Source organism: Macaca nemestrina, chromosome 8, assembly GCF_043159975.1.
Source record: "Macaca nemestrina isolate mMacNem1 chromosome 8, mMacNem.hap1, whole genome shotgun sequence".
Classification (NCBI taxonomy): Eukaryota; Metazoa; Chordata; class Mammalia; order Primates; family Cercopithecidae; genus Macaca; species Macaca nemestrina.
The window spans coordinates 148,702,315-148,774,403 of NC_092132.1; the positions used below are offsets into that span (position 1 = coordinate 148,702,315).

The 72,089-nt window shown below is 37.3% G+C and overlaps 1 long non-coding RNA gene across 2 annotated transcripts; it reads left to right on the forward strand.

Annotated features, from left to right (window-relative positions):
* The first annotated feature begins 19,979 nt into the window (after positions 1-19,979).
* On the forward strand, positions 19,980-58,426 carry LOC105491862 (uncharacterized). Of its 2 annotated transcripts, XR_011606582.1 has the most exons (4): positions 30,866-30,988; positions 35,279-35,513; positions 53,571-53,640; positions 58,283-58,426. It is a non-coding gene; the product is annotated as an uncharacterized lncRNA (long non-coding RNA). The 2 variants fall into 2 exon arrangements; XR_011606581.1 differs by lacking the exons at positions 30,866-30,988; positions 35,279-35,513 and adding an exon at positions 19,980-20,252.
* The last annotated feature ends 13,663 nt before the right edge of the window (positions 58,427-72,089 follow it).

Genomic DNA, 72,089 nt, shown 5'->3' on the forward strand with positions numbered 1-72,089 from the left:
TCTTTACTGTAGGTGACATGAAAGAAATAGTTGCGGTCTTAATGTTCATCACTCTGGTTGGTGTAGGTTTACACACACACAATAGGTGGAAAATGTTTTCCGCAGGTAGTCCCTGGTTCTTCATAAATCTTATTCAAATGAGTGTTGAGATTTGTGTTGTTTTTGTTGGTTGTAGTTCCTGTAACCATGATAACATGTAAACACAGATCATTCATCTTGTTTTAATACGATGCAGCATTAGTCAACTTTCTTGTAAATAACGTAGTTTTCTCTGGCTGAAAAAAAAAATTATGAAGGTAAATAATAAAATAACAAGATACTCTTTTCCTGACACCAGAAATAGGAGGGGAAATGCAAAGAGCAATTCCCAAGCAAACTAAATATTTATCTAGAAAGTAAACTAATCTAAAAATGACTAAATTTACCTTGAATTGGAAAAATTGTTTTCTACAACCAAGCTGAGATGATAACCCAATGTTTAAATTCACTTCAATTATTGAGAAATACATGAGTGATATTTCCGCATATTCAAATCTGACTCGAAATTCATTTTTGCTCCACAGACTCAATGTATTTAAAACACTTGCTTTGTGTCCAGTCTTAAAACAATGTGAGCAGATAAAAGTTGTTCCTGATTTACACTTGAAAATTAGTTTTATAGAAATGAGAGGTGAAGCAGAGAAAATAAAATCAGACCCTCATCTTATTTCTAGACAAATAGGTATAAAACATTAACTCCTCTCCTACACCTGGTGCTACTCACATTAGCTTTCCCCCACACTACCATTTTTCTTCTTTCAACCACCATTCTGTCCCCTCCCTATTGCTTCTTCCTCATCCAATTTATCTGGCATCATTGTTACTATTTCACAAACCACAGCTTCTACTAACTGTAATTTGTCTGGCAGTCCCGTTTCTTCAGAAACATTGACTACTTTCCTGGCCACAGTCTCTCCTCCTCTTACTGACCAACATCAAGCATTTGGAAGATAATTACATGGTCAAATAATGTTCTCCAATAACCTTTCTCTGCTTAACATCTGTGCCTCCAATACACTCACAAAAAAACACACAGGCACACAAACACAAACACACACACACAATTCTGAGTAACATTCACAACAAGGAGAATTTAGTATTTAGTCCCAGCAGTTTTATTAAGTTAAGAAAACAAGTCGTTAAGGAGCAAAATAACTACATTAATATTACTGTAGTCTGGAGCTAGGCTTCCGTTGTTTTCATTTGCTTTGCTTCATTTTGATTTTGATTCTGTTAATCACAGAGCAGGTTAACGTCATCTTCTCTTTTCTCTCAGTCTCCATCCATGATTAGCCTTGTTCCCTTTGTAATCAGAACTGATGAATCAGCAACCTATGACAAATGCAGGCTCAGAATGGCTATTCTTAGGAAAACTTATCAACACCACTTGGAAAATTATTGTCATTTCAGAAATTAAGCATAAAATCCCGAATTAGCAGGGGCATCTTTGTTGGCGTATCACTGCTTCTTGAATGCAGAATGATTCATCCAGGTGCCTTAAATCTAGTTCCTGAAGTATTGATTCCATAGTTGTTTGTTTATGTACATTTCAGTTCATTTGAGTAACAAATATCTTTCCCGTTAAACTAAACTACCTGTTGGTAAGGGTCATGGCTTTGTTTACCAAATTTAGCACCCCACAGTTCCTGGAAAAGCAAAGGCATTCAATAATATTTTTGACTAACTGAATGACTAAAGCATTTTAGTAATATTCAGGGAACAACATAGCTCCATAGGTCCTCAGGTTTAAGTAGGGAAATCTCTACCATATTGGAATGGTATTAATTAAAATTCCTTCTGCTAAAGATAAAATCTGACTACCTCCTCATCAAGTGACGTTATTTTCTCTGGTCTATGTCTTTACTGTATCTCCATTGTATACATGATTCTACTGTGTTCATAAGATCTTGTTTTAATCTATGTATTGTATGCCTATTTTAATTCTTGATTCTGAACTTACAAAGACCAGGCACTGAGTCTTAGTTTTCCCCAATTTCCCAACTCCTGCCACATTTCCTGGCATGTGATACACACAAAAAGACTTTGAACTGGTTGGATAAAGGTATAAGTAGGATCAATGAGATATGTTAATTATTTTGGTAGAATTTCTACATATTTATCTTTCAGTGTTGTGGCTCCTCACAAATGCAGACATGAAAATGCTGCCAAGAACCCTAATAGCTTGCATTCCAGGCTTGAATATGTCCTGGGCAGGGATTCTGGACAAAATGAAAGTGGGAAGAACACACCTTCTAATTTTAGAAAAGTGTTCTACAGTAGAAAATATACTGACTTGAAAGTCAAAGGAATTAGATGAGATTTGGCCAAGAATGTGTTAAGCAACATCTCTGTTACAATTTGTGTATCTGGAAAGTTGAAAGCCATGAGAGTGGTATGTAGTTTTTAGGATATACAATGATATAAAACTTAATTCAAATTCCATCTTTGTTACCAGGAACCTGGGCAAGTTACTCAGCCTGTGTGAGTGTTAATTCTTTCCACTGTATATTGAGATAATACCTAACTGGGAGAGTTGATCTGTAAATTATAATTACAAGGAGCTCAGCCCTACACTTGAAAAATACCAGAGACTGTTGTGTGTTATAAGATAAAGTGAAATAATAAATAAGAATAGCAAGTCTATTGCTAAAGAAATGGAAAGAATAAGTTTTTAAATTCCTTGGACAGTAATGAATGGATCTTATACAAAAGCAACCATATTGTTTGATAGAAGAAGAAACCTATTGCTGCTTGGCAGATACTTACAGATAACTGAGCACTGTGGCTTACACATATGAAAAGAAACAAATTCTGCTGGAAGTAATTCTCAACATGAAAGTGAACTGTTCACAAATACACAGTCTCCCAAGACAAAGCAGAAACATCAGTCACACTGCTAATGGCAACTCAGTCAGGTGCGAAGAAGAAAACAATTTTCTAACATTTCTGAAGGGCCTCAAGAGATGAACTATTCAATTCCCCTTCTGCCCATTAAAAACACAAACTGTCATATTCTGCTGGTCATCTTAGAAGAGAAAAAAAGCGTATTAAACAGAATTATTTAGAATAGTTTCAGGTTTCCTGTTCACAGGCTTGGGAGAGTGCTGTCTCTCATACATCATGTAGGTGACAGTACTGAACTAAACTGTTCAGTACTGTCAGTAACTAAACTGTTCGGTACCGTTCAGAGAGGATGGGTTGCCCTCTCTTCCAAACACATAGAAATGCTTGACAAAATATAAGATAGCTGAGTTCCAAACCAGAAAAAACAAAATCAAGTGTATTTTTAAGTGTGTGTTCAAAGCTAAAAGAATAAAGACTTGCTGTAGGAGGCTTTGGACTCACAAGTAGGATTTAGGAGAAATGGTATTAATTCCTAAGTAGGTACAGGAAATGAGAGCTTGGGTTTCTGTGAAGCAGAGTTGGAACACCTCAATGGTATAAAAACCTTTAAGAGCTTAAAACCTCTGAAAGCTGCATTGTTCATGCATCTAGGAACAGAAAAAAACAAATGCTCTCACTATCCTAAGAAAGGGACAAGGAAGATTGCAAGCAAACAAGAGCCACAGTTAGAAATAGAGTTCATGGTCAGAAATCAGAAATCTTAGAATTCTATTAGGACACAAAGGGGAGGACATAGAGGATTTGCATGGTGTGATCACTGTTGTTGTTTTTTGAGTATCAAAATGGGTCTAGAACAGGTAAAATCCTTAATGCTTTAGCAGTAGCAAACTCGAAACATATTTATAGAATATTTTTCACAATGAAATTCCATTAAACACAACCTCTCTACTAATGATCTGAGAGGGTGGATGGGGATTAAGAATGAAGAAAAGTAGACAGCCCGCCCACCTACAGCAGAAAAATAGGAATTGTAGGATGAGCACTCAAGGACTGGCCGTTTGCCAGACTGAAGTCAAGATGAAGATTGTCAGATGGAAAGAAGATACCAGCTTATGAATGAGACCAATGAAAGCAAGTCTGTGTCTAAGACTATCAGATAAGCTGAAACCTCAAAGTCAAAGAGAAAAGTCTTAAAAGTTAACAGGTTAAGAGGGAAAAACACAAGCTCTGGGTTCTCCTTTCCCTGGATTAACTCTCTGTCTGTCTCTGCTGCCGTTGCACACTTCATAATCTGGGACGCTGACTTTTACAGCTCAGGTCCCATGGGGTTGCCTGCTCCCCAGTGCCTAGCTGGTTTCAGCCTGTGCAAGAAACTGGCAGAGGATTGCAAAGCTAGAGGGGAGAGCGGCAGAGAATATTTGTTTCCTGCATCCCCTGCTTCAGTGTGGTCCTGCCCAGGGCTTCATCCCTGTATAGTGACATCTTCTTCTGTTGCTCCGATTCTCACCCGGGTTCTGGAAACATTACTTCCTCAGCTTTTAGGTACAGGCTTAAAGGAATGCTGGATCCCCCTTTATGTGTGTATGGACCCTGGAAGACATCAACATTTCTTGTCTGTTTCCTTAGCCTCACCCACATCAGCATGTACAGTCCCTTTATAAAATCCCTTGAATATGCTCTGCTTGCAAAGACCAAGGCTTGCTCCAACAGATTACCCACAAGAAGAGAAAATTAGTCAGGCATCATATTTCTTATTAGAAATAACAATAACTCTTCAAATAAAGGACTCTAGGGAAGACTTTGGTTTAGAACTATATGTCTAACTGAATTATTGCTCATGAGTAAGCAAAAATAGGGGGGAAAAACCCTTAAAACAACCACAAAACAGTTGCAAAAGATTCTTAATAATGTTAAAAGACGTTCCCCTTCCCGAGTCCAAGTGATCTCATTGTTCAGTTCCCACCTATGAGTGAGAACGTGCGGAGGGGAACATCACACCGGGGCCTATCATGGGGAGGGGGGAGGGGAGAGGGATTGCATTGGGAGTTATACCTGATGTAAATGACGAGTTGATGGGTACTGACAAGTTGATGGGTGCAGCACACCATCATGGCACAAGTATACATATGTAACAAACCTGCACGTTATGCACATGTACCCTAGAACTTAAAGTATAATAAAAAAAAATTCACAGAGAATATGGAATGCTAGAAGAAAAACAGGTGTGGAAGGGAAATATTGAGTTTAATTATGATATGTTGAGTAGGCAATTGAATTTATAAGTCTGGAGCTCAGAGGAGAGATCTGAGACAAAGATACAGTGTAAATCTTGGAGTTGTTGGCCTACATGTGGTGACTGATGTTTGTAGATAGAAAAGAGAGAAAAGGCAGAGTAAGATGGCCTAAGTTCTGAAGAACTTCAGCAGCAGACAGGTTGAAGAACCAGGAAACTAGTTTCACAAAAGCCAATGGAAGAAAACATTTCAAGACAGAATTATCTGCACATGATGTCACTTTGTTCTCACCTTCCACTTACTCTTCAGCTCACTACAGTCTGGATTCTGTACCATTACCCTCAATTACACTAAAATAGCTCTTTTTTTAAAGGACCATCATCCCCCAGTTGGACAGATTTGGTGGGTATTTATCTATCTTCATTGAACTTGTTCTTTCGCCGTCATTCAACAAAGTTGACCATTCCTTCCTCTTTCCCCCACCTTAGTGGCTGCTGTTGTTTAGTATCCTTTCCTCATTATTCCCCCAGTACCTGATCTCTAAGTGTTGGGATTTCTCAAGGCTCAAAACAGAGCCCTTAGTTGTTCTCTTTCTGTACATTCTTTTCTTGGGTGATCTCAGCCATCACCATAGATTTCCTACCATCTTGGTCTTAATGACTTCCCAATTTTTTATCTCCAGTAAGACCTATCCTTGAACTTCAATTATCTGCATGACATCCCCACTTGCAGTTCTTATGTACACATCCAAAACTGAACTCTTGAATTTTTCCTCCTTCAAACTCATCTCCTTCCCAGAACTTCTTTTCCATCTCAATAAATAGTACCAACATCCACCCAATCAAGCTAGAACCTTGGGGTCACTTTTGACACCTTCCCCTGCCATTCATGACATCTAATTTGACACTATGTCAAATCTGTTACATCTTTAGAATCTATCTCATATCATCCCATTTCTCCTAGTCCAGGTCGCCATCAGTATCACCTAGAGTCTTGAAATTACTTCCTATCTTAAGCTTTCAGCCTTGCTTTCCTATAAATCTTTCTCTAGTCCAGGTCACCATCAATGTCACCTAGAGTCTTGAAATTACTTCCTATCTTAAAGCTTTCAGCCTTGCTTTCCTATAAATCTTTCTCTTTACAGCAGGAAAAGAGATCTCCTAATTAAGCATTTTCATATTAAAAGATTCTTGTTGGCTCCTTCAGAATATTACAGCAGGTCAGGGTGTGGCTTAGAAGAGAACCCAGGTGTTCTGAGAACCAGTCCAGAGCTCCAGAGGACATCCTCACTAATAGGATTCCAAGTGACATTTTCTCAAAGTTCAATGAGAATAAAGCCCATGACTTTTCTGTTATTCTGTTAGTTATAAGACTTTTGGTACTAGATTATATTATAAAATTCATTTGTGATCATCAAAAAATAATAATAATAATGTTAAAAGACTAATAAATGAGGCACTTTTGTATAAAAGAAAGAGAGTTAAATTCAAGACAAAGTAGCAATGAACAAAGTGACAATCACGTGTAATCTCAATCTCAATCTCATACTGCCTTTAACAAAGTCTACCGTGGTGAGTATAATAAAAAGAAATGTATACTAAAATACTAGACATCAGTAAGGTGGAGGATCACAGTTATATCTTTTTAGAAGACTGTCTTACTAGTTGACAACAATCTTGAAATCAAGTAAATATGGTAAAATTTTTACAGAAAAACATCAAGAATAAAACAGAATTAACATATTCCAAACCAATAAACAAACTAGATGGTCTAATACCAAACAAAGAAACGAGTCTTGAGAACAAAATATGTCATGACTACTGAATGAAACTACTTTTCCACAGTATTTATTTTCATGTAAGAGAAGCTAAAAAGCTTTTTGGAATTATCGGTTTATTTTTCTTTTATTTTTTGTTTCCACTAAGTCCCAGTCCACTTACACCTCCTCAATATATCATGTTGTCTGCCTGCATCCAAGTCTATCTGTTCTTATCACATTTTTTTCAGAAGTTTCCCATAAAAATTAATGCAGATAAAAAATAAATGCACTAACACAGGTTGGAATATTGAACTAGAGACGAAGAGTAAGAGTTCAGCCTGAATCTTGGCTTTAGGCCAAGACAGCTTACGCACTTCTTAAACAATAATATTTACCATATTTAAGGTAGCATATTTGGTGCTGAAGGGAACTAAAAACAGAAAGATGGGTTTTATGGGTTTGAGACCTTGTGATATAAATAAGTTATAAATAGTGTCTGGCAACAGGTGGGAAACCAAGAATATCACTCACTTTTTTCATAATGGTTATGAATAATGGAACTTGTCCTAAAAATCTGCAAAATTTTTAAATTCTAAGTTTTATTTTGCCCTTTGGCCTTATGCACCATTGAAAAACGTATTCTATTCCCATCTTACATAGAAATATTAATACTAAGACTTAAAAAGAGATATTAATGTTAGATAAATAAGATTGGCTGTCTAATTTACATCTTTAAGAAGCTGATCAGAAAAACAGAAGATTTTTTTTTAAGTTGAGAATAGCTGACTTCTTTTCTTGCAGAAATACTGCAGGTCATTTCATCATTCAAGTGTTCTGAATAAAAGTTTCCTCCTCAGTAATCTTTGAAGTTATTTTTTCTTGTTATATAATAACCAAAAAGCTTATTATAAACAGTAGCTATTCTATATAAGACAGTTGGATTATGGTGGGGAAACTTTTAGAAGAATATGTGAATTGTGGAATAAACTTTAAAATTAATATGTTTTCTTATTCAGTTAAAAAGTGTCCTTTTTGTTGTTGTTCAGCTGAGGATTTTTTCCCTTTAGTAAGGCAGTCTCATTGCTTAAAAACAATATGTTGATTTATATTCTAGCACAAGCTCCTTTATCATGAGAACACACCTCTAGAAAAGACTCCAAACCACTTCTTACGACAACATAATTCCTTATGGTTTTATACAGTTCAGAGTTGGATGTGATTTTCAAGAATACACTTGCAACCAAAGAGTTCTACTCTTCCTTCCTCATTATATTCAAATCCCATTAAGAACAGAAGTGACATTTCATGTTTTGGTATTTATTGTGCTGAAATGAAAAAAAAAAAACACAACATCTCATATATTTTTGACATATTCTCCCATTAGTATTGAGTGCCTAAATAATTTGAGCTATGTGATGTTAAGGAAAAGCAGTTCTTAAAATACTAAGGTTTAGGCAGTTTATTCATCATTTACAAGCAAAGCTCTTTGATGCAGACCTTCACTAATGGTTAGGCAACTGGACACGATTTTTCATTCTTAGTAACCTAAAGTGCCACTTTACAAGAACCCTAAAAGCACCAATGTAAAATATTGAATCTTTGCTTATGTCAGGGTTTTAATTAAACATTTTGTTCTGTGAATGTTTTTGACTTTGAACTTATTTTTATGTGTTTAAATGCAGCTTATGCTTAGTTTATTGTTTCATTGCTTCACTAACCAATATATATTCAAAATAATAAAATAATTTTAGCACTTATCAATTATGACCACAAAACTGAACTTAATAAACATTTGTGATTATAAATCTGAATAAAACTAATACTTATATTTCTCCAGAAGCACTTCTTTAGTATCATGCAATTTATAGTCATTACTTCATTTAGAAAAAATATGTGTTCTTACTTGACAAAAATTCTAGTGAAGCTTGTTTCACTATTTGTAAATTAGGATTGCAAAGAAAAATGATTTTATTTACTGTGACTGAAGGATAATATTTGACTATAAATTAGACCAAAGTATGTGAAATTAAAATAAAAGATTATAAAAACAAGCTATAAAACAAATTGTTACATATTGTTAGATTTTTATACATTTTGATTATAATTAACAAGTTCACCTTAAACTACCTCATATTTTAAAGTGATACAATTGAACATGACTGGTATTTGGCTCTTGCCACATGTGACTCACCAGTGGAATTTGTTGACTTCCGAATCAGTTTATAACTTGGTTAATGAAACGAGTCCATTGTTAAAGAATATAAGTGATGCAATAATTTCAAGCGCCATGAAATTGTCTAAATAGTCATTCCAAATGCCTGTCCTCACTCTTGACTCCGCGATATACAGTCCCTGGACCAGAACCAGTTTTGAGACTCCACTTTGAGCAGCACAGTCACGTGGTCCCAGGAGGGCAGTGCCAGGGACTATTCCCTGGGAGAAAGGTGAAGCCCACATTATGCACTGCCTTTGATCATAACTCAAGAAGATTTACTTCAGCAGCCAGTGGAGATTTCTGAAAGTAAGAAAATGGAATTATCAGTCTTAGGAAGATTAGTCACACCAAAGTGTTTCAGATGGTGTGAATAATGGAAGGCAAGAGTCAAGATAATTTAAATAATCCAGAGACTGGGCTAGAATGATGATGCTGAATTTGAGAAGAAGCAGGCAACTGAAAGTAAAATCACATTTAATAGGGTTTTAACACTGATGTTTCTATTGCCATGTTTTAAATTTCTAACAATATATCATCCTTAGCAGGTCTTAGTGAAACAAAATGTATGTGTAGGTATTTAAAAATATATTTTATACAATCCTCAAAATAAAACAAATACGGTGACATCTGTCTCCTGTCTCAAAGCAAAGAATATACTGGCAAAAGTTGTGGGAAATTGACATTTCTAGAACTACAGAAATCAACCAAAGTTCTGAAAGAATCTGGAGCATATTAATTTAAGAAAAACATCTGCGTATTAGTAAGCACGGTGAGTGTGTTTTAACATGCCCTATTTTCTTTTATCTCTCCAGATTTGTGACAGGTTTAAAGTCAGCAGCCTCAACATCATAATGAAAACCAGAAATCTACAGCTTTTTACTGGGGTTGGGGAAGAGGTGTAGAAACCATCTAAAACTTGCTTCCAGAAAATTGTAATTATTTGTCTTACTGGTAACACCCTAAAAGATCCTCATTTGCAGGGATTTTAATGATTTGACCTGAATCTGATCCTACCTAGTGTAGCTTTTGCCTCAAGAACCTTTGCCAAAAACAACCAGTGGTGATGGTTTAATATCCCAGATGCCAGAGATGACAAGAACAGGTGAGGCAAACAAAAAACTGAACAAAAACAAAAACTAAAAAGCTGTGGGTTGAGATGTCCATAGAAAGCTTTAAAAATGCTGACATGGTCGGGCACACCTGTAATCCCAGCACTTTGGGAAGCCAAGGCAGGCAGATCACTTAAGGTCAGGAGTTCAAGACCAGCCTGGCCAACAAGGGGAAACCCTGTCTCTACTAAAAATACAAAATTTAGTCAGGTGAGTACCTGTAATTCCAGCTACTTGGGAGGCTGAGGCAGGAAAATCCCTTGAACCAGGGAGGCAGAGGTTGCAGTAAGCCAAGATCACGTCACTGTACTCCAGCCTTGGTGGCAGAGTGAGACTCCATCTCAAACAATAATAATAATAATAAAATAAACAAATAAATAATTAAATATCTCTGACATATTTACAACACAAACTGAGAAGCTTACACGTTTGGGAATGTCCCTATGTATGTCCAAGAAATACCCAAAGTGAGACTCTTACCTTTGCTAGACCTTGAGACCTTGTTCACGTAGGGGGTGGGGGTTAAAGCAGAATTGTAAACACTGCCTGACTGAGTGTTGAGCTGTGTCCCAAAATCCACTCAAAACGAATGAGCAAGCACTAGGGGATTACTGGTTGTTGCCTTCTAAGAAATAGAACTCAAGCTAACTGAGCAGAGAGTACAATGACCACAAATGACAAATAATACAGATATTAAGGAATTAGTCCAAGAAAATAGCTAAGCAACAGCAAAAATAATTCAAGGAAAGTATGAGAGTAATGTCTAACCAAATAAAGAATATCAATAAAGAAATATAAATTACCAAAAGATAGCAATTCTGGAGTTGAAAATTACAATGGCTGAAATAAAAATGTACTAGAGTAGTTCAGCAGAAGATATAAGACAGTGCAGGAAGAATCAGTGAATTTGAAAATGGATTAATTAAAATGATTTATTTTGTTAATAAAATAGCAGAAAAATAATTTTAAAAGGGAAAGGGCAAAGCCTAAGAGACCCCTGGGAAACTGTAAGCATTCCAGCATACACATGATGACAGTCTCCTACAGAGATGAGAAAGAAAAGGGGACAGAAAAAGTATGGAAGAAATAATAATAAAAGCATCACATATTTGTTGAAAGACATGAACATACACATCCAAGAAACGCAATAAACTCCAGTATGAAAAATTCAAAGACATCTACAAAGAAACACATCATAGTCAATGAAACACATCATAGCCAAACTGTCAAAATGCAAGTCAAAGAGAGAATATTGAAGCAACTCATCAAGGTATCCTTAATAAGACTAGTAGCTGATTTTTCATCAGAAGCTATAAAGATTAGAAGACAATAGGATGATATATGCAAAATGCTGGAAAAAAAAAACAGTCAACCAAGAATTCTATACACAGTAAAATTATACTTCAAAATGAAAGAAATTAAGAGATCCCCATTTAAACACAAACCAGGGAAATTTATACACAGCATAACTGTCCTGAAAGAAATATTAAGAAAATACTTTAAACTCATGGACACTAGAAAAAAAAATTCAAGTCCACACAATACAATGAAGAGCTTTGCTAAAAGTAACTACAAAAGTAAACACAAAATACAGTACACCTGTATTTATTTTTGTAACTTTTTCTTCCACATGTGACATATAATGAGTAAATACGTAATGAGTATAAAAATAGTAGCACAAATGAGAGGAAAAATAGAAATATACAAAAGCAAATTTTTATATAATCTTAAATCATCTTGGATTTAATTTAAACTAGATTGTTATAAATTCAGGTGGCTATTTTAATTTCCAGGGCACTACTAACAAAATAACAAAAATAAAACAAAATAAATGACAGCATAATTTAAGCAGCACAGTAGAATATATTTATTTAACATAAGAGAGTGCAATAATTGAGGAATAAAATAATAAAAAGGACAAACAGTATATAAAATCAAATAAAGTGGCAGACATAAATCTTACTTTATTAATAACTACATACATCCAAAGTAAATAGATTGACCACTCTGTGAAAAGGTAGAAGTTGACAGAATGAATTTTTAAAAATGATCTGATGTTATATTGTATGCAAAAGATGTGCATTAGATTTAAACACAAAATGGAATGAAAGTAAAATGATAGTTTAAAAAGGGTATTATAAAAACTGTAACCAATAATGGCTATCTTAACATCAAGTAAAAGAGATTTTAAGACCAAAAATAATTACTAGATAAAAGGGATATTTTATAATTATAAAAGGTTTAGTAAGTCAAGAAGAGATAACATTTATTAAAATGTATGCCTTTTATGCACAGTATGTATAAAACAAAAACTGATTGAAATGAAAAAAAGTAGAAAATTTGACAGTAATAATTAGAGACAAAAATACTAACTTTCAGTAATGGATCTAACAACTAGATAGAAGATTGATGAGGAAACAGAGAACGTGATAAACACTATAAGCCAACAAGATCAAACAGACATAAACAGAATGCGCCATCCACTAATATCAGGGTACATATTCATCTCAAGTGAATATGGAACATTATCCAGAACAGACTATGTATTTGGCCTGAAACCAAATTTCAATAAATTTTTTAAAGTTTCAGTTTTAACAAAGGAAGTCATTTTCTTTGACAATAATAGAATGAAATTACTAAATAGAGAAAAAATCACAAGGAAAATTAGTAAATACTTGGGATAAATCATGCAGCAAACCACCATGGCACGTGTATATCTAACCTCCACTTTCTGCACATGTACCCTAGAATTTAAGTATAATAATAATAATAATAAAACACATACGGAAACTTACGGAACTCAGCTAAAACAATTTTGATGTAAAACTTGTAGCTGTAAATTCCTAAAATAAAAACAAATAAATATCTTAAATTAATAAAGAAACATTGAATCTTAAGAGACTGGAAAGAAGACCAAATTATCGCAAAGCAAGCAGAAGAAACGAAGTAATAAAGATTACACTGCAAGTAAATACAGAGAAAATAAACAAAAGTTGATTACACAAACATTTACACAAAAATGATTACACAAACAAAAATTTGACAAATTTCAACAAAATTTATAAACCTTTAGCTAGGATGACCAAAAAACTGATCAAATTATTAACATTAAAAATTAAGGAGTGTATATTACTATACCGATCTTATAAAAATGAAAAAGAATTATAATGGAATAGTATGAATAAGTGTACAAAAGTATTGCCTAGGTGAAATAGATGAATTCCTTGAAAGACACACAATACTGATCATGACTAATTAAGAAGTAGGAACTGTGAACCGACCTGTAACAAGTAAAGGAATTGAAATAATTGTCTTTATTTGCAGATGACATGATCCTTTACCTAGAAAACCATCGTCTCAGTCCAAAAGCTTCTTAAGCTGATAAGCAACTTCAGCAAAGTCTCAGGATACAAAATCGATGTGCAAAAATAGCTAGCATTTGTATACAACAACAATAGGCAAGCTGAGAGCCAAATCATAAATGAACTCCCATTCATAATTGCTACAAAGCAAATAAAGTACCTGGAAATACAGCTAACAAGGGAAGGGAAGAACCTCTTCAAGGGGAACTACAAACCACTGCTCCAGAAAATCAGAGAGGACACAAAGAAATGTAAAAACATTTCGTGCTCATGTGTAGAAAGAATCAACATCATAAAAATGCCCATAGTGTCCTAAGTAATTTATGGATTCAGACGTCTTATCAAAATGTATAAAATGAACAGAAGTAAGTTCTCAAATTATAAAACTCTTAAAATAAATCACAAGCATACCTTTTTATGACCTTAGGTTTGTCAATGATTTATTTCATATGATACCCAGAACATAAGCATTCGAAGAAAGAATATAAACTGGACTTCATCAAGTTTAAAAAGTTTTGTGTTCCAAAAGATTATATTAGGAAATTGAAAAGACAATCCATAAAATGTAGGAAATATTTGCAAATAATATACCTAATAAGGGTCTAAGATCCTGAGTCTGTTAGATTACTAATTTACAAAACCAGAGCCTTAACCAATGTGCTGCATGTAATTTCCAGAGTGTTTTCCTTCATTTATCTGTGAATATTCTAATTTGTATATTTCTGTACAATCCACTGTATGGATTGGTTTCTGTTCTCATAATTTCTGAATGAAAAGTGGGAAAAAAAGAATTAGTATTACTAGGAAAATATAGATAATTCTTCATATTTGTATCTAAATTATGAAAAACCTCAGTACCTCGAATTTAGAGAGTCTTTTTTTTAAAAAATTTTACTTCCCAACACAGAACAGTTCAGTGCCATCCTTTCAGCCTTACTGGCTGATAGTTTGGATATTTGCCTCCCTGAATCTCTTGCTGAAATGTAATTCCCAACGTTAGAGGTGGGGGTTGGTGGGAGGTGATTGGATCGTGGCAGCTGATCCCTCATGAATGCCTTAGCGCCGTCCGCTTTGTCCCATCCCCAGGATAATGAGTGAGTTCTCCTGAGATCTGTTTGTTTAAAATGTGGGACTTCCCCCTGTGCCCTTGATCCCGTTTTCACCATGTGATGTGCAAACTTTCCCTTCTCCTTCCAACATGAGTTAAAAATCTGCTTCCCCAGAGACAGACGCTGGTGCCATGCTGCTTGTACAGCCTACAGAACCGTGAAGCAATTAAACCTCTTTTCTTATAAATTACTCAGTCTCAAGTATAAAATTCAAGTTGAATTTTTTTCCTTTTTTTGTGCTTTAATTTGAATATTTACTTTTTTTATTATACTTAAGTTCTGGGATACATGTGCAGAACGTGCAGGTTTGCTACATAGGTATACATATTCCATGGTGGTTGGCTGCACCCATCAACCTGTCACCTACATTAGGTATTTCTCCTAATGCTATCCCTCCCGTTGCCCCCCAACACCCGACAGACCTCAGTGTGTGATGTTCTCCCTGTGCCCATTATGTTCTCATTGTTCAGCTCCCACTTATGAGTGAGAACATGCAATGTTTGGTTTTCTGTTCCTGTGTTAGTTTGCTGAGAATGATGGTTTCCAGCTTCATCCACATTCCTGCAAAGGACATGAACTCATTCTTTTTTATGGCTGCATAGTGTTCCATGGTGTATATGTGCCACATTTTCTTTATCCAGTCTATCATTGATGGGCATTTGGGTGGTTCCAAGTCTTGTGGAAGACACTGTGGTGATTCCTCGAGAATCTAGAACTAGAAATACCATTTGACCCAGCAGTCCCATTATTGGGTATATACCCAAAGGATTATAAATCATTCTAGTATGCAGACACATGCAGATGTATGTTTGTTGCAGCAGTATTCAAGCTGAATTTTATAGCACTGCAGGAAAGGCTTAACATACTACTGATTTGTTTGGAAGCAAGTGGCTTTCTTAATACATGATTAATTAATATTTATGTCAAATACAAAAGACAATTTTCTCTACAGAATATTGAAAGTCAGAATGACCTATGGTAATACTGAAAATAGAAAAATGAAAAGTCAGTTTCCTCTGATGACAACAAATACAAATGTCTAGGAAAAAATTTTTTGCTTTAAATTGTAAGCTCTCCAGTGCATTTGGTTTTAGATATGATGGATATAGTTGATAGATAGATGATAGGTAGATACATAAATTAAATAGACAAAGGATAGATAAATGCATAGAGATAGATGGAGACAAAGGAGAGAGATAGGTTGATTTTATATTTTTCAATTTATTAGAAAAATTGGAAAAATAAAAAGACTTCCACTTTCAAAAATATTTTTCCTATTACAACAGTTGCCATTTTTATTATAAAATGTTTGGAAAGTATCAGAGTTAAATGGAAAAAATTAAATAAAATAATCCATAATCTGAGAACTCTGGCATATTCATCTTAGTTCTTGATATATCTTTACCTCTTTTCCGAAAATCATTTTCAAATTATTCATAATTTCAAATATTCAGAGAAAATTATAAAATAATAAAACCATTTATTCCCACAGAATTGAATACATTTTTCTTTCTTTGTTTCAAATAACGTTTAAGCAAACTAAACTTCAGATGTATTATTGAAGTCCTTAATTCGATTACACTGTTCCCTCTAAGATAGGTGTATATCCTTTCCTGCTTTGCCTCTATTGTTTTCCATATACATACTTAAAAAATATATTTATTGTTATTCTGTATTTTTTTGAGATGTAGAACAAATGACAACAGCTTCGAGCAATCTTTTGCAATCTTTTGATTTTTGTTTAACATAAAACAAAGCATAGGATTGCCATAGTTAGATCCAATTTATTTGTTGCTAATTCCTTATTTGCTTATTCTGCTAATTTTGTTGGCTTATATAATTCAGATACCTCCTGATTTGTTTTTGTGTTTATTTTGTCAAAATATTTTAAGTTTAATACGTGCACTATCTCCATGTTTTTCATCAGTCTTTGTGCTTTTTCTATTTTGTTCAAAAGATTCTTCCATATTCTGAGTTTATGCATATATTATTCTATATTGTCTTAATTAAAAAAAAGTTTCATTTATCCCTCAGATGTGTACATCAGGAATGTATTTCCTGAGTTGTGCTATGTAACCATCTAATTATATTGTTTTCCGTATAACAGGCCAACTGACCCATCATTAAGTAATTCAATCTATTCTGACTCATTGGTAATATCACCTGTGTTCCCAGAAGCTACTATTTATAACAGTAACTATTAGTAACTCTAGTAACTCTAGTCTATCTCAGTGGTGCGTGTACCTATTTTTATTTTTATTTTTGAGATGGAGTCTCGTTCTGTTGCCCAGGCTGGAGTGCAGTGGCGTGATCTCAGCTCACTGCAACCTCTACCTCTTGAGTTCAAGCAATTCTCCTGCCTCAGCCTCCCCAGTAGCCAGGACTACAGGCGCATGCTGCCATGCCCAGCTAATTTTTTGTACTTTAGTAGGGACAGGGTTTCACCATGTTGCCCAGGCTGGTTGTGAACTCCTGAGCTCAGGCAATCCACCCGCCTAGGCCTCCCAAAATGCTGGGATTACAGGTGTGAGCCACCGCGCCCTGCCATGTGTACGTATTCTTAAACGATACCCTTTAATTACCACATCTGCATAACAATTTTGATACCTGAAGATGCATATTCTCCTTCATTATTCTTCTTTTAGACACATTTATTGAATCGGTAAGGGGATCAATGAGCAGTGCACAAATGCTTCAGCCAAAGGCAGCTGATGTCAGCAGCCTCAGTGTGCACACAGAACTGAGACAAGAGTTCAATTCTGGCTAGCCAGTGTGCAAGCGCCCTGCAGGAACAACAGGCCTGCTTCAAGCTGCAGGATGTTGGAGTTGACTTTTACAACCATAGCTTGTCCAAAGCAAGCATGGATGAGACCAACATTTCAAAAGAGGGAAAGGAGAGTTGTTCCAGGCCTTAAGTTGTTGGTGTGTGGAGCAGTATGTACACCCTGTAAGCCACAAAGCAGCTGAGTTCTGTTGATATACGGAGCACTAATAAGGGGTTTGTGTCAGTCTGTGAGAGCCAGTGTTAGATCAACTGCTTCAAATATCAGTGTGCGTGCAAGGCTAAATAGGTTAATTATGGGGATTAACTTTGCACACACATGGCTTGTTCTCGCATCGAGGACGATGGTTTTCAACACTGGCTGCCTATTAGAATTTTGGGGGGGAGCTTTTAAAAATATTAATGTCCAGGCTACACCCTAGGACCAATTAAATGAGCATCTCTGAGTGTGGAATCCAGGCATGAGCAACATTTTACCAAATCCCCTGAAGATTGTAATGTGCACACACCTCTGAGAACAGCTTTAGTGTCAACTCAATTATGTGGTCTCAGCCTGGCTTGAAATCAGTAATTATATAAGAAAGAGAAACTACTAGGAGCCACCCAGAAGGCTAAGCGCATCCAGGACAAGTCAGAAGCAGTAGCCAGTGGGCTCAAGGATGAAAATGATGGCCCACAAAATATTGTGTACATTTTGGATATTTACTTTTAATGTAGCATTGAAGTGCAAGGAACTTGGAGAAAATTATTTAAGATAATGTGCTCAGCTGATGAATCCTATAGAAGAGAGTTACTTTTCTGTTGCCCTACTCTGAGCTCAAGCACATACAGCAAACGTGCGGCTTTGTGGAATGGGCAACGCAGGATCCTTCTGCTTTGTTGGTCTGCCAGTGGGAAGATGCTCTGTGATCCAAGATATTTCTCTACCTCCTCTACATTCCAGCCAGCAAGGAGTAGGGATGGGGAGTGGAAACCAGTGTCTTGCCTGAAAACAATAAACAGAACATTTCTGCTCTTATCTCCTTGGTGAGAAATCAGTCATGTGTTCTTGCTCATATGCAAAGCCTGGAAAATATATTAAAGGTGGTCATGTGCGTAACTAAAAGGAGAAGTAGAGAATGGATATTAGGAATCAATTATTCTCTCACAACGGGAATCAAAGGAAAATGGAAGTTAATACAGTTTAAATACACATTTAAATAAAGGTTGATATCATGGTTGCCACCATTGCAAAAGACTACCTTAGTAAGAAGGGAACAGTATTTCAGCTGCCACTCGATGGAGAAGTAGTGTTATTATTAAGTCAATTTTCCCTTGACCCTTCTAAATGCATAGTTCCAAAGGCATGTTTTGCTGAGTGATAGAATGAGAACCTCAGTTGACATTCTAATTAGAGAGATGGCCAATTGAAAGGTTTTGTTTGTTTGTTTGATACAGGGTCTTGCCCTGTTTCCCAGGCTGGAGTGCAGTGGTGTTATCATGGCTCACTGCAGCCTCAACCTCACAGCTTAAGCAAACCTCTTCCTCAGCCTCCTGAGTGACTGGGACCACAGGCACACGCCATCACACATGGCTAATTTTTGTAGTTTTTGTAGAGACTGAGTTTTGCTATGTTGTCCAGGCTGGTCTTGAACCTCTGGGGTCAGCTGAGCCACCATGTTGGCCTCCCAAAGTTCTGGGGTTAGAGGCACAAGCCACTGCGCACAGCCTCATTGGAGTATTGAGGAAGGGAAGAGCTTAAGGTGAGCCTGAAGCATCTTGTAGTTCCAGAAAGTAAGTGCTAAAACACACACCCACAGACACACTCACAGACGATGTGTGAATGTCAAAAGGACATTGGAACTAACTGAAAGAGTTGGCTAGAGTTGAAACTGCGACAATTTGGAGAATAAAACAAATAAAGTAATAATAAGCTACACCTCAAATATATTATTGACTACATACTGACATAAGCAAATGATTGAATATGTAAAGACATGAGGGAGGACAGACAAGTCTCCTGTGCAAAGGAATTAAAAATACTGTATCAGGATAACTTTTCTCTAAAGAGTGGACCATAACTCTCTGCTCCTTAAGTTAGAGGTGTGTTTAAAAGTGACGTCCTTCTGCAGAGAGCAGAAGGGAGGGGAGAGAAGAGACATGTGACTTTTCAGTACAGAAACCTGACAACATTGTCTCAGCCAGCTGTCAAAGTTAAGGCCAACAGTAATAAATCACATTTATAGTGATAGATCAGCTTGACCCTTCTCCGACATGAAAGTATGAGCTATTTTGTATTAACATGATTCTCATTAGCCAGTTTAATGGTGGGAATTTTAACTGAGAGTTCTAGTGAATCAATGTTTTGATACGATGTGATGAAAATGATACTTTATCTCTGGGTCTTTCTACCCATAACTCTGACCTAATAATGGGAAAAACATTAGATAAATTCCAGTCAGATGAAAAAATCCAAGTCTCAACATTCTACAAAATAACTGACCAGTTCTCTTTAAAACTGCCAAGGTCGGTTAAATTAATAAACTGTCAAGACCTACCAGGAGGCCAAGGAGACAATGACTGCTAAATGTGATGTAGTATTTGAATATGATTGTATCAAAGAAAAAGACATTAGTTAATAGGTCAGGAAAAATGAATGAAGTTTTAATTTTGCTAATAATAATATAGGTAACGATAATCAACAACTAGCTAGAAAGATCCTGCATGCAAGAACAATAGAAGGAGAATTAAAAGAAAGGAAATAAATATTTGAGTTTTTTTGATTGGTAACTACCTGACAAGAGATAAAGTGAATTTGCGGTAATATTTGTTTTTACCTTTGGAAAAAAAAAATTTTTTTAATATTTAAGTTCTACTTTTGTAATCCCAGTGGCTATGTAATCTTACATATCTAAATATGTATATATTTTTATATGTGAATAAACAAGGGTATTTGTAGCTTTTACATAACTTTTAGCAAACTTCAGCTCTTTTGTCTTCTGTTAAAACCACTATTCACAGTGTGTCTGTGAAAGTAAATTTATTTTTCGTGATTTGATGATATTGATGGTTATTGTCAAACTTGGTAAGAGAAATACAGCTTCAAATGAAAAAACAACAGTCGTCCACCAGACAGCCTCTTACTCTGTCAGGGGGCAGAGTTAATTTGTGCCACTTCAGCAAAGAGTAGATTCCTTCTTTCACAGCCTGGGTTTAATGATGGCATTGATCAAAATGTTAATTTATGTTGATTTATCAAGACATGGTGATTGTAGTGATAAGCCTTCATGATTGGTACTTCCAAAGTAAATGTACTGAAATGATAAATGCGTGTTTCCCTGGCCACAGAAATGGATTTTACTCTGCAGTTAATGTTTCCTATAACCCAACTTCATTAGGCAGAACTCAGTTAATGACATCATGAATTTGTTTCATTTTATCAAATTGCATTAATTAGGGAAATGTGCTGAATGTTGATTGTGAAGAAACATACTCTTTTTCCTTGGAATGACAGAATTAAAAACAAGGTAATTGGATTAATTTTCCCTTCTTTTTTTTTTTTCTTTAACCCCTGTTAACTAGGAATGAGAAAATCCTTTCTCAACAGAAAGGCATAAGCAGCTTTGTTTTAACATAATTCTTATTAGCCAATTTAATTGTAGGAATTTTAAGTGCAAGTTTTACTGGATCAATGCCAGACTCTGGCAACCATATTGAATACAGTATCTCCAGAGTCTTAGACATTTGAAAATAAAAGCTTGAGATTTCCTATAATGGTTTTTTTAAAAAATCCAAAACAAAAAACAAGCACTGATTTCTTTCTCATGGTTCTATAAATTATTTATTTTGGGTATGTTTTATCACCCCTGCTCTCAAAGCTTAGAATAATGTTATCCGTGATCTGGAAGTTCTGTTGCGATGATGGTCTACTGCAGAGTACACATGATTCATGGTGGTCTGTGTGAGTTGTTTAAAATATTGTTGCATGGCACTTAATTATAGTAACAGATTATCACAACAGTTGAAAATTGAATCATTTGCATGTAATTATGGGTGTTCTCTAGATTGGAGGGGGACAGGTAACTTTCTTTAAAGAGAAAGCATGGGTCTTTTGTTGTCTTTATTCCACTGGGGGCTCTTGTTCCAGTTCATGTTGAAAAACACATTTCATGAATATGCCACATGCAGCCCAATAGCTGTTCTGTATTCAAACCCAGTAAGCATGTTCCCACTGGGGCATGAACCAAATCACAACCTTTAGAAATAAGTACCTTCTGGGGTCAAAGCAGAGGTCATCTTCATGTTTAAGCTCTAAGTAACCAAGAAAGAGGCTTTATTCTAAACTTAGAGTGAATAATTGCTTCGTGCACATGCATGTTATCCTCAGAGGTAAGATAAGCAAATTAAGCAATTGTTCTCATACAAAACTGTTCAGAAGTATACACATACCCCCCACCCTGCCACACACACACACACACACACACACACCTGTCAGAGTAGAATGGTTCCTTAGTCTCTGTTTTTGTGACTTCATGAATAGAGTTAAATAGGCAAATGATGAAATGCATTTAAAGAAAAATGACCTGGCTAATTTTCTATTTAAAATGTGGAGGGTACATTGGATACCTAAAGAGGTCTCTAACTGATATGAGGAATTTATAATCTTTTCTCTTTCCAAGCCTCAGTCTGCTCATCTCTAAATTAGCTCCTTCCTACTCTGATATTTTAGGATTTTAGGATTTAAAAAATACTATCCCTTTAGTCATCTTGACTCTGCTATATAAACAATGTTTTATTGTATTGATAATTTTAATTCATCAGGCTTGATGAAAAATACACAATAAGTATAGCATTCATCTGAGAAAATTTAGTACTTATTCGTATGAAAGTCGTGGTATTCTAGTAATTTGAGAGAAGGTGGTTATAAATGCCAGAGTTACAGTGTAAGGAAAGCAAAACAGAGTCTGAGCACTCCATCACTTCGATTACATGAGGTGGGCAATGAAGAGGCAGGGATCTGCGTGTAATGACACAGGCGATGGGATCGAATTGAAACCCACTGAATATAGGGCATTTTCTATCACTCCCCGAATCTTCCTGATATATAAACACATATTAGATTCATTGAATTTAAACAGTAATAAAGATGATAACCGGATTTAACATTTATTTGTTTTTATTTTACAGTAGTTTTATGTTTATGGAATTTGAGAAGATAGAACATAGGCTTGCCATCCCTGTTTCTGATGCTTCCTATCATCAACTTCTTATGCTGGTATGGCATATTTTTACAAATCGTGCCTCAATATTGAGGCATTATTATTAACAAAATCCCATGCTTCACTAGGATTTCTTTTAATTTTTAACAATTTTTACTCCACACTTCCAGCCAGGAAGCTGTATTGCATTTAATTGTCATGGCTACGTAGGCTCTTGTCCCTGATAATTTCTTGGACTTTCCTCACTTTTGATGACCTTGACGACTTTAAGACATACTCATTAGATATTTTATAAACTGTCCTGTGGTTGGATTTATCCGATGTTTTACTCATGATTAGACAAGGGTTGTAAGTTTGGGGGGGGAGACTAAAAAAGGTAAAGCACCATTTTTGCTATATCCTGTCAAGAGTGCATGCGATTAACATGGTTTCTCATGGTTGATGCTGACTTGCATCACCTGGCTGAGGTGATGTGATATGGTTTGGCTGCGTCCTCATCCAAATCTCATCTTTAATTGTAGTTTCCATAATCCCCACGTGTGGTGGGAAGGACCAGGTGGGAGGTAATTGAATCAAGGGAGTGGTTACCTCCATGCTGTTCTCGTGATAGTGAGTGAGTTCTCATGAGATCTTACGGTTTTATAAGGGGCTTTTCGTTCTTTTGCTTGGCACTTCTTCTTGCCGCCACCATGTGAAGAAGGATGTGTTTGCTTCCTTTTCTGCCATGATTGTAAGTTTCCTGAGGCCTCCCCAGCCGTGTTGAACTGTGAGTCAATTAAACCCGTTTCCTTTATAAATTACCCAGTCTCAGGGACGTCTTTATTACCAGTGTGAGAACAGAGTAATACATGATGTTTGTCATATTTTTCCACTATGGAGTCAATCTCACCTTTTTGCACTTTCCATACTGTGCACTTTATAAGTAGCCACTCTGTGCAGCCTACATTGAAGGGGGGGAAGTTATGTTCTACTCTTGAGGGCAGAGTAATTTTTTTTTGTATATATTTTCTATAATTCTTCTCCACAGGAGACTTGTCTACCATCTTTCATTTATTTTTTAATACATTATATCCGTATGGACTCATGGATACTTATTTCATAACTCAGGGTATAGTCTAATACTACATTATTTAATGTTTCGCTCAAAGTATTTCATATTTGGACATTAGGAGCACTATCATTTGACCCTTGGTTCCTTTGACACATTCCTATTATTTTACATATTTTTTAACCCTTCTTACTTCCTGCACTATAAGATACTGCAGGATCCACTTATATATGCCCAGCGCCAGTCCTGGAATCAACCATTTCTCCAAGGAACTCTGATTCCTTTCATGGGAGAGCAGCATTATAAATCAGTATTCCATCACTAGGTGTTCTTGTTGCTAGTGGAGTATTGTTCCTTGCGTTCTTTCACCAATACCATGTGGTCTTGTATAATGCTGCCTTGAATAATGTAACTTTACAGTAGGTCTTGAATTGAGGTAGTGAAGATCTTTCGACTGTCTTATGTCAATAATGTTTAAGCCATTGCCTTTAAGTAATGCCTCTCCATATTAAGTTTAGGATAAATTTGTCCATGTGTATAAAATAGCTTGCTGGGATTGTGAGTGAGATTGCATTACATGTATAGATCAGGTTAGGAATAACTGATATCTTAATAATATTTGCTGTCCCAATACATGAACCTGGAATATCTTTCCATTTATTTAGATTTTCTTTGATTTCTTTCATCAGAGATTTGTAATTTCTTGCAAAGAAATCCTGTACATATTTGGTTGTATGTTGCCTTAGTGTTTTCAGGCTGCTTTAGCAAGATACCACAAATTGGATGTCCTGAATAACATCCAGTTTTTTGGATGTTGTTTATTTATTTTTGGTTCTGAAAAGTCCAAGTTCAAGGTGCCAGCAGATCTGGTGTCTGGTGAGGGCTGGTTTTGTTTTGCAGACAGCCATTTTCTCACCGTGTCCTCATAGAGCAGAAAGAGAAAACATGCTGTTGTGACTTTTTATATGGGCACTAATTCTGTTATTGTACCTCTAAAGACTCTACTTCCTAATATCATCACATTGGAAGTTAGTGCTTCAACATATGAATTTTGCAGAGACACAAACATTTAGTCCGTAAAATATTTATACCTAAGTATTATATTATATATGGGTTGATTGTAAATGGTAATGTTTAGTTAGTTTTAAAATTTCAAATCCCAATAGTTCATTGCTGGTATATGGGAAAGCAGTTGACTTTTGTATACTAACATTGCATCTACGGTCTTCCTATTCCTTCTTTTTAGTTCCAGGAGTCATTATTTTCAGTTGTTTGGGATTTTCTACATAGATAAATATACTATACAAATACAAACTCTTTTATTTTGTTCTTCCCAACCTATAGAACTTTATTTCCTTTTATTTTGTATTGCACTAGGTAATATACCCAGGATGATGTTGAATCAGACTGGTGAAAAAGGACATCCTTGCCATGTTCCTGACAATAGAAAAATGACCAGATTTTCACCATTAAGTATGATGTTAGCTGTAGGTATTTGGAGGATGTTCTTTAACAAGCTGGAGGAGATCTCCTGTAATAGTACTTTGCTGAGAGTTTTTTCAGGAATGACTGTTGGATTCTGTGAAATTCTTTTTCTAAGTAATTGATACGGTAACATATTTTGTCAGTGGTGGTGCAGGTTTTGATGTGTTTTAGCAAAGTGACTCCTTTTTTTATTGATAAATCTATTATCTGAATATTGGTGCACTGCCACCTCAAATTTATATGTTGAAATCCTAACTTCCAAGGTGATAGTATTAGGAGTTGGGGCTTTTGGGTGCTGAGTTGGCCATGACAGTGGAGATTAGTGCCTTTATAAAAGAGACTCCAGAGATGCTGGCTCATTCCTTCCACCATGTGAGAATATGCAGCAGCAAGGTGGTTGCCTATAAACCAGGAAACAAGCCTTCACCAAGCATTGAATCTGTGATGTCATGACTTTGAACTTCCCAGCCTCCAGAACTGTGAAAAATAAAGCCTTGCTGTTTACGAGCCACCCAGTTCATAGCATTTTGTTATGGCAGCCTGAAAAATCTAAGACAATGAACCGGCACTGGTTATCTGACCACGCTGTATAATTCTTTTAATAAATTTTTTGATTTAATTTGCTATTTTTTTTGAAACTTTACATCTATATTTATGAGAGATACTGGTCTATTCACCTATTTCAGAATTTAGTTTTATGTTAATATAAATTGAGTTTCAGAAAATGAATTAAAATGTGATCTTTCAAGGCTGGGCACAGTGGCTTACACCTGTAATCCCAGCACTTTGGGAGTCCAAGACGGGTGTATCAGTTGAGGTCAGGAGTTCGAGGCCAGCCTGGCCAACATGGTGAAACCCCGTCTCTACTAAAAATACAAAAATTAGCTTGGCATGATGGTGCGTGTATGTAGTCCCAGCTGAGGCAGGAGAGGGGAATTGCTTGAAACTGGGAGGCAGAGGTTGCAGTAAGACAACATCACACCACTGCGTTCCAGCATGGGCAACAGAATGAGACTCCATCTCAAAAAAAAAAAAAAAAAGTTATCTTTTTGCTTCTGAATTTTGAAAGACATTGTGGAGGATTAGTATCCTTTTTTACTTAAATGTTTAGCAAGATTCACAAATGAGACTCTCTGGGCCTCATGTTTTCTTTGTTAGAAGATTGAAAATACCAATTAGATTTATTTGATATTTATAGGTTGACTCAGCTAATTCATTTTTCCTTAAGTGATGGTGTTATATGTCTTTCAATGAATGATCTACCTCATTTAAATGATCAAATTGTGAGTTGTGAACTTGTTTATAGTACTCTTTATTACCTTCACAATGTGAAGGTTGACTCAGCTAATTCATTTTTCCTTAAGTGATGGTGTTATATGTCTTTCAATGAATGATCTACCTCATTTAAATGATCAAATTGTGAGTTGTGAACTTGTTTATAGTACTCTTTATTGCCTTCACAATGCATATAGGATCAGTAGATAGCATACAAGAATCCTGCTTTCACTTTTGATGTTGCTAATTTGGGGCTTCTCTTTTTGTTGATTACTTTGGCTAAAAGTTTATCAACTTTACTAATTTCTTTCAAATAAAACTTTGTTGTTATTCTGGTTTTTTTCTGTCTTCAGTTCAATTAATTTCTGCTTTAATTTTTATTATTTTCCTCTGTTTCCATTAAGCATAAATTATTTTTCTTTTCCAAGTTTCAAAAAAAGGAAGCTTAGGTAATTGATTTTAGATTTTTAAATTTTCTAATATGTACATTTAGTGCTATAAATTTTCTTCTACATGCTGTTTTTAATGCACCTGATATATTTTGATTAATCGTGTTTTTATGTTAATTTAGAACAAATATTTTAATTGCTATTAGAACTTCTTTGATACGTGTATTATTTAGAAACGTGTTTTTGAATCACCAAATATTTTACAATTTTCCATTTATCTTTCTGCTATTGTTTTCTAAGTTATTTCTATTGTGATCTGAGAACATACTTTGATTTCTATTCTTGTATTTTGTTAAAATGTGTTTTGTAACCCATAATCTTGTCTAACTTGGAGAATGTTCTATTAATATTAGGAAACCTGATCAAGTTAAAAGATTGTGCTCTTCAGGTCATCTATATTCTCACTGAGAATTTTTTCTGTTTGATCTATTAATTCCAAAAGGAAGGCTTTGAAGTGTCCTATTATAAAAGTTTCTACTTGTCACTTTAGTTCTGTAAGGTTTTTGCATCACTTATTATATGCTCTGTTGTTACGTGCATATATGTTTAGGATTGTTGTGTATTTCTGGATAATTGATCCCCTTTATCATATGTAATATGCCCCATAATCCCAGATATCTATTTTTGTAAAATTAATAATCCAGGATACTTTCATTAAAGTTAGTAAGCAATATAATTTTATTATTCACCTAATTTTTACTATTCGCTTATTGAGTCTTTATACTTAAGTGAGTTCTTTATGACAACATTTTTGGGGACTTAGTTTTGTTTTTGCTTTTATTAAATCACTCTGAGCCATCTTTGTTTTTCACTTGCTGTGTTTAAATCATTCATATTTAAAGTGGTTTTCTGTATATTTGGATGAATAGCTACCATGTTTGTAACTGTTTTCAATCCATTGTATTTTTTTGTTCTTGTTCTTTTATTTTCTGCCTTGTCTGAGTTTATTTCAAAATCTGACATGATTCCATTTATCTCTTCTCTTAGCATATCAATTAACTTTAAAAAATGTATTTTTATTGGTTTTTCAGTATTTATTTATAACTAATTAAAATTCCCCTTCAAGTAACACTATATTGCTTCATATATGGAGCATATGTCTTCTATCAGAGTATTTCCAATTCCTTCCTCTAGTTTCTTATTCCACTGCTTTCATTCGTTTCACTTATCTATATGCTATTTTACTCAATATGTTCTTAATATTATTATTTTTAAATTATCTTTCAGAACAATTATAAATAAGGAAAATAAAACACTATACCTTTTCTGATTCCTTCTTTATTCACTTCCTTTATATATGTGGATTTGAATTTCTTGCCTATATTATCTTCCTTCTCCCTAAAGAATTTTTAACATTTCCTGCAGGTAAGATCTATCATTATGAATTGCCTAAGTCTTTGTTGAAATGAGAAAGTCTTTATTTTTTCTTGTGTTTTTGAATAATTTTACTGAATATAAATTCTGTTTTTTATCTTCAATATTTCAAATATTTTACTGCACTCTCTTCCTCTTGTGTGTTCTGGTAAGTTCTCTGTAGTGCTCTTCTTTTAGAGATTATGTGTTTTGTTTGTTTTCAATATTTTTTTCTTTGTCTTTAGTTTCCTGTATTTTGAATATAATATGCCTGCTTCCTGTATTTGTCATTTGGTGTTTGTCATTAATTTAGGGAGGTTATTTGCAATGTAACATCAGATATTTTTGTGCTTTTTTCTGTTTTTCTTCTTCTGTTACTCCAGTTAATCGTAAGGTATATTACCCCTTTGAAATTGTCCCACTTTTCTTGAGTGCTCTATTTTTAATAGTTTTTTTCTGTTAAATATTCTCACTCTTTATGTTTAAGTGTGTAGAGTTTCTGTTGACCTATCTTTGAGGTTGGCGATTCTCACTTTAGCTGTGCCTGCTCTTCAGATGAACTCATTAAAAACAGACATTCTTCATTTCTATTATAGTGTTATGAATTTCCTGCATTTCCTTTTTGCTTATTTTTTGAATATCCATCTCTCTTCTTACACTGCTTGCAATGTTTTATTTTGTTTTCCATATTGTTCACTTTCTCCATTAGTACCCTTAGAATATTAATCATGATTTTTTTCAATTCACAAACTGATAATTTCAAAATCTCTCCCATATCTGATTTTGTTTCTGATGCTCTCTTTGTCTCTTCATCTCGTGTTTTTTTTCTATATTTTAGCATGCTTCATAATTTTTGTTGTTGTTGAAAACCAGACATAATGCATGGAGTTATAGGAACTGAGGTAAATAGGTCTTCAGTTTAAAAAAGATGGGCCACATTTAATTTTTGCGACTGTTGTAGCTGCCACAGTTTTCAGATTTTTCTGGTATCCTGGTTCTTGTGCTCATTAATTCTAGGATTCCCTAAGGACTCCTTCTCAAACAGAGTTTGTATTTTGTAGCTTTTTCTATCTGTAATACACTGTTGTCATACTGGATACGTGTTGGTGTGGAGGTAAGGTGTGGGAATGGGGAAACATTTTATGGTCTTGTGATTGCACCTTAGTGGGCCTGTGTTTTGAGGTCATCATCTTTAAGAACATTTCTCTAGTTATATAGATATTTTTTTAAAAACTCTTCTGTTGAGACATGAAGTCAAAGAAGAACTGGAATGAGAGCAATGACCTTCCTCCGGCTGGTGTAGGCTCTACCGAAGTCCTTTCAGCTGCTGAGGGGGTACTGTTTATGGATAATGCTCTGGGTGTATTTCACATGGTTTCCCCATGTCCTGCCAGAATCAGGAGGGTTTATTTCTCAGATCTTCACCATGAGAACACAGTGGGGCTTCTGGAGATAACACCCATAAATGTGTGAATTTTAAGACTGCAGCCTTCAGCCTCTACAAGTTTTTCTTTCTCATGATAGTCCCCATGCCCTTGAGAAATTCATCAAAATTACCATTTTACACTTTGTACCAGTTTATGGCTTCAGATGCTGCTGTTCCAGTTAAGCAGGTATCTGCTGGACTCTCTGGATTTGCCTGCCCAGTGCTTTCTGGTGCAAGATTTCCCCACAGCCTCACTCCACTGATGCACCAAAGAATAGTCATTGGTTAACAGTTAGTTTCATTTTTTCTTGTTGTAAGGAGGGTTGTGATAACTTCTAAGGTTTTTGTATACCAGAGCTAAAACCAGAGTTCAGAAGAGCTTATTTTTAATTTTTTAAATCGATAAATAAAAATGGTATGTATCTATGGTATACAACATGATGTTTTGAAATATGTATACGTTGTGGAATAGCTAAATCAAGCTAATTAGCATAGGCATTACCTCACATATTTGTGGTGAGAATGCAAAATCTTTTGAAGCAATTTTTAAGTATACAATATATCGTTATCAACTATAGTCACCACTTTGAACATAAGGTCTATAGGACTTAGTCCTCTGGTTTAACTGAAATTTTTAATCATTTTACCAACATTTCCCAACCCCACACCCTGAATAGCTTATTTCCAATTTTTTTCATCATTTTCCTTTTTGACTTCCTTCCATTAGGACTCATTGTGTAATAGAAGGATACATGACTACATGCACTTTTTCAACAACGTTCCCTGCAGATTCTAAGTTGGAGTCTTAAGGTGAAGGAAATAAGTATCATCAGAGGGAATTTATAAAAATAGTACCTGGGATTTATGCGGCATGTTACTATTTACAGATCACTCCCATGAATATTCACATAGTTCTGCCTTCAGGGCCATACAGCTGCTTATCCTGGAGCCCAGGGCTGTTTTCCAGAGATGCTGCTTTGTGTTCTGATGGCTTGACTCTGTGCCATTTTTGGCCTTGGGCGAAGCAGCACACGACAAGACACAAAATATGGCTTCCGATGCAGTGCCATGGGGCTAGATGATGTCATCTGGAAATGCATGAAAACTCTGAATTTTGGAAAGTATAAAACAGGGGAAAGTCTGACAGACAACTTTCCTTTCCTTCCCTTCCTTCCCCAAGGTCTACCCCAAGGTGCACTCTCTCTGTGCAGTTTGTTTGGAGACATCAGGGGGCCAAGCAGAAAATACCTGCTGAGTGACAAGCTGTGTCTCTCTAGATCCCTGTGAAGTGTGGCCAGCAGGTAACAGCGCACCTTCAATTGCGTTCTGACCTTTCCTACCGCATTTGTTTATCTCTCATTAAGAGCATCCCAGGATTGCATTTCCAAATTATGGTATCAGCAATTGATGCCTATTTGCCTCAGACTCTGCTTTTTCTCAGGAACTCGGTTTCTTTCTTGTTTTGTTGTTGTTGTTGTTGACATGGAGTCTCAGGGGTCTCACTCTGTTACCCAGGCTGGAGTGCAGTGGCATGATCTCAGTTCACTGCAACATCTGCCTCCCGGGTTCAAGCAATTCTCCTGCCTCAGGCTCCTGAGTAGCTGGGATCACAGGTGCCCACCACCACGCCCAGACAATTTTTGTATTTTGTATGGGGTTTCACCATATTGGCCAGGCTGCTCTTGAACTCCTGACCATAAGTGAGCCACCCATCTTAGCCTTCCAAAGTGCTGGGATTACAGGTGTGAGCCACTGTACCTGGCCCAAGAACTTGGTCTAAAAAAGCCATCAGGTAGTTGAACAGCGGTAGATTGCTAGATCTCTGCCAAAAACCAGCAGTAATGCAGGGCAGGAAAACTCCCTTGACATTTTGATTTTTGTCCCTTGTTATATTTGTTCAAATCTTGTGCAACCCATTAGCCCTTATTCGTTGAAATTTTCAATCCTAGTTCTATGTTCTCCATTAATACTTCTGTAGTGGTCTTGTGAAATTTTAATGTACATAAAATGCTCTCTCTAAAACCCTAGCCTTAACCTCCTTTCCACCAGTGTTTTGCTTCCCTTGTGGCCTCAGCCATTCCATCCCATGATCTCAACACAGACCTCTCGAGATTATAAACTTCAGCTTCTTTGAAGCCTCACTGTAAATGTCCCGTGTTCCAGCTTCATGCACCTGACTCTGTACATTGTTCTGTATTTCCTGAACCTGTAATCCACTGTTCCTACCAATTTTTCACTGTCCCTCATTATCTTTACTTTCTTTTCTCATTTCTCTCTTTAGTCAGATTAAGTGCCATAATTTATTATTATCCACCATTTCCTTTCATGAAATCTCAACCCTTCTCTGCTTCTGCTTCAACTGCAGCCTTGGTTCCATCCCAAAAGCTGCCGCCTTCATTTACAGTGCCACACAGCTGGGGAGAGATTTATGGCCACACTTTATCAGACTGACTTTTGGACATGATGCCTACTATGGTTTGGCTCTGTGTCCCTGCCCAAATCGCATCTGGAGTTGTAAACCCCACGTTTTGAGGAGGGAGCTGGTGGGAGGTAATAGGCTCATGGAGGCCTTTTTCCCCCATGCAGTTCTCATGATGGTGGGTGAGTTCTCATGAGAACCAATGGTTTTCAAGTGTGACATTTCCTCACTCTCTGTCTCCTCCTGTCACCATGTAAGATGTGCCTTGCTTCTCCTTTACCTTTCGCCATGATTATGATTTTCCTGAGGCCTCCCCAGCCATGTGGAACTGTGAGTCAATTAAACCTCATTTCTTTATAAATTACCCAGTCTGAGGCACTTACTTATAGCACTGTGAAAATGAACCAATACAATGCCTCACCCCAAGTGGGCTCTTCAAGATAGTCCATTTCCCTGATGCCTTCATTCTTCTGCTGTCTTTGATCACCATTTTCTGAAAATCACCATAAGTTGATTTTAAACTGACCCATTTGGAATCTTTAGAATTTCACATTAAAAATATCACTTATTGAAGAATTTTAATTAGAAAGTTAGCAAGGTTTCGAATCATAGATTTTAATGTTTTAAACATGAACTTGACCTACTCTAGCCTGTTGCCATAATTTTCCTTCAACTGGATCACATTATCCTCTAAAGCTAAAACACCATGTTTCCTGTGTACTTGGCTTAGTCCTATTTGAAATACATTTTCCAATAGCATTAAAAGAGCCCCTTGAGCAGCTTAACTTTCTGATTCTTAGATGAGGGCATTCTATGTCACAAGCAGTGAAAATAACAATCAAAGTTGTATAGAATAATTGTTCCAAAGACTTTAATTTTTGTATGTGCAATGCAAATGGAAAGATCTCATTCCATAACCACAAGAGACAGAGCTTATGCACTCTCACAAGAATAAAATGCATGGAAGCAAAGTTTCTAAAAGTGTGTCAACATTCACATGTTCCTGGAAGCCCAGCACGCGGCTGTCACTGTCAGCTGGAGTGTGTTCCGTGGTTTGTGTACATTCAAGCAGGAGGGGTCTCATGGGTGCTGCATGTGGCATCTGACCACTTGGTTGATTTGGGCTGCTGATGGCTGCTTCATATTTACATACCTGCTATCAACTATCTGCTGCACAGAAAGGTTGATTTCCAAAGTAAAAAGGCATTTTGCAATGACGTACGTCGCACACCTTACTCCCAATACAACTTTTAAAATACTTTTAGGTAGATTACACTCGGTCTTTTTATTGAGGTTGTGTTGTCAACACAACACAACAGCAGTGACATCTTTTCTTATTAAGTAAAGCATCAACGCTAGCTCTGGAGTTAATTTTCAACTTTTCCTTTTACTTCCCTTTCTTTACTGACTCCCCAGGCACAGCACATCATGATTCCTTCTTCTAATCAAGACCCTTCCTGGAACCATTCTCAGACCTAAGTGGGAGGCATATCCTATACCACAGAGAGAATGGGGGCCAGGTGCAGTGGCTCACGCCTGTAATCCCAACACTTTGGGAGGCCGAGGTTGGTGGATTATGAGGTCAGGAGTTCGATACCAGCCTGGCCAACATGGTGAAAACCTGTCTGTACTAAAAGTACCAAAAAAATTTTTAAAAAGAAAGAAAGAAAAAAAATTAGCTGGGCATGGTGGTGCCTGCCCATAGTTCCAACTACTCGGGAGGGTGAGACAGGAGATTTGCTTAAACCCAGCAGGCAGGGGTTGCAGTGAGCAGGGATCGTGTCCCTGCACTCCAGCCTGGACGACAGAGTGATACTCCATCAAAAAAAAAAAAAAAAAAAGAGAGAGAGAGAGAGAGAGTGAGAAAATGGGATTGGAGTTAGATTATCTGGGCAGATTCTCATCCTGTCCCTGCCACAAGTAGCCATGTGACTTTGCAGAGTTACAATGTCTCTGACAGTTTTCTATAAAGTAAATATACTAGCATCGCCTTCTTCATTTTTTTGCAAGGGTTAATTGAAATAATTAATATAAAAGTGCTATATAAGTATTAATTATGATCATCTGCATTCATTTGTGATTGACAATTGCCCCAAATATTTCCCTTAGTCAAAAAGATTTTCATTTTATGTGAAACCAAGTATTTAGGCTGAAAGGATAAAGCACTGAAATCAGAGAGGTGTGGATGTAAATATCATAGAGTGGGGACTGGGAAGTTCCTTAGGCACCTTTTGTATTATGCATATTTACAGGGAGAAAAGCAGCCTTCCACAGACCTCTTAGGTCCTAAAACTGAGTGGGCCCAAGAAGACCCAGATCAAGGAACAAAAGGAGTCCATTCCAGGCACTCAGGTGTCTATTTTCTTGTCAAGTTATCTTCCCCTGGGTTCTTTTTTGTACCTGACATTTTCCGTGTCACCAACGTGTTCTCATTAAAACGGAATGCTAGGTTTGCCCACCCTGGAGTGACAGCAGAGAGCCCACATGTTGCCTCAGTGTCTCCTAAGTTTCAGTATTGTTGCAGGAGAGTCGTGTCCAGTTTGAAAGGCAGGAAACACTGTGTCAGAGCACACCCAGGGTTAATTTGAGAGATGGTCCAGGGTGCTTTATTTTTCTTGCCTTTTTGACATAAATGGATTCTTACTACACTATTATGGTGTGCCTTTGAGCCAAAATTTCAGGACAGTAGAAGAAATTACAGTCTCCTCTCCTGCTCTTTCCAATAGCAGTTGACAGGGAAAGGTTTCTATGTGTCCACAACTACAGAGAAGTCATATAGCCACTGTAGAGAGGCCCACCCCTTTTTATGGCTGTGTAGTATTTTATCATATATGCGTGTGTGTGTGTGTGTGTGTGTGTGTGTGTGTGTATATACACCATTCACAGATATACCATTCACAGCATCCTGAATGGAACTGGAGATTATTATTCTATTTACTCATAAGTGAGAGCTAAGCTATGCGGATGCAAAGGCATAAGAATGATGCGATAGACTTCAGGTGCTCGTGGGAAAGGGTGCAGGGGGGCTGAGGGATATAAGACTACAAATTCAGTATATATCACTTGGGTGATGGGTGCACCAAAATCTCACAAATCACCACTAGATAACTTACTCATGTAACCAAATACCACCTGTTCCTCCAAAACCTATGGAAATAATTTTTTTTAATAGATAGGCCTGCTTCCAGCCACCATGCATTCTGAAGAGATTGCTCTCTGAAGTTCTGGCCCAGGCCGAGATCTGCTCACTGGGCAGTCCACCCTATAAGAAGGAAGAATTCTGAGTCTCCAAAAATTCCAACCACTTATAGAAGAAGAGCCCTGTGATGTTCTAGGAGTCACATCCGTTTCCCAAATATACATTTAAACTACATATGTAAAGCTAAAGAAGAACGTGAAGAATATAGGTAATAAAACTGTGCTGCCTATGGGATTTATAGTAAATAAGCCTATTTTAGCTGCCCATGCCACAGAAACAAACAAAAAAAAGTGGGTAATCATGTGGGGTTATGGATACGTTAATTTGGTTTACTATAGTAACCCGTTTACTATCCATAGCTATTTCATAATATTATGTTGCATACCCTGAATATACATAACAAAATTTATTTACAAAAAGAAGAACTTAAAGAATGCTTCCAAAATGCACACCCTTCCTTTGCTATGTGAATTGGGGGTGAGTCTGCATCGGGGCTCTAGGGAGTGGGATGTCAGCACTTGTAGTTGCTAATGTTAAAACAAAGGTGATGCCTGAGCTGAAACTCAATGTTGTAAAGGATTAAAAATTAAAAATACGTATTATTGCTTCATTATGAAATAGTATTATTTTTGGAACCTTCATGTAGCCTGTTTTTAGAGGAAACTCTCCACTTAGGGGATTGCAAAGTCTTAGAAAGGCCCACTGTTTGCGCTCCTTGACTACGTGCATCCAGGGTACTACAAAGCACCCAACAGGCCTTGGTCATGTCAGCAAAGCTTACAGGTAATGAGGAAGTGTGGTAGAGGTAGGAAGTAGGAAATTATTGCTTGAGAAATAGACCCTGCTTCTTTGAGCATGTGAGTGCTGGAGGAGGGGGAAGGTAAACCATGAAAAGAACACTGGGGCTCATTGTCACTGAAATCCGAAGAGAATGACAACTTGCCAAGAACTGTATCAGAGGTAGAATCAGCAATAGAACCAGGAGGGGAGGGTGTGAGGACTGGCTGTTAATAACACGTTTCTTTTTATTCCTGCAAAACCAGAATAAAATACTACCTCACCCCTGTTAGAATGGCTCTATTGTCCCAAAGTCAAAAGATAGCAAGTGAGGATGTAGAGCAAAGGGAACCTCGCTGGTGGGAAAGTAAGCTGAGACCGCCATTATGGAGGTTCCTCAAAAACTGAGAATAGCACCTACCATATGACCCAGCAGTCCCGGGCCTGGGTCTGCATCCAACGGGGGGGAAATTAGCACCTCAAAGAGACAGCTGCACTCTCAGGTTTTCTGCAGCATTCTTCGTAAGAGCCAAAATATGGAAACCACCTAAGTGCCTGTCATCAGACGAATGGATAAAGAAAATATGATGCATACTCTATAATACTCTTCAGCCTCATAAAGAAGAAAATCCTGCCATTTGGAACAGCTTGCATGAACCTGAAGCCCATCATGCTAAGTGGAATAAATCGGACACAGAAAGATCTCCTAGGTGGAATCTAAAAACATCAGACTCCAGGAATTTGACACTAGCCTGGGCAACAGGACGAAAAGCCTTTTCTACAAAATAAAAATTAAAAATTACAAAATTATCTGGGCATGGGGGCACTTGCCTATCGTTCCAGCTACTTGGAAGGCTGAGGTGAAAGGATCACCTGAGCCCAGGGAGGTGAGGGCTACGGTGAGCTGTGATTGTGCCACTGCACTCCTGCCTGGGAGACAGAGTGAGACCTTATCTCGACAGCAACAAAAATGTTGAGCTCATAGAAACAGAGAATAGAATGCTCATTGCCAGAGGCTGGGGACGTCGGGTAATGGAAAGAATGGGAAAATGTTGGTCAGAGAGTACAAAATGAGAAACTTCTCTAGTAACAAACTATAGAAATGATCCCTGTAGGGACATGGATGCAGCTGGAAACCATCATTCTTAGCAAACTATCACAAGAACAGAAAACCAAACACCGCATGTTCTCACTCATAGGTGGGAACTGAACAATGAGATCACTTGGACTCGGGAAGGGGAACATCACACACCGGGGCCTATCATGGGGAGGGGGGAAGGGGGAGGGATTGCATTGGGAGTTATACCTGATGTAAATGACGAGTTGATGGATGCTGACGAGTTGATGGGTGCAGCACACCAACATGGCACAAGTATACATATGTAACAAACCTGCACATTATGCACATGTACCCTAGAACTTAAAGTATAATAAAAAAATATGAAAAATAAAATAAAAATTAAAAAAAAATTCTTTACAAAAAAAAAAGAGAGTACAAAATGCTTTGGTTATAAGATAAACATGTTCTGGGGATCTCAGGTACAGTGCAGGGACTACAGTTAGTAATACTTTATTGTATACACGAAACTGCTAAGAAAGTGGATCTTAACTGTTCTCACCATGCGTAAGAAATGGTAACTCTGTGAGGTGGTGGATATGTTAGCTTTACTGTCATAATAATTTCACAAGGTATATGTATATCAAAACAATGTGTTTTACATCTTAAAGATATACACTTTTTATTTGTCCATTATTTTGTAGTAAAGATGAAAACAGTTTCTTTCTAACTTCGCAGCCTTATCATCTCCTTCCTCACTGTAAAACACGAAGTCAGTTTCTCTGGCTTTGAGTTTTTGTGTTCAGGCACTCACCTTGAATGTTAAGAAATAATCCATTGATTTCTCAGCATACATTTAAATGCATAAGCATATTTGTGAATATATGTTTGGGAAGTTGAGGATACCACAGCCCAATCACTGAACTAGCTTCTTAGAAGGCAAAAGGATCACATCCTGGTTGCCTTCAAGACACCTAATGAGGGGAGCGGATTCTGATATGTTGACCCTCACTTTCCCCAGAGGGTAGTTAGGTGTAACTTCAGTGGGACTGTGGATGAGTGATTTTCTAATTTTTTCTTGGAAGATAAGAGATGATGCCACATCGAAGGAGATCTGTTGGTCTCAAGAACTTAGAGTGCCTTAGATGGGAAAATGAGTTTAGAGAAAGGTAACAGCTCATGCCCACATTTGGCGGTGTGAACGAGAAGGAAGCGTATTTGATTCCATCTACCTTTGTAACTTTCCAAGAGTGACAATATTCTACTTATTTTCTCGCTCTTACTAATCCCTACCTTGAGTGAAATTATGTTGACAAAGGAAATAGATACTTGATTTTCTCCTCTGTTGTTGGTCTAAATTAGCACAAATACAAATTCCACAAATAACAGGAGGGGCCCTTATTTGTCCTGGTGTAAAATGGATACATACAGAGAAATATAAATCTCACAGCTTTCATCAAATTGTATTTTGTGATTGTGCTTTACTTGATTCTTGCACTTTAAGAAAATGTTACAAAGCAATGAAATGTAGAGTTCATAACATTTATCTCTTAATCTATATTTTTAAAACGTAGGAATGTAGGAACATCGTACATGAATCATTTTAACTGTTAAATCATGTTTTTAGTTCTCCTGGTTCCATTTTTCCTTTCTGTCCCTATGCTTCTCCTTTCCTTCCCATTTTTATGTCTCTCCTTGCTTCCCTTCCACTCTTTTCTCTTTCTCTGCCCTCCCCTCTCCTCTCTTTCCCTGTCTTCTACTTTCTTTTCCTTTCCGATCATGCCTGAACAGCTCAGCCAGAAACCATTCAATAGGGCCGAGCAAGTCCAGTATCTGTTTTATAGGGAAAAAAAAATGCACTAAAAATATTAAGGGTGAATGGACCAGGGTCTGTAATCTCAAGAAGGAAAATGAGTAGATAATTAAGTAGATTGAACCACATGAAGTGGCTTACTACTCTGACCCTAAAAAGAATGAGGATACAAAGGGAAAGATAGACACTAAAAATCATATAAGCATGGTGAGAGCTGTGGAGGTGCATTTAAGTTCTCATGAAGGCACTGATCGTGGGAACTAAAGTTGCCCAGGGAAGCTGTCAGGGAAGGCTCCTCCGAGGACCTGTGTTTTAAACTAACGGATGAGGTGTGCCTGTCAGCTGGTCAGATGATGGCTGAGTTACATTGCAGGCAAATGGAATATCAATGCCTAGGCTCTGCGGCTGTGAACATAGTAAACAGTGTGCTTAAAATATGACAAGAAGTATGCTTTACCTGGGGTGGAGTGAGCAGGGAAGAAGGCTGCATGGGGTGAGACCAAAGAGGAATCCCACACCTCCATCTCAGTAATTAAGAGCTTGCACATTGAGAAAATTGGATTGTATCTTTAAAAATGTTTAGAAAGACTTTTATTCTGTTTTTTTTTCAATTCTTAGTTTATCTGCCATACTTCCAACTTTTATATAGTTGAAATTTTTTCTTTGGCGATCATACCCTTATAATCCCCTCTTTCTCCATAAGAATCATCATGAGTGTTGCCCCCAGCTCCTCTTCTGTACAGTATGTGAAAAAGATGTCAGCTTGTAAATTTTCTTGGCTACAATTTGTATTTCTGTGTCTATGTGCTCAAAACGACATCACCTCAATCAAGTACTACCTGTCTCTCTTACGCCAACGATTTCTGTTCCATAAAGTGTATTTCACCTTCTAGCATCCTATAAAATTTATTTATTTGATTTATTCACTGTTTATTTCACCAAGTTAAATGTAAAATTGACAAAGGCACTTAATTTTGTCTTCCTTACAGACACTAATGTATATCCCTGGAGCATATAATTGTGCCTGGCTTATAGTAAGTAGGTACTCAGTAAATATTGTTGAATGAGTGAATGGATGCCACCTCCGAGATATAGTTTCATTTCGGCCCTCTCTTATGATCTTCAATCCCACATCTCCAACAACTTACTGGACATTACGATTTCAGTGATGAAATTCTAGGTGGCTAATACCCCATCCCTATAAATCGACTTATCTTCCATTGTGTAATATGTCAGTAAACACCGTTACCACCTGCCCAGCTGTTCAGTCTGGAAATCTTACAATCTGGACTCCATCTTCTCTCTGGCTGGCACCACGCAGTCACATCCTGTTAGCTTTCTCTCCCCTACGTCTCCCACAGCCACAGCCCTGTGTTCATTCCAGCCTTCACTGTTCTAGTTGAGGACATCATCATTTCTTGACTGACCACTTTCCATAACCATTTCAGTCATCCTCATGGAGCTGATAGAAAACCCTAATATAATCTGACCTCACTTTCCACCACATCAACAGGTCCTTTTTTTTTTTTTTTTTTTTTTTTTTTTGAGATAGAGTCTCACTCTGTCACCCAGGCTGGAGTGCAGTGGCATGATCTTGGCTCACTGCAACCTCTGCCTCCTGGGTTCAAGCGATTCTCCTACCTCAGCCTCCCGAGTAGCTGGGATTACAGGTGCGCGCCACCATGCCCGGCTAATTTTTTTTTTTTTGTATTTTTAGTAAAGATGGCATTTCACTGTATCAGCCAGGCTAGTCTGAAACTCCTGATCTCGTGATTCGTCTGCCTCAGCCTCCCAAAGTGCTGGGATTACGGGCGTGAGCCACCGCACCTGGCCGTCAAGAGGTACTTTTTAAAAGGCAAAGTCGAATAGGTCACTCTAGTTTTTGTGCCCATCTATATGTGCATTGGTTGGAGAAGGCTGCTATCACAAAACACTATAGGCTGGGTGGCTTGAACAACAGATATGTATTTTCTCATAGTTCTTGAGATTGACAGGTCAAGGTCAAGGCATCGGCATGGTTGGGGTCTCTGAGAGCTCCCTTTCTGGCTTGAAAACGGCTGTTTTATTGCTATGTCCTCACATGGCTTTTCCTTGATAAGTGTAGGGGGAAAAGGAGAGAGAGAGAAAGAGAGAGAGAGCCCCCTAAATCTCCGGTGTCATGTCTTCTAAGGACATTAATCTGACAGGATTGGGGCCCATCCCATGACTCCCTGTAAGCTCACTTATTTCTTAGAGGGCCACATCTGCAAATACAGCCACACTGAGGGCCAGGGCTTCAGCATATAAATTTGATGGGTGGGGGACAAACGCATTCTGTCCACAACAATAACTTTATGAGGGGTTCCCACATGGGTGGCACTGTTGATTTTAGGAAAAGCAGCTTCTACAGGATGGTAGAGGCAAAGTTTAGATTCTGTGGAGTTGAGAGGTAGTAGGTGAAGGAAAGGTGAATAAGTGTAGACAGCATTTCCAGAACTTTACCTCAGAAAGGGAGTCGTGACAAAGGATGAGAGACAGCCCATGAGGTGGGTGAGATCCAGATGAGTCTTCCAAGGTTGGGAGAGGGATTTGGATATTTATTAGGCCATTGGTGCTACGGAGAAAAAAAGTAAGATGAGGACTTGAAATATTTATTGGAATTGGAAATATGGAGTTTACACTGCTTCTCAAGAACTCATATTAGAATGATAGACTCAGAAAAGGTTGAAATAATTTGAAAATTAGGTGATCTGTAAACAGAAAACAAAATAGGGAATGCTCAAGAAATTTGACTTAAAAGAGGTGGCACACATATACTATTGTATCAAGAAGCGGATATTGGATGAAAGAAATATTGAATGAGTGAGTGTGTGTGCATGTGTGTTCAAGAAAGACACAAGATTATGGATTAATAGTGAGCCATAGCATATATACAGAACATAGGAGGAACTGGCAATTTTATTGATTTTATTCATAGTGTGGAAGAAAATAGCGTATTCTAACTAAGGGGAGTGAAATTGCCCTTTGGTATCAGAAATACAAAGAGAGTGAATGCAGCCAAATATGAAGATATAGAAAGGTAAGTATGTTGGTAGATAGAGAGAGTATATTGATAAGGTAAGCAAAGAAGTTGACTTTGACATTTCAGCTATAGTAGTGGATCAGATCATCAACTGCGAATGAGTAGAGGAGCTCCCAGAGATTTATGAATAGAGAAAAAGTATTTGTCATAGTTGTGGAAAATAAAAGAAGTTGAACCGTAAACATAGTTGACTTGATAAAGATCTAGATGCCTATTAGGGTTTATTATTACATATTTTTAGTTAATATTTTGCTAGTGTGACTTCAGGCGAGGTGGTTACTTTCTCTAACCTCCAGTTTCTTCTGTAAAATGAGAGCATTTGGTTAGGCATGGTATAAGATCCTTTACATTTCTAAAATTATCATCAGGATTTGCCTTCAACTAAAGAGAATTTAAACCTCAAAGTAATCCATCTCAATTCGTCAAATATAAGACATTTTCACTTCATTACAGCTTTGAAGAAAATATTTACCAGGCATGTACCCATTAGACATGGATTAGGGAAGCCACACTTATGGGATAGCTCATCCCCTCTCCCATCCTCTTCTCCCACTCGCACTTGCTGACAGAACAGGTGTGCACTGGACAGGACCTGGTAGAGTACAAAATGGTACCTACCCTGTTGAGATGCAAGAACACTTGGCACGCTTGTAGAGCCCTAGATCATTGCTTTCACCAACTATCATGAGCACCTGAAGCCAAAATATAAAAGTTCAATGTCTGTCCACGTGCATAGAAAATCGAGTCCGGATAGGAAATGGAGCTAAATCAATAACTCTATCTAACTTGCATTTGACATTTCCACACTGGCTAGTTATTTACGTTTTGATCTTATTATTGAAATTTACTTATAGCCTACCACGAACTGGTTTTCCTTGTTTCCTCCTCTGGTGTCCTTGCGTACTGTTTTACAATGATTTAGTCATATATAATTTAGAAAGTTTTGGGGAAGAAATGCCTCTTGCCCTTCAGTCCTCCTTTTGGGGGCTAACTAGTGAATGAAAATAATTTAATCAGCTCGGAGTTCCTTATGAGAAACAGAGATAATCAGTCTTTAAAGGCGAATGCAGTGTGATACTTGTAATCCTCATAGCTCTTTAATCACTGCTTGTTGGGACAGTATTTAACGAGACACTTTTTCACAAAACATGGGGGGAGGCATTGAACATGTTGGCAGATGCTTTGTCCTCAGAGGAAGTATTTCCTGATTCAAATAAATGACAATTGTAATCTCCTTAGGAAATGTCTGTCTTTATGATACATTGCTACTAACACATTTATTCTGATGATACATTAATAAAAAATCAATCTTCTTCCTCTTCTCTTCCTCCTCCTCCTTCTACTCCTTCTCCTTCTCCTTCTCCTTCCTTTGAGACAGGGTCTCCTTCCGTCTCCCAGGCTGGAGTGCAGTGGCACAATCTCAGCTCACTGCAACCTCCACCTCCCAGGTTAAAGCCATCCTCTCACCTCAGCCTCCCGAGTAGCTGGGACTACAGGCATGCACCACCATGTCCAGCTAATTTTTGTATTCTTCCACAGAGACAGAGTTTCACCACGTTGGCCAGACTGGTTTCAAACTCCTGACCTCAAGTGATCTGCTCGCCTTGGCCTCCTAAAGTTTGGATATTACAGGCATGAGCTACCACTCTCGGTCCCATTTCTTCTTCCACTTTCTGTGGGCTGGGGGCAGCCTTGGGAGCTCAGTCCGTTTGTCTGAAGCCTCTGAGTGCTACTCAAAATAGTCTGTCCCAGAAGGCAGTATCCTGCGAGAGGAACAACAGAGTGCCTCTCACCAGTTCTGATAGCACAGAGAACTGTTGCTGTAGTATTTAAACAATAATTCACTAACTGTGTTTCCAAGCTCTAAATCTCAGAACAATCTTTGCAGCACTTCAACTCCGATATAGAAAGATTTGCTGCCACTGTGCCAGAGTTCAGCCAGTGCAATTTAGAATCGTTAAAATGTGTGGCCCTGCTAATCAGAGCTTATCATGAAAACACCACCACAGCCTTCACAACAGACGGGCATTAGCACCACTATAATTCTCTGAATTCTGTGGTGCCTGGGCATATTTCATCAGGCTGTCCAGTTAATCCTCCCACAAAGAAGTGAGACTGTCAGCCTCACTGGAATCAGCTCTGTTAGAGGCTATAAAACTATATGAAAAAGTAGTTGTAAATGGTTTGAGTGTATAAATTATGAATGCCAGTAATTACATTAGAAATTACAAAAGGAAAGGATTTGGCCCAGTCTCCTTGAGGATGCAGAGCCTTTGCTGGGGATTTTGGAACACCTTTTCAGAATTGGGGTGTTTTGTGAATTTAATATTTATTTTTCTGGGAGGGTCATGTAACATACCTTTTATTTATTTGGGCAGAAAGTAACATACACAGGTAAAATGAATCACACCGAAACCTAATTGATGGAAACAAATCAGCTTTTAAATAAGACGATAGGTCACAAGGCCTCCCATGGTAAATAAGTCAGTAGTGTGTACTGCCTCTTGTTTGTTTTCAGTAGTTAGTAGACTTCTTAAAGGACTTTACAAAAATGCTCAAGCCTTTGGTCCTTGAAGAGCCTTCTTTGGCTAAAATCCAAGCATATTTATATAGCCTACTGCTATTAAGATAATTATAACGTAGGTACTAAAATATATCTTCAATTTGAGAATCAAGAGACGTGGATTATAGTGAACATGCTGTTATTAAATTGCTGAATCACCTTAAACAGCATTTCATAACCTGAAACATTTTACTTCTACAGGAATGAATTAACTGATCTCTAAAATGACAGAAGGACCGCTCACCTAATATCACCTTGCTTTGTTTTTATACCTGTTATCTTAATATACCTTATGGATATACAAACAAAATACAAGATTCTACATTTTTTCAACCTTTTTTATGGTACAATTTATTGCCAGGATGCTTGAATGTGTTTGAGCTTTATATATTTGAAACATGTAACTTTATTAAGGTACAATTTCAAAATTTTATGTATTGTAATATATTTATCTCTGTGCTTCATGATTGTAACACATGCTGTCATGTGGAAATTTAACATATATTTACTGAAGAGCCACATTAATATTAGTAAACCGTAGTATTATTTCAGTCTTACAATATGCTGAAATTTTCCTGTACCTTATCTTATTATTTTAAAGAACTGTATATAAGAAATAATATTATACTAATTTCACTGACAATAATATAAAAACTTAGAAAAAATATGCATTTGCAAATCTTACAAAGCTAATAAGTAAATAGAAACAAATGTAAAGACTTACCCCAGAATCTGAATGCCACTCACATTTGTTTACTGATACTTAATTCCAGTATAGGGATCTTATAATCTACACAGGACTACAGAAGTGAACAAGACATCAGTATAATAAAGATTACCAAATAGGGAGTGCATTATGCATATATGAAAATCATTTGAGTTTAATAGCTTAATAAAGTCATATGATAAAATTCACAGCTAGGACAAATATTTTGCTAAGACACTGAATTTTAGTCTAGATAATAGGAGCACCTTTGTAAATCCACATTATGCACTGCATAAAATAAAATACAAAATAATAATTATGGTAGTAGATACTGAGTCTAGTTGTAAGTCATTCAAAATGGACTTGCCAAGACCTTCCCAGGTAGAACATGAACTGACTCACAAAAAAGTGGTAGTTGAGATCAGCATGTCCTAATGCTCTAGGTTAGAGGGAGCAGAATGTGAGGAACGTGGCAGAGTAGACCCAGCAGCAAGGCAGCGATAGAATGCGGAATAGGGCAATGAGAAGTGTTCAAACAGCAGCTATCAGAAAGCAGGGAGAGAAGAGGAGCGGGAGAGAGGAGCTCTCCCAGGTGCTGATAATAACAGCACCAGGGGGAGAAAGGACCAGTTGTGCCTGTGGGGGCAGATATTTCTACTTCCTTCTTAATCTTTATTTTCTATTAAAAACCCTCCCGTGTGCTGTGGAATGTACTGATACCAAGAGTTTCTCTCTCCACACCCCAGGTTTAGCCGAGGGTTTACCACACCTTGGTTATAGCTCCAATGGCTTTTTTGGTCCTTTTAAATAGGTAAATAAATAAAATAAATGCAAATGGTGTGATTCAATAGAACTTTGCTACTTAGAATATTCATGTGGAATCCAGCATTGTACAATGGTAAAAGGATTTAGGTCCTGGAAATTATTTTCAGCTAACTGCAGGATTACGAAGAGTGTAAACCGCCATGAATACTTCAATTTGTCTAAAATGTGAGTCATTAGGAAAGGCAGACTACTTAACTTTTTTCACTTTTAAAAATACGTTTAACAATAATGTGTTTACATGTTATAATAGCATGTGTAGGACAGTACTTGAAATAGCATGAAGTTCAGAAACAGCGCAAAAGGGCGTAGATTCAAAAAGACCCCAAAGTTGTCTTCTGCTATTTACTAACTCTGGTTACTGGAGAAGACTTGCATTTTATTATAATACTTTTAAGTTAAATCTTCTTTCCCACGATACAGAAACAAAACCAAAATAGCATAATAGAGCTGACATGAAGTCTAAATAATATAATATAATTGAAAGGTGTCTCGAACTATAGCATGCAGTTACTATTCTAAAAAACTTAGTAACATTTTTTCTCTCCTGCGTCAATCTCATTTTTTGTGGAGTTGCCACGGCTTAACTTTTGGTTGAGAACTAAAATGGTCAATTTCACCTTTACATTAGAGTTTCATTTTCGAAATAATACTTGTAAGTTGATAAAAGATGATAAAACTTTAGAAAAAAATAGTCACACTTGAAAATAATGTATAATGTTCAAGCAAATAAGCCAAAAGATCCTTGCCTTAATTTGGGAATTCAGCTAAGAATTATTTGAAATTTAGTCATGAAGTCTTTGCCCATGCCTATGTCCTGAATGGTATTGCCTCGGTTTTCTTCTAGGGTTTTTTCTTTTTTTTCTTCTTTTTTTTTTTTTTTGACTAGAGTTACATGTCAATGTCAATATGAGAGTGATATCCTATGAGGACTGCATATCCATTTTATTTATATGGGAATGCTTCAATATTGCTTATGTTGTTTAAGGGAAAGATGTTTTATTTAGACTGCTGGTAGCTGTCACACTATGCAAACTGGAACCGACTATTTCGGTTACATGACAGCTAAAGCATGAAACAAGTCAACAGGTGAAGTTTGAGTTGGGGAGGATGTGACTGTCTTGAGGATTTCTTTGTGCTTTGAAGTTGCTCTTTGTTAAGTCACCTTTGAAGCAGGATCTGTATGCCTTTAGTGTGCTTTAACTAACCTACTAATTTCCTAAGATGGACACTACAACAAGTAATAATTTTCAAAGAAAAAGATTTTTTGGCTGCATGTTTGTCATCCGGTGAGTTAGTCTTGTCTCTACTTTCAAACACGGCATTATCGATCAATTCTTTCATCAGGAAATACCAGAGACCTATAAAATACATAATATTCTGAGATTCATTATTAATGGCTCGGTTTTTCTCCAGAAAGTTGTAGCCTCAAAATCTAATCTGGAGGTCAAGAACACAATACTATAGGAATAAGTCTCGCACATTGAAGAAAGGCCTGTTAATATTTGATGTTTTGTCCTAATCTGAGATCCCTATCCTAAGAACACTTTTTTTTTTTTTTTGGTTTTATGCTTTTTGGTCCTTGCAAATGACCTCATGCAAGGACCATGTTCTGTCAGAGATTTGCAGCTCATGCTAGTGCAGGAAATAAAAGGAATTTGGAGTTGGATCTGGATATTAATCCCAGCTCTGTTCACTTACTATGTACAGTCTGGGGTATGTGGCATGATTTTTAAGTGAAAAGAAAGAATAATAATACCTAAATATAACATTAATTGCAATGAAAGTATATATAAATCGACCATACAAAAAGCATCAAACAAACCATAAAGCATATGAGAAAAAGAGTAAAACACATATAAGCCCCCACAATTATTTCTTTTTCACCTTCTAAACTTTTTGATGATGTCGAAGATGGTCTGCAAGTTACCACTGGGAATTTAAAAATGAAGTCTAGTTTTCTGCTTCGTTGTCTAAGTATACAAATTCATAAATGTGAAAACAATGTTTTAAGCTACGTGAGAAAAATGGCAAATATTTCATGAGGATTTACTGGAAGGAAAAGTCACAATGAGGAATCAGGGATGAGTTTATCAAGGAGGGGGCATTTGATCCCGGCCATAATGCACTGGTAGGCTGTTGAAAAATAGAATTTCATCTAAAGACCGGCATAATAATGACATTGATTAAATACAGAAAATTAGAATTGGAGAAGTTGTATGAGAACAGAGGGTAATGCATAGATGAGGAATCGAGTGCACGTAAAAAGCAAAAAAAAAAAAAAAAAAAAGAGAGAGAGAGAGAGAGAAAAAACATAGTGGGGAAAGTAGTCGGAGGTTAGGGAATACGGAATCCTGATCAAAGTGCCACCTTAATCTGCGGAAGGGGAATCTAACTAGCAGAAATCCAGCAGATTCCCCTGCACAGTTTTAACCCAGGAACCTTGTCTGTGCTATTTCCTGTTTTTAGTGTCCTTCTTTCCCATCTGTCTACGTCCGCATGTTCCACCCTAGCTATCTTTAAACTTTCAAGCCACTTTCTCCATGAAACCTTATTTAATGTCCCCTGTGACAAACCCCCTTCCTCTCAGTCCATATTTTAACATGTGTGTTTACAAATCAGGACATAACTAGGTAGAAAATGAAGTCGTATACCCCAACTAAATCTTTTCTTTTCTTTTTTTCTTTTTAAATTTTCCATTTTTAATTTTTATTGCTCCCTAATAGGTGCATATATTTAAGGGTTACATGAGATATTTTGATACAGGCTTGCCATGTGTAATATTCACATCAGGGGAAATGGGGTATCCATCACGTCAAGCATTTATGCATTGTGTCACAAACATCACAACTAAAGGAGGTCACTAACATACTTGTTTAGTTATTTTAAAGTGTACAGTTAAATTATTATTGACTCTGTTGTGCTATCAAATACTGTCTTACTCATTCTTTCTAACTACCTTTTGTACCCATTAATCATCCCCAGTGCCCCCCACCCCTTACCTCCCCAATACCCTTCCCAGCCTCTGGTAACTCTGAAGTTATCATCACAAAAGCCCAGCATAGCAAAGGGACATGCACACAAGATTCTCAGAAAGTATCTGAGACCCCAGTTGTTTACTGAAGAAAGTGTGGATGTCTTCCAAACCTACTTGTCCTTCATGCATGAGCTTAGAGTTTATGCATGCATCTCAGATACTTTATGAATCTAGTATCACCAAACACAGAGAGGTCAATCTTTCCTCATGATCAACTACCCTAAACACCATACTCACTAATTACGAGAGAGATAGATCATAGAATTTCCAGGTTCCTTCCAGTTCTAAAAGTCCACATGTTTTATTATATGCAGGAATATCAGGCAGTTGTCCAATCTGAAAAATAATTGTTTTAATTGCTTTTTGATTTAAGATACTGTCTTTATCATACATGTTTCTTTTTGGTTTAACTGCAGTCATGATTAGACCTTTACATTTTGTATCAATGCAATAAAATATTTAAGCTTCTAAAATGCCAGTCATCCAAAAACTGTGCGTTCATAATGACAAATTCTTAGCAAAACCTGTGTTATAGTGGTTTTCTAAATAATTTATTTCACAATCCTCATATTCCTCATTGACAGTTAAACTCCAGGATTAAGGTGGCCACTCAACCAATGAATAAAAACCCTATCTTGATCTAAGGACAAAGTGAAAGTTGGTGGGAAACATTGTTGTTACATTCACTCATGAAAAAATCAGTTTCTAATTAATACTCTAAATAAATTCAGATTTGGCTGTAGATGTCTCATTTATTTTCCATAAGTATTAATTATATGTATTTGCTTTGTGTCTGACTATCTGTTACTTTATATGATTTGGCTTGTAGTTTGAAATTAAAGTTTTCATATAAACTTTTTCCATATAAACTTTTGAGTCACCTTCTTCATATCCCCCAATAAAAACTCTCTGAATCCTGCTTTATTTTTAAATATGTTTATATGTTATATGTTTCCAGCAGTATGACCAATTCAGTATCTGAACAAGTTCTCACTTTAAAACAAAAGTTTAAAATAAAAAGTAAAAATCTATTAAATGTCTTATTTAACTTAAAGAAAATAGAAAATCCCCAGGGGTGGGGGAAACAAAGCAAAAAAAAATTAAAGAAAAAATTTAGAGCATTAAGAAAAGATTGAAGCTACATCACACTATAGTGTCTGCCAAAGACCAGAGAGCTACAGCTCAGGTGTTCATGGCTCAGCCAGGTAGCTCATCAAGGTGGGAGTCTGACACCAGATCTCCAAAGACAGGACACTAAGAGGCTGCACTCGAATATAGGATGACCTAATCAAAGAACTAAACACACACAGATGCACGCACACACACATGTACAGGCATGTACACATGCACACACACAGAGTACAGGCACACATGTACACACAAATGCATATGCACACACGTGCACACACACAAACTATGCACACACATATGCATACATACGCATGCATGCACAGACACACACAGCACTGTAAGTCCATAGGATATCTGCTGTGTCATTATTGGTGTTGGATAAACAGGAAAAATATCTCCCCTCAGAATTTGTAACTACAGCTGCCCTCCCATGTCCAACTTTGCATTACCTGGATTTCCTGAGAGGGCTCAATCCCTGATTTATTTTAGAGAGAACTTTGCTTGATAATGGCACAGTAGTTTATCCTAGGACTTTTTTTTTTTTTAACACTGTCCTCAAATAATTCCCAAAGATCAAACTTAAAAATAGTAAAATTGTAAGTATTATTTTTATGATTGTATTATTCTATGTCATAATAATAATAATCCCAAAACCAATAAAATAAGGCATGATGGCAAGAATCAGTCAAGCTATGAATAGCAGGGCAGGCCGATAATGTGCAAATGTTTGCCTTCTAGGCATGCATTTGAAATAAATATTTTGAAAAGATAGGAATAAAGTTCTTTAAATTAATAATACCATTTTAAAGTAATAAATAAAATTTCTAGAGATAAAAATACAGGGTCAGACGTGGTGACTCATGCCTGTAATCCCAGCACCACAGGAGGCTGAGGCAGGCAGATCACTTGAGGTCAGGAGTTCAAAACCAGCCTGATCAACATGGTGAAACCCCATTTTTACTAAAAACACAAAAATTAGCCTGGTGTGGTGGTGGGCACCTGTAATCTCAGCTACTTGAGAGGCTGAGGCAGGAGAATTGCTTGAACTCAGGAGGCAGAGGTTACAGTGAGCCGAGATCACACCATTGCATTCCAAGCCTAGATGAAGAAGTAAGACTCTGTCTAAAAATAAAAAAAGAAAAAAGAAAAAAATTACAGTAGCTTAGATTAAATTATAGTGACTGGGTTAAACAGTCAATTAGGCACTATTAGAGAGAATGAGTTGAAGAAAGTTATCATGAGGTCAATCAAAGCATCAAGATGACAGTCAGAATTATGAAACTGGAGAATATAAAACAATATGTTTATGATCTCATGTTAGAAAAATACATTTTTAAGTCAGACATAAAACTTCACGAAATAAGTTCCAACGACGTTAAAATTAAGAACTTATCTTCATCAAAATCTTCAGTAAAAAAGTAAAAAGTGAAGTCCCATACTGGGGAGAGTTATTTATCAAACATATACTTTACAAAAAGATTTATAATCTGGAATTTTTAAGTCTTAGAAAACAGGCCGGGCGCGGTGGCTCAAGCCTGTAATCCCAGCACTTTGGGAGGCCGAGATGGGCGGATCACGAGGTCAGGAGATCGAGACCATCCTGGCTAACACGGTGAAACCCCGTCTCTACTAAGAAATACAAAAAATAGCCGGGCGAGGTGGCAGCGCCTGTAGTCCCAGCTACTCGGGAGGCTGAGGCAGGAGAATGGCGTGAACCCGGGAGGCGGAGCTTGCAGTGAGCTGAGATCCGGCCACTGCACTCCAGCCTGGGCTACAGAGCAAGACTCCGTCTCAAAAAAAAAAAAAAAAAAAAGAAAGAAAACAGTAAGAAAATATCTAATACATTTGAAAAAAAAAAAGAATGGAAGACTTGAAGGAAAATCTCATGAAGAGATTTGCAACCTGACTCGTTTTTAAGGAACTGCAAATTAAATCTTCAATAAAAACACTTTTACCAGGACTGAATTTCTAAAAATTCTAAAGACGGACAATTTTAGGTGTTGGCAAGGAAGTAGTGTTCTTGGAACTATTATATATTTCTTGTGGTTAAAAAAAGATAGTCACTTTGGAAAAGCACCCAGAAAAAGAACTAGGATTGTCTATTGTATTAGTCCATTCTCACACTATTATAAAGAACTACCTGAGACTGGGTAATTTATGAACGAAACAGGTTTACTTGACTCAGCTCCACCGGCTGTACAGGAAGCAATGCTGGGAGACCTCAGGAAACTTATAATCATGGCCAAAGGTGAAGAGGAAGTGAGCACATCTTACCATGGTGGAACAAGAGAAAGAGAAAGAGACAGAGAGAGAGCAGGGGAAAGAGCCACACATTTATCAAACAACCATATCTTGTGAGACCAGCAAGGAGGATGTCTGTCCCTATGATCCAATCACCTCCAAGCAGGCCCCTCCTCCACTGGGAATTACAATTCAACATGAGATTTGGGTGGGGACACAGAGCCAAACCATATCATCTGTTAAACCTGAACACATGTACATGCTATGACTCATCAAGCTAGCAATAGAGCCTAAAAAATCATGTGTTCCAGAAAATATGTGCAAACATACCCACAGTTGCAAATGCTTAAAAGCAAAATGGTAGAAAAAATGCAGTTGTTCACCAACAATATAAATGATACATGAAGTATAAAATACATAATTCAATTAAAAAAGTAATTACAAATATTCTATAGGCAATAATATGGGTAAATGACTAGAATGAGAAATGGAGTGAAAAAAAGGCAACTTCTATAAAACATACATAGTATTATTTCATTTATAAAAAGTTAAAAACCTGGAAAAATAAGTTATAGAATTATGATTTTCATATCAAAGTGTAGGGGATGAACAAACCATACATTGAGAATAGCGATTTGCTCTGAAAGGCAAAAAGGAGGCTGTCATGTTCTAAAGATTTGCTCTGTATCTTTAGCAGAGGGGGATGCCGTCTAAGAGTCAGTTTCCTACTAGAAAGCAGAGGATGCTTTGAAACTGGAATGATTCAGAGGGCTTGTTTGTGAATAGATTATTCAGAATAGGAAGGGCATAGAAACCAGAAGACGTGGTGATGACAGCTAACCCAGTAGTAGCTAAGCTGTTGCTATCCCTAGGCTGAAGGGCGAGGAGAGAAAGAATAGAGTCATCACTGGAACCTGGAAGGAAGGACACAGATAGTGGAGGCTGCCTTGAGAGGTGCGGTTACTTTCAGTCAAGGGCACAGGCAGCAGAACAGGGAGGGAATCAGCAATACAAGCAACCTGCCTTAAGTTCACTTACCCGCTCTTATCTCTTCAAGGCGCTGCCAATCCATGGAGCACAACTTGAAGTCCCAGGGGCTGAAGGACCTGCCGATGGATTCCCCAAAGGTCAGTTTCCTGAAGCAGGAAGCAGATGAGCAACAGAGAATAATTTGAGGGGTAAAAGGAAGATGTCTGGCACCATTTTAAATATTCATTTGTATAAATATTCTAAATTAATTTTACTCTTGCAAAGGAAAGGAGAAAGAACAACTGGGTGAGCCTTTGAATATTAAGGAGATGAAGCAAATGATTAAAGCGTTAGAAGAAATCACAAAGACACGGGGGCAGGAGGAGGTCACAGAGTGAGAAGGATGAATGTGGAAGATGTTTTCTGAGGAGCTCATTACGGTCATTTGACTTCACTTTTCCTCCATCATTTCCATGAAGGGTCCTCACATTTTAAGAACTCTTTATTTCTCTTGTTCAAATTTTCATGTCAAACTATTTTATCTGAACAAATGTGGTACTGCTAGAAATACACCTCATAGATTTCGACATACTTATCTTTTCAAAATCTGTTGCTCCTTGCAGAACATCAGAAACTAGGTTAATAATATATTTCTCTGTAGAAGCAGCTCATGGTAATTTTACTGTGAATCAGCTGAATCGACCATTTTTATAGAGGTCTTGAAGGTATTCAAATTTTATTCTCTTATGTTCCAGGAGGTATGTATGAAGTTGCAAAGATTACTTTGGTACACTGACATCGGGATTTACAGTATCCACCTGTATTTAAGATGCTCATTGTTATTTTATATTTGATAAAGACAAGAAAAAAAGGAAAAATTATTTCTTCTTCTTCTTTTTTCTTCGTTGAGACAGAGTCTCACTCTGTCACCCAGGCTGGAGTGCAATGGCGTGATCTCAGCTCACTGCGACCTCTGCCTCTTGGGTTCAAGCAATTCTCTCCCCGCAGCCTCCCCAGTAGCTGGGACTACAGTACCCACCATCACACCCAGCTAATTTTTGTATTTTTAGTAGAGATGGGGTTTCCTCATGTTGGTCAGGCTGGTCTCGAACCCCTGACCTCAGGTGATCCAGCTCCTTCAGCCCCCCAAAGTGCTGGGATTACAGGCGTGCATTTCTTCTTTTAAAAAAAAGATATACTTTGTTTGTTCATTTATGTTCATAGCGAAATTGAAAACAAGATATAGAGAGCACCTATATATCCCCTGCCGCCTTTCAGACACAGCCTACCTCATTATCACCATCTCCTCCCAAAGTGGTGCATTTGTTGTAATAGATGAACCTAAATTGATGTATCGTTACCTCCTAGGGTCCCTAGTTTACATTTGGATTTACACTTGGTGTTGTATGTTCTATGAGAATGGAAAAATGTGTAATGACGTGCATCTACCATTAATTTATATTAGTGCGCTATGGCACAGAAACTATGTGCATGGAGCAGCTTTGCTGCCTTACAAATCCGCTGTTCTGTGCCTGTTTATGCCTCCCTCCTCCCTCACTCCTGGCAACCACTGATATTTTTACTGTCCCTGTCGTTTTACCATTTCTAGATTGTCATGTTGTTGGAATCATACAGTGTATAGCTTTCTCAGGTTGTCTTCTTTCACTTAGGAATATGTATTTAAGTTTCTTCCATGTCTTTTCATGGCTCAATAGCTCATTTCTTTTCGGTGCTGGATAATGATCTGTTGTCTAGATGTACCACAGTATGTCCATTCACTCCCTGAAGGCATGTTTGTTGCACCACAGTACGTCCATTCACTCCCTGAAGGCATGTGTGTTGCACCACAGTACGTCCATTCACTCCCTGAAGGCATGTTTGTTACCCCTAGGCTTTGGCAATTATGAACAAAGCTGCAACAAATATCTGTGACCAGGTTTTTATGTGGGCATAAGTTTTCAACTCCTTTGGTTAAATATCAATGAGCACAATTGCTGGGTTGCATGGTGAGACTATGTTTCCCAGTTTGGAAGACTGTCAAACTTCCAAAGTGGATGAAGCATTTCACATTTTACCAGCAATGCATGAGATTTCTGCTGCCCCACACCCTGACTAGCATTTAGTGCTGTTGTTATTCTGGATTTTGGTCATTCTCCTAGGTGTGTGTGCTGGCATGTCATTCCTCTTTCAATTTGTATTTCATTGATGACATGAAATGTGGAGCATCTTCTCATATGCTTACTCGTCATCTGCATATTTTCTGTGAGAAAGTGTCTACTAAGTTTTTTGGCTGATTTTTAAATTGGATTGTTTGTGTTCTTAATGCTGAATTGTTAAAGTTCTTTGTATATTTTGGATAACAGTCCTCTACCAAATATGTCTCAGAAATATTTACTCCTGGTCTGTGGCTTACTTTCTCATTTCTTGACATTGCCTTTCAAAGTACAGAAATTTTAAATTTTAGTATGGTCCAATTTGTGATTGTTCCTTTCATCGGTTGTGTCTGGTGTTGAATCTAAAAGGCCATTGCCAAGCCCAAGGTCATCTAGGATTTTCTCCTAGGTTCTATTCTAGGAGTTTTATAGTTTCCCATTTTACATTTAGGTATATGATCCATTGGAGATAATTTTTATGAAGGGTACAATGTCTAGGCCTACATTCATTTCTTAAAATGTGGCTGTGCAGTTGTTCTAGCACCATTTATTGATAAGGCTGTCTTTTCTGCATTGTACTGCCTTTGCTTCTTTGTCAAATATCACTTGAATATATTTATATGAGTCTATTTCTGGGCTCTGTATTTTGTTCCATTGGTCTATTTATCTATTCTTCAGATATATTTGTCTATTCAGTAAAGACAAGAATACCACATAGTCTTGGTGATTGTAGCTTCATGGTAAGTCATGAAGTTGGGTAGTGTTAGCCTCCAACTTTGTTTTTGTCTGGCAATATTGTTGGCTCTTCTGGGTCATTTACCTGTCCATATAAACTTTTGAGTCACCTTCTTGATATCCCCCCAATAAAACCTGTCTGAAACCTGCTTTATTTTTAAATGTCAAATGTATTCCAAGTAGCAGATTTATGCACTGAAATGTACTAGATCTTTTATGCTAAAATCTTGTATGAATGAGTACAATTGCTTTATTTATACATGCAGAAAACTGAGTGACTTTAAAGATGTTTTGCAGAATGCCAATAGTTGATCTAAATAGTATTTCCCAGAATGAAGCAGTGGACAATAAAATGTGAATTGCCTCTCCCATGCCATTGACTCACCTGGATGCCTGGTGGGGGGGTTTGCTTTGTCATTTCAACGAACGCCCGAGGAGCAAAGGTCTGGACCTGCTTGTGCTGTATGAGGGTCACCACCATGCCCTCTACTCAGTTCCTTCCCCCCAAGTGTAACTTACCCACTTCCTGCAACCTGCCTTACAGGATAGATCACACATATTGAGTAAGTTAAGGATAAAGAAAAGAAGAGAGAAAAGAGGGATGGAAGGAAAAATAAAGGAAACAAGAAAAACACAAATGCATTGAAAAAATCATTATTATAAACAATGGGATTCAAACAAACTCTAGTTTACATATCTTGCTCACTCTTGATTGCATTTTTATTTTAGTTGAAGAAACATTTATAAGTGACAACTATCTGTTGTTTTGTGACAGAACTAGCTATGAAGGTAAAAAAGTCTGTAAATTTCTATCATTAGAGACACAACATTAAAAGAGTCCATTAACAAGGATTTAAAATAAAAGTGACATTTTATAAAGAAAAGAGAAGAGAAAATTTCTCTTTTCTTTATAAATCTATAATATATATACCAATCTATAATCTATTATATATATACCAATAAGATCTATAATATATATACCAATAAGAAGGAAGCATGATGTTAAACAAAGGGCCATGCAATTATTTCATTTCATCTCAACTTTTACTCTACGTATTTTAAAAGAGGTCTTTTAGAATTATTTGCTGTGTATTTTCATTATAGATCTCTCATGTGCTTTATCCAATGGAAAACATGCCTGACACCCACAGCTACTATTAACACTTTTTCAAATTCATAGTTCTACTTGTTTCACTCAAGTCCAGTTATTCTTCAATTCAGGACAATCTACTCTCTCTCTCTTTTCCCACATTACCCATCCTTAGCCATTTATTGAGCATTTGTAGTGGTCCTGCATTTCTGAAGAGTGCTGAATTATTGACCCCAAGACTTCCTCATAAGCAGCTGATGCTTGCATTTACATGATTTTCCCAGATAGCATCATTGGAAGGCATCTAGGCAATCCAGTTATTATAGTCCTTCCTAAAATGACCATTAAACTATTGACTAAAACATGTAGTTTTCCAGCCATATGACAGGAATGGCAAGTAATTTCACTCATGTGCATGCAATGACAACTATGCCCATACTGCTGCTTGGCTGACCAGGTTAATAAGATGCTTATAGATTTCAGAGAAACTAAGAAAGACATAAAAAAGTACATTTCACACATGACTTAAAATGGCAATGAAAAGCCAGTCTAATTGTAAGAATTGCCAGCCAAATAAGGCTTATTTTCTGGTGGTAATACAGTCAAACTTAAAGAATAATTATCAAACACTTACATGTGCTTATTATGACACAGCAACCTCATAAATGCTTTGCCTCGGGTCAGCATGTGGCTCAGGTCACAATCATGTCTTAGTGCCCGGCCAGGCTTAGAATGTCCTCAGGATTTCTCAATTCTAAATGAAATATGGTATTTATGGTTGAATTAGACTTGCTTTAATGAGACTTAATTTTATGTTTCCAGCCTCAGAGGTAGGTAATTACTTTAAGAAGACTTGGCCCAAAGATGACTATACAACCCAAGCAACTGCATCAGGAGTATTGACCCAGCACTCCAGAAAGCATGACGTTTCATTTAGATCAAAATTGTTCTTCTAAATTAAAGTTCGTTTTGGAAGCTATGTTTTCTTTTGCATATAAAAAACAGTATTAGTATAACCTCAGAGCCTAAAATAACATCTAACAGAGTAAACAGTCCCCGTATACTGCTAATATGTGAATGAATACATAGATGTGTGCGCAATAAGTGTTCACCTTTTCCAGCGTAGTTTGTAGACTGACCTAGGTAAATTAAAGTGTTTAAGTTGTAAAATAATATCATATAAGCTACACAGAATCAATTGACAGAAAGCCTTGATTATTAGTCTAATTAATTAGTTTGTAAGAAAAAGTAAAGGTTTTTTTTGTCTTTTTTTAAAAAAAAAACAGTATTAAAGTCACTGCTGCTAGTATGTTGACTTCGTTGACAGAAGAGCTTCGCAAACAGTTAAACAATACTAATTTCGTATCAGATCATTTCAGTAGTTTTCCTCTTTTTCATCCAATTCACTGAATAAAATGATTGTTTTGCATTTCTTTCTGTTGAATGTAAAAACATTTTAAATGTTACCTAAACCAAGTTTTTAAATTTAGAAATAAAAATCTATATTATTTTTGCAGTAAACAAAAATTTAAAATTTAGCAGAGTAAGCAAAAACATAAAATGTTCAGTAAACAAAAATATCAAATTCTTTCTAGAATAAGACACTTAGGAAATAGAAATATGTTTGAATTGCTTGGGTGGCATACACAGTTCATTCTTTCCTCCAAATAGCTGAAATATATTTACTGAGACTGAAAACTTTGGCATTAAATGTAGCAAAAGAAGGGCATCCTTTATAGTACACTTAGAGTTTGTTGACTGAGTGACTGTGTGGTTGTATGATGGGGGTCTGAACCTTGAGTTTCTGTTGCCTACAAATAATAAACTGTTTCATATATATATATATATATACACACACACACATATATTTCATTATCTATTATTTATTGTGATCCCAATTCAGTCCAAGGTGATAATTGAAATAGTCTCTACTACATTCTAAGCTTCTAGGGCAGCATCATCTGAAGTAAGCTACTGCCTAACACAAGGTTCTGACACTGAGAGATTTCTACTTCTCCATCCATCATTATCAGACCTCTTGAATCACATGATTTAGAGTCAGTGAAGTACTGACTGGGCTGGTTCTGCTCTCGCACTGGGCGGGTGAGACCCCCCTAGACCCACATCCACAGTGCACCTGATGTTCCCCCAGCTGTCTTCACTTCCCCTAGGAGGCCAGCTAGGCACCCCAGAACAGAGCTGCCAAAGGGCACTTGGAATGGCAGAAGGATGTAGTTGATGCTGATGAACTGTACTGGTGTCCACACCCTCCAGTTCATCCTCAGTACCCGCCAGAAGCATGCCCCTAAATTTGCAGCGAAGGCTGAAGCATCTTTCCCCTTCAGAAATTTCATCATGAGGAAGAACAACAAGAGGAAGGCTGGTGCAAAGATGAGTGACCCAGGAGAAGCCTGCTGAGCTATTAGAATTTGAACTGGCATAACCAAATAAGCAAAATTTAAAGCTAATAGGCTAAAGTTGTTACTTAATTGATATCAACAATAATAATATCAAGCATTGACTTCTATTCACTGTTGAAATCTCTTTTTATACGGGCTTACTGAAATGCAAATTATAATCAGGATTGGTTAGTGATCACAAAATCATATCAAAGAGTGTTAGCAGGATGATCCTATTAGGCAATATCACTAGACTGTAATATATGAACACAACACTCTTTAATACAGGGATTTGTGTACGTGCCACACAAAATGGCTAACACGTTTGTCCCAAATAGTGCTAGGGACACGCTCAGCAGGCTTGCTTCTCACTTTCCTTTTGTGAGTTCCTTGCTATATCCTTTACTAATGCATCATTTCAAAATGCAGAGTATATTGCACGTATACATGAGCTTTTCTGCTAAAACATCAAAATCTAGCTTCTTTAGTTTGAATTTAAGTACGTATAAAGAAATACCTGGGGTAAGTCTTAGAGATGCCCAATCTCATTCTTTATATTGAGTATATTTAATTTTATTCAGAGAGAAAATTTAATTTTAGCTATAGTACTATTGCTTTTGCAGCTTCAAGGGCAAGTACAGCACCATCTAAATAAAATAAGAGCCCAGCCCTAAAGAGCATGCACCGTGAATGTCAGATAGATAATAAAATAGTTAAAACTTTGCAACATTCTCAGCTGCGCTAGTTGTGTTGCCTTTTGTTGGCTGCTTATGGAGTTTAGCATTAGAAACTTTAACATAAAAAGTCTACATATATGTAGAGTTATCTTTGGGGTAAGTAAGAAAGTCAAGCTGGAAGCCAGAGAGCCCAGGACATTGAATTCCATTTTCAAGCCATGAAAGAGAAACCTTTAAAGGTCAAAAGCAAAATCTCACGGAATCCTTCCATGTCGTTGAACTGTCCTTGTTCAGAATGTACAGCACATCAAATGTTTTTCACTCGAAGGGTATTATATTAAAAATGATGACCATTTTGTTTTTGCTCTTAAAGCATGTGCTTTAGATTACACTTTTATACATATCAAAGTTAGCTTATTTTGTACAAGAAAATATCTTCATTATCACACATGCTGAATTCATATATTAGCTCCAGATTTTCCCCTGAGTGACAAAAATTTAAAAAGAGAAAGTTATACAAAGCAGACCATACAAAACAGACTGTATAACACACATATCTTTAAGGTGATGAAAATGTTCTAAAATTAGATGGTGATGAGGGTCACATAAGTCTGTAAATTTAGTAACAGTTATTGAATTGTACACTTAAAGCAGGTGAATTTTATGGCACATATACATCAATAAAGCTGTTAAATACACACACACACGCATGCGCGTGCAAAACACATCTACATTTCAGGATTCATTCAATCCTAAGAATGAGTAAGAGTAGCAAGCAGCATTACCAGTCCAGAGAGGACCGTTTAGACAGAGCAGCACTGGGTACCTAACAGGCACACAATACATTTTTACTGCATGTGAATAAGTGAGAAGGAAAGATTGATTGTTGGTAAGTCTAACTTCAGAAGTATCTTGATTTTAAGAAATTGAAAGAAATGATTAATTTCTGAAGAGTTACGGGTTCCTGGATAAGAATCAATACGGAAAAACATATTAAGTCACTGTAATTAATTAATTTCAGAAATGCTCAATGTAAATCTGGAAATGTCACTCAATATTTCCTAAGAATAATTGGCAATCTCCCTTTTTACATTTTGCCCTGTTTGCTCACACACACTGGAGCACGTGTCCTTAAATCCGTAGAAGATGGTTTATATACATAAATTGACACATCTGCAGATCTTCCGCTAGACGGAGAGAATCTGCAAAGTTAAAAAAAAAAAGTTCTTAATAAGCAAAAGAGTAAAGCAAAACCACTTCTGTGAACATATACTATGTGAGAAGTAAATTATTTTAGAAATGAATTAAAGCAAAGAGTAGGAGAAAACAAAACCTTGTGATAGCACTTCTGCAATCAACCCTTTACGTACATAAAATAATATACACTACAATTCCGTCCTCCACATTTCTCATCTATGGAATTCAGTGAGGGTGGTAAGAGATCCTTAGGTGGCCATATAGTGACAGAAGGAGGGAAGAGTGCAAGTTTATTTCTGCAGAGAGACTGCAAAGCAGAGATTGGTTGAAATTGCCACAGAGGGGATTTAGATTAGACATTAAAATGAACATTCTCTTATCAGGATTCTGAACCACCAGACTGGATTGCCAAGAGAGCTCATAAAATTGCATGGTTTATATGAAAGAAGGGGCACGAAGTAAATGATTTCTTAGACGCGTAGCTCTTGAGATTTTCAGATTTGATCTTTTCATAGATGCTTGCATGAGTTCAACAAGGACTTTAGTGGGTTTTTTTTTATTTTTCACTTGCCATCCATGCTGTATTCTGATAATTTTGACTGGTGCTAATTTACCAGTCAGTTCTGATTATGTGGATTGCATTCTAAATGCAGTTAAGCACAATTTATTTCTAGTAAACCACTCATTAGCATTAGCAAGATCAGCATTTACAACTTAATTACCTTTACTGGAGGCATAAACTCCAGCTCTATTTGGGGTTTCAGCATTTTAAACCTTTAGAGGAAAAATAATTATATGTGCTTGGCATGGTGTCAGATATCCTTTATTCATGCATATATATATATGTAATTCTTTTTTGATAAAGCACAACTGAAATATCAAAAAAAGCTTTACCTAGCGTTTAGTCATAATAATACTGTTGTGATGTTTTATGAAGTAATAATACACCTCCCTAGTGAATTAACTGTGAGGTTGATGGCTGGTTTTCACCACTAGGATGCCAGATTATTGTCCCATAAAACAGTTCAACAAGACTGTTATTGGCAATATAGAGTGTCCTTGGAATCCATTTTAACTTGTGTTTAAGAATAAGTTACAAGTGAAAAGGATTACATACATACCTGAAAAAGAAATGTGCAAAAATATTAAATCAACTGTATCCTGAAGTAGAATAGCCTTTTAGAAAAATATGAAGTGTGTATTTGCAATTTTAAGCTTTTCTAATTTGCTAAGAAGGTAGCAATGCTAAGCACAGATAGCACTACACTGGGTATGGCTGGGAGTTCATGCAGTAGATAAGATGTTACCAGTGAATGTCAGGACATTCTGTTGCCATCTAAACATTTTATTTTACATGCACACACACACACACACTCTCCCACTCTCACACACTCACATACACACAGATACACACACACGCACACACACCCTCACACACACACTAATTGACTATCATTTTATTTCTGACTTGTTAGAAGTCCTGAGCAGACGGAACACAATTGACCACAATGCGTCATCTTTGTCCAATGTGTCTACTTCTTATCAGTATCAGCCTTGTTCCTCCTATGACAACCCCATCCCCTTCTCTTCGTCTGCACACCTTCTATTTCCACAAGATCTTAAGTAGGTAAATGGACTACCTTTTCCAGAAATAAATGAGAAGTTGAGGATTTGGGCTTCTAAGTGTGTATGACTAACATTATTTGAATGCTGATCATGGAGCAATCATAATTAGGTACTTTACCTAAATGGCTTTATTTAATACTCACTGCCATGCTGTGAGAGAAGAAACATCATCATACTCTCCATTTTATGAAAGCAAAAATGGGGAGGGAAGGAGTCAAGTAACTTCCCAAGATCCCACCTCTAGTGAATGGTAGGGTGGGGTTTGGATCCAGCAGTAGCCTAGACATCAGCGGTTCTGTGTGAAGTGGTGGTGTCTCCACTGGCCCCCATGTGGTTTATCTTCCTTTCCCCAGCACTTACACGTCAGTCGAAACTGACAAACTACCACCTGTTCTGCAGAAAATAGGGAAATGTTGCTGAGAAAGACTGTTTTTTTTGTTTGTTTGTTTTGTTTTTTTTTTTTTTTGAGAGGGAGTCTCGCTCTGTCTCCCAGGCTGGAGCGCAGTGGCCGGATCTCGGCTCACTGCAAGCTCCGCCTCCCGGGTTCCCGCCATTCTCCTGCCTCAGCCTCCCGAGTAGCTGGAACTACAGGCGCCCACAACCGCGCCCGGCTAATTTTTTGTATTTTTAGTAGAGACGGGGTTTTACCGTGGTCTCGATCTCCTGACCTTGTGATCCGCCCGCCTCGGCCTCCCAAAGTGCTGGGATTACAGGCGTGAGCCACCGCGCCCGGCCAGAAAGACTGTTTTTATTACAGATGTACTTTTCCATCGACCAAGGCATGGCTCATAGAACTGGAGAGGCTTCATTTTGGATGGTCTACTGGTAAAACAAACAAACAAACAAAACAAACAAACAAAAAAAAAACAAGTGTTCCTGAAGGGAAAGTCCCCCCGGGCCTCTTCATCTTGGCCTGTGTATACGGGTAACGGAACGGCCTTAAGACCCTTGGTCTTTACGATTTGAATTCCTAGTTTACGAATTTTCAGTAACAACTCTGTCATTTTAAAAAATGGATACCCCTTCATGAATCTTTTAGATTCATGTTTTGCTTTATTTATTTATTTATTTATTTATTTATTTATTTATTTATTTTGGAGATGGAGCCTTACTCTGTCACCCAGGCTGGAGTGCAGTGGCCCAGTCTTGGCTCACTGCAGCCCCTGCCTCCCAGGTTCACGCCATTCTCCTGCTTCAGCCTCCCGAGTAGCTGGGACTACAGCACCTGCCACCATGCCCGACTGATTTTTGTATTTTTAGTAGAGATGGGTTTCCCCATGTTGGCCAGGCTGGTCTTGAACTCCTGACCTCAGGTCATCTGCCTGCCTCAGCCCCCCAAAGTGCTGGGATTATAGACGTGAGCCACTACGCCCAGCCTTTGCCCTTTTTTAAAAAAGAAATTAAACCCTATTTAATATTTAAAACATATTAGTATTTTGGAAATAATTATTATTACTTAGCTTTTATCAAGCTGTCCCTCTACACCGGGCACTGAGCTAAACAGGAAGTTCATAGGCATTTTCACTTTAACCACGTTTCCTCTCCCAGTAAATCATTCTTGTGCATCAGTATCAGTAAGTTTGGATAATGAGAGCGCCCCCTACATGGTGAACAAAGTCTCACACCTGGCCGTTTGGTTTTTACCACTGTGCCCCTCTTTCAGGATTAAGGTATCTTTGAAGAGCCTCACCTCTGGGTATATGGAAGTAAAATGGGCATAGCCCTTCCCAGATGTATCGTACACGAGCCCTTGTAATCATTGTGCACAGCCCCAAAGATCTAAGTCCAAAAGTCTCCTCCCTGGAGATGCAACTGCCTCCATCTCCAAACACCACGCCTTGGGAATAGCCACTGGAAAATATCAGGAAAGAGTGCCTTCTGTTTTTATAATTCAGCCCAAATATTTAACGTAAACCCTCCAGGACGGGAATGTAGACCTGAAGACTGACCATGCAGCCTACTAACTCTACAAACCCTGGACTAATTTGAAAACAGTGTCAATGAAGTACACACAGAAGAGATGCGTTTAGGGAAATATTCATAAACAGGGCTGGTACCTGAAAATTTACAGCAGAAATATTCCACATTACTATGACGATGAAATAAGCAGAACTATGAGTGAAATAAGTGGTAGCAAAGCAATTTTCCATTTGGACAAAAATAAGCAAAAATATGACAAATGGCAAGGGATTGCTTAGGTGACAATTCCAAATATCATCCAGATATCAGTGTGCAGATATGAGGTGTTTACCACTAAGATGCCCAGCTCAGTATGTCTTTGCAGATGTACCAATTTCGGTTTAAGTGCTCCTGAACTCCTAGTGCTCCTGGCAGTGTTATTCTTCCAACTGCCAGGAGTGCACTGTAATTGGGTTGTCAGTGGAGATTTTCGAACACACTGTTTTTCATTGGGATATTTACAATTTTATGAAGGCATTTGGAAGAATCAAACTATCAGTCTATAAATATCGACATTTTGAATTTTCTGACATTCTATAGGTTCAAACATTTCCCTTGAAATGTATCTTTCATTACATCTCAAAACCTAGCCTTCTCTTTTTGTTTGAACCAGATTCTGAATTGAAATAAATATAAACTATAGAAAAGGCTGGGCATGGTAGCTGACGCCTGTAACTCCAGCACTTTGCAAGGCCGAGGCAGGCAGCCCAGGGGTTCGAGACCAGCCTGGAAAACATGACAAAACCCCACCTCTACCAAAAAATGCAAAATTTAGTCAGGCATGGTGGCGTACATCTGTAGTCCCAGCTACTCTGGAGGCTGAGGTGGGCGGATCACCTGAGCCCTGGAGGTCGAGGCTGCAATGAGCTATGATCCCACCACTGCACTCCAGCCTGGGCAACAGAATGAGATCTTGTCTCAGAAAAAAAGGCAGAAAAAAGAAAAGAGTAATGATGCCATGTATCAAGCACAGTTCTAAGTACATTGAATCTGTACAACCATCCTTTGAAGGCTTTATGCCTGTTTTATAGTTCATAACACATAACATGGTTGCGAAGTTCAGCCAGCTAGTAAGGGGTGGGGCTGGGATGAAGTTCCGGACATTCTAGTTCTGCTTGATGGAGAGGGCTTTCAGAGGACTTGAAAAGGTTTCCGTTGTTAATTTGATGGAAATTGTTCAAGAAGGAGAGGAAGCCAAGCCAGGCTGAAACCTTAGGCAAATTCCCAGGGGCAGCTTCCACCTGACCCTACAGGGGACTCTGACATGTGACTTGTCCCAACCCAGCCCCGGTGAAGGGAGCTGGCCCTTCACACTCCATTGAAAACAGTGAAAATCATTTTTCAAATTTGTATTTTAAGTTCAGGGGTACAAGTGCAAGTTTGTTACACAGGTAAACTTGTGTCGTGGGGGTTTGTTGGGGCAGATTATTTGTCTTCTCTTTCCGTTGTATCAATGAGAGATTGAACTCAGTTGCATGGGAACAGAGCTGTCAACAGCTTAAACACAGTGCTTTGTTTGCATAACTTTATAACACCCGTGGAAGCAGGTAGTCCAGCTCTGAGGCTGTGGCCCTCCAATGTCTCCGGTGACACTGACCATCAAATGCTCACCTTCTCTCCTCTGCTCTGGCATTTTCAGGGCTTCCCTTGGTCTTCATGGTCACCTCTGGGCTGTCCTGCCTCCAGCTCCCTGCGTATACTCCAGGTAGGAGAAAGAATGATGCTCTAGAGAGAATCACTGTGCTGGGAAGTAAACCTTCTTCTCAAATATCCAATAGGTTTCCTCTGATGCACCATTCGTTAGAACCATATTCCAGGGCCACTTCCATCTAACAAGAAGCTGTGAAGTTTGGTTTCACAGTTCAGCATATTTCTATCCTCCCCTCATATAAAGAAGGACTTGGACTTTGGAAAGGTGTCATTGCTTGGAGTACCCAGAAGCAAACCCTGAAACAAGATTCCTGTGAAAGTGAGTGATTGTGAAGAATTCCCAGGGAGGAATGAAAACAGTAGGGAAGTGAAGAAGTAAGCCAGAAAAAGAGTGCTGGCCAGACATGGGTATGCTCTCACAGGAAGTCAACAGAAGATAGCCTGGACTGAATCCTGGCAAGGAAATCTGGTGACAATTTGAATCATTCAAAAGGAAAATGGAATATTTATATCTTGGCATCTGTCAATCATTGGGTAGAGGTTATTCTGGAGAGCACAAATTCCCAGGCACCTCCCATTCTCCTTTGCGTACAGCAAAGTGGGTTCCAGCAGTGTGAGTTCGGGTTCCAGCAAAGACACAGGTGCTGGTCACTGAGTGAGACACACCCTGAGTCAATGAGGGCATTGTGCAGAGTGATGATACTGTCCACTTAACAAGGCTGCTGCCACTCTCTGCACACAAGCCACGTTCTCTCCCTCCAAAGGGCAGCATAAGCACTTAGCATGATGTTCGATAAATCAATGCAAAAAGGCCCCATGACATTTCTAGTAGTATTTATTTTTATTACATTAATTCTGCACCTATCTTATCTCTCCAGTTAGAGTTGGCTCCTTTGAAGGCTAGTAATTATGTGTAAATCTCAATATGCCCCGTGACCATATGCTTTAACTAGCTCCACAGACTCTTAGCCCAAATTGCTCAAATATTTAAGTGGATCGAACGATAAATACACCAGTCTAGGTGGGTGTGGGCATGCAAGCTTTCTCTAATTGCTGCAGGATTTATTTATTTATTTTTTATAGTTTCTTGCATCTTAAACTGTTTCTAGCTCTTTTCCAATTAAGCGGTTTCTCATCTTGATTTTAGTATGACCATATACGATTGTCTCTTCCAACGATATTCCTTCACCGTCAGATGCATTTCTTATGCTAATACCATTAAAATCGTAATTAGCACAGGATGTCATACTAAATTCATCCATTCTCTCTGCTAGTCTGTGTGTCTGGAATTGTTGTAATCACTTTCTCTGTCCTGTTTTGTTTTGTTTTTGCCACTAAAATTTCTAAGTTTCCATTAAGATAAATTGGCATTCCAAATTACCTGCTTTAGCTCTTTGAATTCCGACACTTACACAGCCATTGTACATTATCACTTTGCTTTTCTGACCATTTTCTGCCCTCATATTAAATATAAAAATGTTAAATATTGCAAAAAAGTTTTAAGATCACCTGAGCTAATCTCCTACTTTTCAACTAGGAAGTTAAGACGAAGAAGTGGCTTAACCCATGTAACACACAAAAGAATGAACAAGACATCAGTAGGTTCTGATTTTACAGAGGCATGCTTTGTAATTTGATAATCCAATCAGTTTGTTTATCCAAAATGTCACTAAAATATTTGATGCGGATCGTCTTTACCAATCTGAAACTGAAACTTCCCCTAAATTCAGAACTTCAGATTTTGCCTAAAAGCAGACCCCACCCCCTAATATTCTGGTCTTATACATTTTTCAGGCATTTTATCATTTTCTCTGAGCTGGTTCAGCCATGGACTTGTGCCGTACAGAGTGAAAGTTACTTTCATAGATGAAATTTTTATCTCAATCATATTACAAGTGTTCAGATAAAAGTAAGATTTCAGCTAATTGCTTAAGAGCCACCACTTCTCAGCTCTGTCCCTCCCTGCCTGCCACAATAGACATATTTTTTGTGGCCCACAAGATATTTTATATCTCTTACTGCTTAGAAATCAACGGTTTTAGAATTTTGTACTTAGAAGTGAATAATTTTATAATTCAGGCTCTCATTTATTTTCTGTGCAGGACTCTTGTTTGCTTACCTCCTAGCAGTTGGAATGAATCAGTCCCTCCATTTATATATGTATTAGTAATTAGACGTCTCAAAATAAACTAAAGTAACATGGAGTTGGTGCAGTAGGGATGTGTGAACCGACACAAGTATGTAGTCCTAGGGTAAGAACTCCAAACATGTGATAAATACATAACATTTTGTTTTATTAATAACTTGAGGCTGGGCATGGTGGCTCACACCTGTAATTCCAGCACTTTGGGAGGTGGAGGCGGGTGGATCACTTGAGGACAGGAGTTCAAGACCAGCCTGGCCAACTTGGTGAAACCTTGTCTCTACTAAGTATACAAAAATTAGCCAGGTGTGGTGGCCCGTGCCTGTAATCCCAGCTACTTGGGAGGCTGAGGAAGGAGAATTGCTTGAATCTGGGGAGATGGAGGTTGCAGGGAGCTGAAATTGTGCCACTGCACTCCAGTCTGGGTGACAGAGCAAGACTTGGACTCAAAAACAAACAGTTGATGTGCTCATAGTTTATGGATTATGGATTATGAAGGATATCATAAAACAGAAGTTTTGAAAGTTTAAAAATTAAATTTTAAAATCTCTTTTCTATAGAATGATGAAATAGTGGAGTATAGTAGTAAAAACATAGTCTCTCATATCAGACAGATTTGGATGAAAAATCTACTCCACCACTTTCTCGTTTGTGATTTTTAAAATGAAGTGTGTGTATGTGTGTGTGTGTGTGTGTGTGTGTGTGTGTGTGTGTGTGTCTTTCCGGGTGCTTTCTTTCCTTACGTTTTAGCTTCCTAGTTTTAAATTAAAAAGAAAAAAAGATGGCCGTTGTGTTTTAAATAAAAATAGATAAAATCAAAAACAACCGACATGTAATAAGTTGACATTAAATATTAATTAGCTTCCTTCCAAAATAGTTCCCTTTGCTTATGCCATTTGTTTATTTTCATTTATTTAAAATATTTAGTGCTGTAGGCTCTCACTAGGTGCTGGACCTGCAAAGATAATACTTTTTTCTATTTTTCTCATGTATTTATCTACTGTTATGCCGTTTTTTCCATAGCTATATTTTTAATGCTCCATTCAAATCAGCAACTCGATATTTTTTAAAATTATCTTTTGTGAGTCTAATTACAATACAAAGTCGTGATGAAGCAAGACACTTGAGCTGCACAAACAGCTTCCTAAGTGCTCCCTGCTTGATGAGCCGGTGCCTGTAGGAAATACTTTACTTCTAAAGATAGTGTCCGGCGGTCTCCAGGAGCAGAGAGCAGCACAGCTGAACCACTGAATTTCTGAGATTCTGCATGTGGTTGAGGAATTCAAAAGAAAGTAAATGATAAATATGTTAGAAATAATGTTAAATAAACATATATTAGTTCCACCAGTACTGATTTATTTCATAAATGCATTCACCCGCGATTTGAGACAAAATCAATTTTCTAGTTAACCCTTAGCTTGACAGAAAATTAATTTAACTGTTTTGCACTTTTCCAATTCTCATAACAAAATTTTATATGTAGGGGTGTGTGCATGTGTGTGTGTATATATATATGTATAAAGATGGTTATTGCTTTGATTTTACTCCAGGTGTTTTTTAAATATGTATGTATATATACTTTAAGTTCTGGGATACATATGCAGAACATGCAGGTTTGTTACATAGGTATACATGTACCATGGTGGTTTGCTGCACCCATCAACCTGTCATCCAGGTTTTAAGCTCCTCATGCATTAGGTATCTCTCCTTAGGCTATCCTTCCCCTTGCTCCTCACCCGCTGACAGGCCCCTGTGTGTGATGTTCCCCTCCCTGTGTCCATGTGTTCTCATTGTTCAACTCCTACTTTTGAATGAGAACATGTGGTGTTTGGTTTTCTGTTTCTGTGTTAGTTTGCTGAGAATGATGGTTTCCAGCTTCATCCATGTCCAGTCTATCATTGATGGGCATTTGGGTTGGTTCCAAGTCTTTGCTATTGTAAATAGTGCTACAATAAACATACGTGTGCATGCATCTTCATAGTGGAATGATTTATAATCCTTCGGGTATATACCCAGTAATGGGATTGCTGGGTCACTGAAGGATATGAAAACACACTTCTCAAAAGAAGACATTTATGTGTCCAACAAGCTTATGAAAAAAAGCTCATCATCACTAGTCATTAGAGAAATGTAAGTCAAAACCACAATGAGGTATGATCTCATGTCAGTCAGAATGGAGATCATTAAAAAGTCAAGAAATAACACATGCTAGAGAGGATTGGAGAAATAGGAACGCTTTTACACTGTTGGTGGGGTGTAAATTAGTTCAACCATTGTGGAAGATAGTATGGCAATTTCTCAAAGATCTAAAACCAGAAATACTCCAGATGTTTTTAACTCCATGTGAAAATTAATGCTGTGGAAATATTGAGATTGAGGTTCTTGCAAAACAAAATGTGTGTCGTTATGAAATGCAAACAGGATTATTAACCTCCAGTTTTGATTCAAAATGATGCCTATAATAAAGCCATTTGATTAATTAAATTTGAAAGTTGAAGTCAGGCATAGTTTAGTGACTTTTTTGATAGTTTGCCCAGTCTTAGGAGATGTTTTTGAGACTTGACTTGGAGTCAAAATCTCTGTAGACTTCTGAAATTATTCATTGCTTAAATTACCTTAAGTATGTGTTTAACAATTTTACATATGTGTTCTTAGGAATTAATTTAAATAATAGGACAATCTAGAAATACCCAGGACTAAAATTGTCAAACCTGAGGAAGTGGCCTGGTAGGACTTCCAGATAAAAGAGAGGTGACCAGTTAAATTGGAATTTCAGATTAAACCATATACACTTTTGTTAGTATAAGTATATCCCATATATTGCGTGGGATACACTTACACAATTTTTTAAAATCTGGAATTCAAATTTAATTAAGTGTCCTATAGAATAAAATAGTGAATTAAAGTCAATTATATCTAAATTATTTCCTAGCTTCCATTCTAAACTTTCCCTTATGTTCAAAGGTATGTTTAATAGG